Source organism: Apium graveolens, chromosome 4, assembly GCF_009905375.1.
Source record: "Apium graveolens cultivar Ventura chromosome 4, ASM990537v1, whole genome shotgun sequence".
NCBI classification, from domain to species: Eukaryota; Viridiplantae; Streptophyta; class Magnoliopsida; order Apiales; family Apiaceae; genus Apium; species Apium graveolens.
The window spans coordinates 208,985,972-209,058,060 of NC_133650.1; the positions used below are offsets into that span (position 1 = coordinate 208,985,972).

General features: G+C 36.8%; 1 non-coding gene across 1 annotated transcript; it reads right to left on the bottom strand.

Moving 5' to 3' along the window:
* Positions 1–15,313: 15,313 nt before the first annotated feature.
* On the bottom strand, positions 15,314–15,420 carry LOC141722245 (small nucleolar RNA R71). Its single transcript, XR_012575266.1, has one exon. It is a non-coding gene; the product is annotated as a small nucleolar RNA R71 (small nucleolar RNA).
* Positions 15,421–72,089: the final 56,669 nt, after the last annotated feature.

The window sequence follows — 72,089 nt, forward strand, 5'->3', positions numbered from 1 at the left end:
TCAGCTAAAAGGGCCTCATCATGCTCTCTCTCGTACGCCTCTACAGCCTCAGGGTCTAACACATCGGGTACCTATAAGTCATTTAACACACGCATTACTATCCTTGGATACTTAAATCACCCCTAAGGCGTCAGTGCTACCCTCGTAGCCCGACTATGAACTCTATGTGAGTTCCAGTTCATTGATTCAGTTGATTCACCTAACATTTCTGAGACTTATAACCTAGGGCTCTGATACCATTTCTATAACACCCCCAAATTCAAGGTCGGGAATTCGGGTTGTTACGATCACTTAATATTGTCTAATAAATAATTAATCCTCTTTTCACATCATTACTCGACCTTTTAACCAAACTCACACACACAGGTTATATGCTAAGAAACATTACTAAATTAACGTTAAAGTATTTAAGTTATTACAGACCAAAGGAAATTATCTCGAAAGAGTGAACACCAAGAACAGCTCTACATGAGACTGACTCGGGTCACAAATAGTCTTGGTTCAAGTACTCAAAAGGAAATAATCTCTATTCGTCTACTTGAGGTGGCTGGCGGACGAACAGTCTATGGTACTCACATGCGTCCCCTACCCGCTTACGGGCAGTCGTACTGGTTCGGGCCATGCTGGTAATCTGTTGTGATATGATATTTATAAAAGCAAGAGTGAGCATTCATGCTCAGCAAGATATAGATCTTCATTATTTAAATATGATCATTTAGGGAAAAACAACCATTAAGCATTGTATATCCAAGGTTTCTAAAAGTTTATATGCTTGCCAATTTTATGAAAAACTCAACTTTAAATGTATCAGTTAAATCAGTTTATACTCGTACTCATTTCCTCTCAAAATCTCAATATGATGCTTGAACCAAGATTCTCGAATGGATGTGATATATATTCATCAACAACCTTATTTAAAACTCACCCTTATCGGCCTTCTGCTGTAGGTTTCACAACAATTTATCCAAAGTGGAGGAAAGGGACTATACTGGAATAAACCACGTACAGGTGATCAGCCGAATACGAAATTTTCTCTACTAGTAGAAGGAATACAAACCTAGCCACCTTTGGGCTTATCAAGACATTACACGATGGTTGCCCATTTCCGTGCAAGTCCGAAAGTCAATGGTCACAGAGACCATATAACTGTATATTGCGCCACTCCGCGCTTGGTCACTACCCGATACCTCTCCGTGCCGGGTAGGCCACATTCCAGTCCCAAAACAATTATATCATTTACATAAAATCCTTTATCGACGGAATAGATCATTCTTAGTTGACCTTTAAATAAGATATTTTATTCATCGCTTTTAATCCAATTGATCCTTGGGAGTTATCAGAGTTTTGAGTTTAAAATCATTTTCAAACCCTTATTTGTAGTAGAGTTTTACATATATTGTTCACTTGTTTTTCATTGAGCGAGGAAGCAAATCCCTTATGCTTCTAGACTAAGTTCCCTAAGGTTTTGATAAGTTTCAGATGATTGATCTCTTCCGAGAATTTTGAATAATTTAGAAAGTATCCTTCGGAACTATGTCTATTTTTAAATGATTTTTAGAAGTACGGAATATTAAATATTTACGGTCTCATAATAGTTTTGAGAAGGGTTCGATGAATTGATAAAACCTTAAGTACAAAATGTTTCTCAATAAGGTTCAATGAATTGATAAAAATCTTGATTAAATACTTAAGACAGGATTTGACATCTTATAATTACCCTTCGAATGGTTACATACGTTTTAGATGGAGTGAATGGATTTAAAAACTTTTCAATATCTCTTTGAGTATTTTCCGGATATTTTAGTAACTCTTTAGGTATTACTTATAAATAAATAATCAAGTAGGATATCCCTTGAGTGAATATTCGATTATCTCTTTTAGTTATAAATCAAATCTCAATCGTTCGCTTAATATGTATGCTACGCGAAAGTACTTTGTTTATTGAAATCGAAATCTTCCACGTCCGGCTCGTTCTGGGATTAAATCGATTTAAAAATATCTCCAACTCCCACTATCTTGTATTATATTAAAATTACGTTTCAATTTTTTCATACTCGTATAAAACGAAGTTTATTTTCGTAAACAATCGCATAATTGGAATGTATTGATATCACAGACAAGCATATATTTTTCAAACTGTAAATCATGGAATCAATATCACAACAGTATATATAGCATGGATAATTTGTGTTAGGGTTTCGTAAACTTGCCTTGAGTGCTAGGAGTGGTATGGTCTCGGGGCTTTTGTTGGCGATCTAAAATCAATAACCAACGATCTTAGTTAGTACGTGATTATCGATTCACTTCACTAAAACATTTTTATAAAATCGAAAAATTAATATTTTATTAAAATTCTTTTTGGAAAGTCTTCCTTGCTGCATTATTTAATTATCATGATTTTTCCAAGATTCTGAAATTAATTTTAGCCTTTCAAAATCATCATGTAAGTAGCCTATGTGCAGTTGGCTTTTCGTATGAACGCTCTACACTAAAACGGTCATAACTTCTAAACCGTAAATCCCCTCGCGACGTTCTACACATGTACAGAAACTAAAAATCAGGATCTAACCAGTCATGGCCAGTGACTCACAAATTTCAAATATTTACATGGCCGAATACACTGCAGAAGGCAGACCAAGTGCAATAGGCTCCACATTCCATTTCTATTACTTGTTCTTGACACAATCACCACTTATGACCAACACAACACTTCTTACTTCTCAAGATCCACCCACTTACACCTTATATACTTTATCTAGCATCACATACAAGCATCACAACTCAAAAACTCAAGTACTTAGCAAGAATATGAGCAAAACAACCTTACACATACACAAACTCTTGGATCTTGACACTATATCATAAATAACTCTTAAACCCACCCTTAAAACTTTAAAGAGTTGGAAGTTATACCTTTTTGAGAACTAGGAGGGTTAGTACTAAGATAATTAGGGCTTGGTGTGCTTGAAAAACACTTAGAAAGGCTAGATCCTTAAGAAATAAAATCAAGAAACCAAGTTAGTCAAAACAGTCCATAAAGTTCTTGAACTTCAAGAATTTGTTTCTCACAAACCATTAAGAATTTGGCCATGAAATCATAGAAATGACTTTACTAGGATGTAAGGAAGCTTTGGGAATTTTTATAGAATTTTTAATAGAGGGAATGATGGAGAAGTTAAGTGAAGAAGAGGACTCTTCCTCTTTTCTGCATGAAGCAGCCGAGAGTAATGAGAGAGATGGGGGGGTTTGGCTTGATTTTTTTTGTTGAAGTGGTGGAGTGTATAAGATGATTTTAATGGGGTGTTTATATGGGCATAATAATCAGCAAAATAATGGCTTGGTTGAAAATTTAGATGAGTAGAAATGGGGAGGTATGGCCTTGTACCTTCTTGTCTCCCAATTACTATTCACTAACTATTCACTTACTATTCCACTAACTATTCTAGTTAGCTTCTAATTCCCTAGTTACATCTCCTAACTAATAGTTAGCTTGGTTTTTCATGGCCAACTTGCATGGAATTAATTTCTCATTCGATTATTTATCGTACACGTGATTGTTATTCCATTCCGATAGTTTAATCGTATAACATTTCATTTCGTAGTGAATTGTTTTTATTGCTTATAATCCTTTAACCAATTCTATTCCTTTCTATTGATCATAGAAAATCCTTGATATAATATTTATTTCACGTAGTATTTCCGATTCTACGTCATTCCTTATGGATACAAAAATACGTAGTAAAATCGTGAATCTTCGAATTCCGACGGCTTTTACATTCACTTATTTTCCTCGATAAACAAGAATATGATCTTGGATTTCCAAAATTCCACTATTCATATTTGTGATGAACTCCATACGTACTACATAATTAGTTCCAGTTACTATTCACTAAAGTTTTAAAATATTACAAAAATCAGGATTCTTATAGAGACTCTCTTGAAAATGCAAGAAAAGCTTAATCTCTCAGAATCTGATGAACTGGAATTCCACAGACAGCTTCAAAATCAGATTGAAGAAAACAACAGAAAGCTTGGAAAGAGATCCAGACCTTCAAGGAACTAGATAAATCTGCTCAGGCTAGAGGAGCATCTTGAAAATGACTGTGAGCAAAACTTCGTACATTTTGTTAATTGAAGCACTTTTCAGTATTATCTACTTTCTTTTAAAGTTGTATTTTTAGGGTGTTTTGTTATCATCAAGTATCTCTTAATTTATGGCTACAATTCCAGTAGACATAAATTGGGGGAGATTGTTGTGTATATGTTGTGTACTTGATGATTTCATGAACAAAATACCTTGGTAGATTTTACTTAGTGAATTTGTAGCACTCGACGGATAAGGATTATAGTCCCGACGGATGACTCAATATACTCCCGACGGATGATGATTTCTTATCCATCGAGTGAGTAGCTTATGTAACAATAAGTTTATAGCACGTTTCCGCATACACATTATTTAGAATCTGTAGTAGTATTTAAGTCATGTTGACTTTAACTATATATGCAGAATAGGTTGATTAATTATACATAGGTGATGTCTTGTAATTCTGCATAAATGATATGAAGTCAAGTGCCTGATTGCTACCCGAAGGATAAACAACAATGAATTCGACCGATGATCAACAACCTGACAGATGATCATTAACTCGACGGATGATCATTAACTCGACAAATGATCATGAACCCGACAGATAAAGAATTCAAATATCTGTTGACAGTGACAACACAGTCACATGCGTCGAGTGTATGAAAATGGAATGTGGTAGCCTATTAAACTGGGTTTTCGAGAACAAAGAAGCATTGCCATTTCCATGCTATTATGAAGATATTCAAAGATGATGGAATAGAGTAATGAAGTAGCATTGTATTAGACTTGATAGTTTTTGTTTTATTATCTTGTCTTATTGCTTTGTAATCTTAATGATATATAAACCAAGAAGCAGCAAATAGATTAGTAACTAAGGAACTAAGCAACCAAGAGAGAAAAATTTGTAAGCTGCATTCTTAGCATTTCTCTCATTCTTAGTCGTTATCATTTTGTAAGCAGCTGTGAGCTTTTTGCATACAGATTTCTCTCGATATATATTATATATCTCTGGTGGAATCATTCAAATCCACCAGAAAGTTTTTAAAGACTCTTGTTTTTAATTACTTGTGTTTTGATTCATTTCAAGTAACTATTCTGCATTCTGTTAATCAATTCACACTTATATGAGTTAGAACATTTTTATTCAAGAAAAAGTTTCAAGAATTCCATTCAACCCCCCTTTTGTAATTCTTGTTACATTGTTAAGGGACTAACAATGCTTATCCAAAAGATTTGCCAAGCTCAAATTCAAGAAGAATTTTAGAGCAGCTAAGCCAAACAGAAACATGGCTGATAAGTCAAAATTCAAGTGTTTCAAATGTGGCTGGGCAGGTCATTTTGCTAGTGAATGTTGAAAGTCAGATTCCAGCAAAAAGAAGTTTGAGCCTGTTGATTATAAACACAAATACTTTGAGTTGCTCAAATTAAAGGAAAGGGCTTTCATCACACAGGATAATGACTGGGTTGTAGATGGATTGGATGAAGATAAAGAAACAAGCTATGTCAATCTAGCCCTAATGGCCAAATCTGATGAAACAGAAACAAGTTCTTCAAGTAATCAGGTAATCACTACTAATGTAGCATATTTTTCTAAAGATGAGTGTAATGATGCAATAAATGACATGTCCATAGAATTATATCACCTGCGTGTTACACTTAAGTCCCTCACTAAGGAAAATGCTAAAATTAAAGAAAACAATTTATTTTTAAGTGAGAGGAATAATGTGTTAGAGTCTTAGTTCATTGAATTTGAAAAATTGAGAATTGAATGTAAGATTGCTAAGGATGAGTTAACTGAGTCCTTGAAAAAAGAAGAGATTTTAAAGAAGTAGCTTGAACGAGAACAGGAAGTGATGAAGGCATGGAAATCATCTAGAGATGTTCACGCTCAAATCACTAAAGTTCATGGTATTGAGTCATTTTGTAATGCAGCCTGGAAGAAGAGTAAAGAGAAGCTTGAGTCCAATTTGGTTGAAGGATTGTTTACAGAGGTGGACTCGACGGATGATGAAAATCATCTGTCGGATAATCAAAAGGATTATCCGTCGAGTGACAAGGAGCCACATCCGTCGACTGTGAGTAAACCAGTTAGCAAAGCTAAGCTAGCCAAGTTGAATGAGAAATATGGATCAGTTTCTAAGAACTTTATTCCAGGAGAATCAAGTCAAGCTAGAAAAGAAAAGAAAGTAAATGTTGGTCATCTGTATATCAAGCAATTGAATGAAAGATTAGAAAAGATTCAGGTTAAAACAGAAACTAAAAAGAAGAACAATAGAAAGGGGAAATTAGGAATTAACAAACATAACAACTACACACCTGATAAATATGCACCAAGAAAAATCTATGTTAAATATGGTAGTATTAATCATTTGTCTGTTAATTGCAAGCTTGCCATGCCTACTCCCATGTCTGCATCCTCTTCTATTCCCAACATTACTGCCATGCCTACCATGCCTATGAATGCTATGTCTACTCAGAATATGAATGCACAATTTGCTAATATGCCATTTGCCCCTAATCCTTATTATGCTGCATTTAGTATGCCTCAAATGCCATTTAGCATGCCTTAATGGAATAACATGTTTGCAAATAGCATGCATTTACTGTTAATCAAAATGTGCATGATAATTCTGTTTTAATGAGTTTTAAAGGTCCAACTCAAATGACTAAGGATGAATTAGAAATTCCCAAGTCAAATGAGATCAAACATAAGAAACCAAAGAAGAAAGCTAACAAGGCAGGACCCAAGGAAACTTGGGTACCAAAATCAACTTGATTTGATTTTGATGTGTGTAGGGAAACAGAAAGAATCTTTGGTATCTGGATAGTGGTTGCTCAAGGCCCATGACTGGAGATTCTACCCTGCTCACTGAGTTCAAGGAAAGAGCTGGCCCAAGTATTACTTTTGGAGATGACAACAAAGGTTATACTATGGGATATGGCTTGATCTCAAAAGATATTGTCATATCATTGAAGAAGTTGCCCTAGTGGATGGTCTCAAGCATAATTTGTTGAGTATCACCAGCTTTATAATAAGGGCAACTCAGTTACTTTCAATTCAGAAGCCTGTGTTGTGACAAACAAAAGGATCAACAAAGTGGTTCTCACTGGAGTAAGAAAAGGAAATGTGTACTTAGCTGATTTCAACTCATCAAATGCAGAATCAGTAATTTGTATTCTCGGCAAAGCAAGTCAAGATGAAAGTTGGCTATGACATAAGAAATTGTCCCATCTAAACTTCAAGACCATGAATGAACTTGTCAAGAAAGAATTGGTTAGAGATATTCCTCAAGTGGATTTACTAAGGATGGATTGTGTGATGCCTGCCAGAAAGAAAAGCAGATCAAAGCCTCATTCAGAAAGAAGCTTGATTCAACAATTAAAGAACCTTTGCAATTGTTGCACATGGATTTGTTTGGACTAGCCAATGTGTTGTCTCTCTCAAGAAAATGATTTTTCCTACTAATTGTGGATGATTTCTCAAAGTTCTCTTGGACATATTTTCTAAAGTCCAAAAATGAAGCTAGTGAAATCATCATCAATCACATAAGGCAAGTCAACAATCATCCTGACTTTAAGGTAAGAAGAATTGTTAGTCCCTAACAATGCAACAAGAATTACAGAAGGGGGGTTGAATGGAATTCTTGAAACTTTTTTCACAAAGATATAAAATGTTTTATCTTAATAATATATAACTGTGTGAATTGATTTGCAAACTACGGAATAATATCTTGGAATGAATCAAGACACAAGTAATTAAGAACACAAGTCTTTAAAAACTTTCTGGTGGATTTGAATGTATCCACCAGAGATATATATTATATCAAGATAACTCTGTGTTGCAATTAGCTCACAGCTGCTTACAAATTTGAACAACTAAGTTTATAGAGAAATGCTAAGAATACAGCTTATAGATGTTTCTCTGAGAATAATAATCTTGCTCATTTGCTTATTGTTCTATTTTCTACTTCTTGGTTTACATAACACCAAGATTACAAAGTAATAAGACAAGATAATAAAACAAAAACTATCAAGTCTAATACTGTGTTACTTCATTACTCTATTCCAGCATCTTTGAATATATTCATAATAGCATGGAAATGGCAATGCTTCTTTGTTCTCTAAAACCCAGTTGAATAGGCTTCCACATTCTATTTGCATACACCCGACGCATGTGACTGTGTTGTCACTGTCAACAGATGTTTGAATTCTTTATCCGTCGGGTTCATGATCGTCCGCCGAGTTGCCTTGTTGATCATTCATCGAGTGGCATTGTTGTTTATCCGTCGGGTAGCTATCTGGCACTTGACTTCATTTCATTTATGCAGAATTACAAGACATCATCTATGTACAATTAATCAACCTATTATGCATATCTAGTTAAAGTCAACATGACTTGAGTACTACTACAGAATCTAAAAAATATGTATGCAGAAATGTGCTACAGACTTATTGTTACACAAGCTACTCACTCGATGGATAATAAATCATCATCTGTCGGGACTATATTGAGTCATCCGTCGGGACTATAATCCTTATTCGTCGAGTGCTACATTTTTCACTAAGTAAAATCTACCAAGATGTTTTGTTAATGAAATCATCAAGTTCACAGCATATCCACAACAATCTCCCCCAATTTATGTCTACTGGAATTGTAGCCATAAATTAAGAGAAACTTGATGATAACAAAACACCCTAAAAAATACAACTTTGAAAGTAAATAGATAAAACTGTAAAGTGCTTCAATTAACAAAATGTACAAAGATTTTCTCACAGTCATTTTAAAGGTGCTCCTCTAGCCTGAGCAAATTAATCTATTTCCTTGAAGATCTGGATCTCTTTCCAAGCTTTCTATTGTTTTCTTCTATCTGATTTTGGAACTGTCTGTGAAATTCCAGTTCATCAGATTCTGAGGGATTTAGCTTTTCTTACATTTTCAAGAGAGTCTGATTGCTAGAGATGCTCAATTGGTCTTCTAATCTGAAAAATCTTCTCACTTCTTTGTCATCCATGAACTCCATCAGCCAATAGGGCCTTAGATGCACTCTTCTCCCTATGTAAGGAATGATTAGAGTCTTTGGGAGTGCATCTTTAGCTCTAACACTCCTTAGTTCTTCAATCTTCTTCAGAACTAATCTTCTTACAGTAACATTGAACCCAAAGTTCTTCTTGAAAGATGAATAAACCTTAATCAGTACACCTTGGCTTTCTTGAAGGATCCTGTGAAGTGGCCATTGAATCTCCTTTCCTCCCTTGTACTTGAACACTAACCTTTCAGGTAGGTTTCTGTATGCATCAATTCCTCTCACTTCATCTAGTTCATCTAAATAGAGATTTAGATCAGAGAATTCCTTGATGTCACACAAGTACATGTAATCTCCCTTGTTGACTTTGGATTGTGCTTTAGTTAGAGATTTGGATTTGAGAGGTGACAACTTCACTTTCTTGACTGCTCTTGACTTTGTTCTTTTTGGCTTGCTAAGGACTGGCAAATTGAAGTCAGGAATTGGTAGACTCTCCCAGTCTATTGGTTCATCCTTAGGCACAATAGGTTCACCATGAATGTTCCTGTAAGGATCCACCACTTTAATGTCTTCAAATACCACAGAGGGTTTTGATGCTTGAGTTGTAGTTGGAGTGGATTCCTTGGAAAACTGATCCTCCAATTCCTTATCAACAAAGTCCAATTTCCTTTTGGTTCTTTTGGCCAATTCCTTGTATCTTTTAGGTATCTTCTGTTGTGGTTCAACTTGCTTCTTTGGATCTTGAGATTTAGTGATTTCAGATGGCTGAGCAGGAATTTGTTGTTTTAGTTTCACAGCTTGTAGCCTGGCCAAGATAACAGCTTGCTCTTTCTTTTATTTAGCCTTTTTAGCATCTAGAGCAGCTTGCTTCTTTTCTTGCTTCAATCTTGCCTTTTCTTCTCTCTTTGCTTGAGCAAATTGAGGATGTCCAGCCACCACACAAATTTCTTTCTCATTCCTGAAAACTTTAGCAATTCTCCTTTTTAAGGCTGAATTAGCTGGATCCTTGTAGAAGGCAATTGACCTTGACAACAGTTTCTTCTCATCAGGCTTAGGTGTCTCATACACTGTATCTAAAGGGTTCTTTAATGACTATTTTGGATATTTCACCCTTGGATTCAGAATTATTTCAGCCTTTGGAGATTTGATGCAGGATGGTTGTCCCCTTTCCAGATAGTTCATGCTCATTTCATTCACAGATATTTCCCTGACTTGAGAGTGATGAATGGCTGAATTTTCTGGCTTCTTTACTAGCCCAAACTTCTTTTGAATGTCCTCATCAATTTTCTCCCAGTTGATTGGACTCAACTATTTCTTTTTAGCTGCTCTTATATTGGCTGCTGCTTCATTTATCAGATCAATGCTGTCTGTTGGTGAAAGCAATTATAGGCACAATTACTTTACTGATTTGAAAGTTAAGTTTTTTCTCCCCCTCACTTGGTCCTTTCTCCCCATTTTTGTTATCATCAAGTTGAGTAGAGGAGGAGGTTTGTGCAGCCACCAGTTTCTGAAGCAAGTCTGTCTGTTGAGCTTGATGCAGATGAATTGCTGTAAGAGATGCTTCCATAGCTGTCATCCTGGTATCCAAGGCATCTATCTTTGTGGCAAGATCAGAATTTTTCCTAAGCTGTCTCTTAATATCAAGTATTATGGCTTCTGGAAGCTTAGAGTCCATTTTGTCAGAAATAGCCTTCTTCATCTCATCAATATCTCCTTTGATGGTGTTAACATCTCTAGCATATTGGAAGCCTTGAATTTGTTATAGTTGCAGAGAAGCAAGATGGGCTTGAAGGAGCTTCTTGGTGTTGGCATTTGTGGTGGTTTGAAGAGCAGAATTTGTCTAATTTATGAGTTAAATCAGGGTTGTCTTGAAGTAGTGTTCATCATAATGCTTTGAAAATGCCCATGATGGCATGCCTGATCTTGAGCTAGAACCTACTTCTCCCCCTATGTCCAATGGCTCTTCTTCACTATCTCCACCTTCATCTCCAAAGAAATCTTATGAACCACCAGTCTCATAATCAACATCACCAGCTGTAGAGGGCAAAGCTGTGATGGCATCCTTAGCATTGACTGTGTGGTGTGCACCAAGTTGAGCATCCTTTCTACATTGTCATTGCCCTGTTCAGCTAGAAGTTGATAAGCTGGAACAGGGTGAGTAAATGTCTCAGCATCAAGGAAGGTGGAATCTATAACAACTTGAGCTTGCTGAGATAGTCCCTCCCTATCTGCATCCTGGACATCCATTAACTCACTTGCAATGACATCCATCCTTATAGCTCCTGTACCTGCATTTCTCTCATGTGCTCTCTTTTGTTGCATCAAGGTCTCACCTTGGCTCCCCACCCTCATACCCTCACCTTCACCATCTAAGGTGGGACTCCTCTCACTCTCTTTTTCCAATCCTGAAGAACTGGATTGCCTATTTTCACTCTTTTCCTCCCCTTTTTCCTGGGAGCAACCAAGACTCTCACTCATAACACTCTCTTCCCTCAATCCTAAGAGTGACTGTACTACCACTAAGTCTTCTGCACTTGAGATAATTGATGAATTTTTAAGTTGTGCAGAGACACTTGAAGGATAAGGGATATCCGTCGGGTTAGCAGTTTAACTATCTGACGGATAACTGCTGTTAAGCTTATCCGTCGGGATACAATTACTACTCGACGGATGAGCAATTTCCATCGAGAGAGTAAAATTAGTGAACTTGGAATTGAAACTATTGTGAACTCTGTGCAGATTGATGAGATTTTGGGCACAGATGTTTCAACAGTACCTGAAAGAATTGGCAGGTGAGCCAACAAATCATCTAAAAGATGATGCTCACTTGCATTAGATTTTGGCTTCCCCAACAGAGTTAAAGAAGGGGAATCAGGAATTGATGTGTTGATCATATCCACATCTAGAGAGTTTATAGGAGAATTTGGTGTGTGAGGTGCTTCTATAACTAAAGATTTTGGCTCTGACTCCACGTTTATTGGATCCACATCAAACTGAATTTGAGAAGGTGCAGTGACTGTGTCTTTAGCACCAGTTTGCACAGTGTGTGAACCCTGTGCATCCCCAAAGGTTTTTTATTTCTTCTTTCTGGCATAAGTTTGGGGTGAGCTAGTGTCCCTTACCCTTTTGGCCTGTGCTCTTGGCTGAGAGCTTTGTTCAATAGCCACATCCTTTTGGGAGGATGCAGCTAGAAATGAGCTTTTATCCCTTTTAAGCACTGCAGTTTGTTGGGAAACTGCAGTGTGGCTAGGCTGGGAAACACTCACCTCTCCAACCTTATCCTTAGGGTTTCTTTTATGTTCACCCTGTCCCTCACCTACCTTACCCACCTTCACACTCCCCTCTTTGGGTTTGGTGGATTTTACAACTGGCATCTTTTGAGAGATACCAGAGGGGGCTTTCTTTGATTTGGATTTTGAAATTTTTGATGGTTTAGTAGCTTGGGTAGGCAATTGTTGAGTCATTGACACAGTTTCCATAGCTACACTAGAATTCAAAGAAATATATGAGGTTGGAAGAGTGGGGACAGATGAACTTACCTCACTTACCTGAGGTGCTTCCATTACAGGGAAATAGAAGAGTGGCACCTCCTTATGATGGTTTATCCTGTTTAAATCTGCATTAATTCTTCTCTCTTGAACCCAACAATCTTATTTGTTGTTTGGGTTCTCAAGCACAATTTCCTCAGAGAGGTGGTTAGCTAGCATCATGAAAAATCTAGCAAAGTAAACATTTTTACCCCTCTTCTTTAACTCCCCTAATTTGAACCCCAACTCAAACAAAACAAGATCACTAAAATTAAAGAACTTATCTGTAAATAGCATGTAAAGCATGTTAAGCATAGAAATATTGACAGAATCAAAATTACTGATTTTACCAGAAAAGACCTTGGTAACTACATCACACATGAAACTCCATTTTTTCCTAAGACCCAACCTCCTAATATCACTTAACTTAGAAGTAGAGATTGCATAGTTCATGGAATTAAGCATATTAACAATATCAGTATCTGTGTGTGGTTAGGTCACAATATTATCAAGAATTTTGAAACATGCTTTAATAACATCATTATTTATACGGAATTCCTTACCTTTAATAGTGAGTGTGATGGTCTTATCAGTAGAGTTGTATGTGATAAGTGGCATTTTATACCACTTAAAACATCTTATAATGGCTTAAATTGATGCCTTGAATTTAAGTATTTTGTGTATTTGATGCGTTTTTATAGTGTTTGTGCATTTCAGGGTATTAATTAAATTTCGGGAGAGATTTCATCAGTAATAAGCCTTGGCATGTGTTTAGCATTGTAAGTGGGAAGATAGGAGCAGATTGCAGCGAAGAAACGGGAGAAAAACAGTGCAGATTCCAGAAGGGGTCTGAGCGCCCGCTCAGGAATGCTGAGCGGCCGCTCAGGGACGGGAAATCAGAATTAATATTTTAGACTCCTGGGTATGTTTAACTTCCAACTTCTGAGTTAGATGGGTATTATGGGACTCCTATATAAGTAGATTTCAGAGACGTTTCACAAAGGTTGGATCGTAGTATTAATCGAAGAGAGAGGAGATAAGGAAGAAGACCGTTTTAGCACACCGCAACGAAGAGGAAGCATATTTTCTTGTGATTCTTTATTTCGTTGTAACGTTGGATGCTAGTTTTCTTTATTTTGAACCTATTTACTCTTGTGACGTACTCTGGTTTAATATAAGTAGTTTTAGTTATTATTCTTGTGTGTTATTATCATGTTTTCATATGAACCCATGATGACGATGAGTGCTATCACGGGCTAATCGTGATCATGGGGTCGTAATGGATTTACTATGGAATTCTTTAGTTAGTTGTTTAATACCTTAGTGTGTGATGATTGTATGATATATAGTATTGGTTAGGCTTAGTCGTCTTATGTGCGTCGCGAACATATAAGATAGGGTGTTAATCTCTTTTGAAGCGACGGTGGATCTTGAGATTTAGAACTTGCCATGCTAGCATAGGTTCATGTACGAGTATGCATGATTAGTGGATAACTGTAACCATTTTATTCGCCTTGTGTAATCAAAAGGAATAACTTGTGCTTAAATCGTTATGTTGTCAATTTCTGTTGACATATAGGGACTCAACATAATTGATGCCTATTCAACTTCTATCTTAATTGTGGATGCTTGGTGGAATGGTATTAGTACAATGAAAGTTGGCTTTTATCAGTTTCGTGTTATTCGATTAATATCATTACTGTTGCATGCTAAGGGTAATAACAATGACTATTGAAGGAAGTAGTAATGAAGTTATGATCTCATGAGTGTTTTAATATTGTTAATTCAAGTGTTAATTAAGTGCTTAATTCTCGTAGTTAATTGTAGTTAATAATTAGTTAATCAAATCTAAGTGTTATAGTTTTAACATTGAGAAGTAATGATACATTGGTGAGTGAGTGTAATTGAACATAATTAGTCTGAGTCTCTATGGGAACGAACTAGAAAGTATTCTATATTACTTGCGAACGCATATACTTGCGTGTGTTATTAGCGTGTGTTTTCGCCCTAACAAGTTTTTGGCTCCGCTGCTGGGGACTCGACGTTATTGTTTAGTTTATGTACTTACCATCATTGGTCATTAGGACTCCGTGATTAAGACGTGTTACTTGTTGTTTCTGGTTGTGTTTCAGGTACTTTAGCGAGCGTTTATGCAAACACGTTCTCGTAATCGCAGGAGGACTTTAGACACGGCTGAGGAGACAGACGAAGTTCTTGATATTCCAGAGAAGATAGATTTTGAAGATTCGGATTCAGGAAGTGAGCATAAAGAGCCAGTAATCATGGGTGATCGTATTGTTCCGGCAGATCCAGCTCTTATGGACTTTTCTCGGCCCAAAATTGATGACATTCAGTCTACCATTCTTCATCCGGCTATTCAGGCTAACACCTTTGAAATCAAGTCGGGCACTATTCAGATGGTGCAAAATTCTGTTTCTTTTAGAGGTGCTGCGACTGAAGACCCCAACATGCACATAAGGAATTTTGTCGAGATCTGCAGTACTTTCAAATATAATGATGTGACTGATGAGGCTATCAAGCTGAGGCTTTTCCCATTCTCACTGAGGGATAAAGCTAAGGACTGGTTACATTCTGAACCAGCTGGGTCTATCACTACTTGGCAAGATCTTGCGCAAAAGTTTCTAGTGAAGTTTTATCCAATGGCGAAGACTGCTGCTATGAGGAGTGCTCTTACTCAGTTTGCGCAGCAACCTACAGAATCTATGTGCGAAGCTTGGGAGTGCTACAAGGAGATGTTGAGAAAGTGTCCACATCATGGAATGCATGATTGGATGGTGATCACTGGTTTCTATAATGGTTTGGGTGCCCAATCTCGGCCCATGCTCGATGCAGCAGCTGGAGGCGCCTTATGGGCCTAAAGCTATACTGAGGCTTATAATCTTATTGAGACTATGGCTGCAAATGAGCATTAAAACCCAACTCAAAGGATGATGCCTGGGAAGGTAGCAGGTATTTTGGAAGTTGATGTAGTTATAGCTATTGTAGCGCAGCTCCAAGCGCTGTCTATGAAGGTCGATTCTCTAGCCACCTATGGAGTCAATCAGATAGCTATGGTCTGTGAGCTTTGTGCAGGTTCTCATGCTATGGATCAGTGTTCTCTTTTTAACGAATCTGTTCAGTATGTGAACAATTATCAGCGACCGCAGCAGCCTGTGCCAGCTACTTATCATCATAATAACATAAATCATCCAAATTTCAGCTGGAGTAATAATCAGAATGTTATTCAGCAACCATATCAGCAAGGCGTAAGTAAACAGTTCAATCCACCTAGATTCCAGCAACCACAGCAGTATGCTCAAAGGCAATCATATCCTCAACAAGGAGGTGCAGCTCCACCCTCTAGTGCTGATTTTGAGGAACTTAAGCTGTTGTACAAAAGTCAGGCGGTCTCTATCAAGACCTTGGAAAATCAGATCGGTCAAATAGGCAATGCAGTGCTCAATCGTCAACCTGGCACACTTCACAGTGATACTGAAGTGCCAGGTAGGAAGGAAGCTAAAGAGCAAGTCAAGGCTATTACCTTACGGTCTGGAAAAGTTGCTGATGCTGAAAAAGCAAAAGTAGGAGAGGCTGAATTTGGTGATGAAGAAGCTAAGCAAAAGGAGAAAGCGGCGGAACCAAGGAAGACTACTATTGAACACACTCTGCCTGAGGGAAATACAGGGGAGAAACAGCTCTATCCTCCACCACATTTCCCTAAGATATTGCAATAACAAAAGCTGGATAAGCAGTTTGGTAAGTTTCTGGAGGTGTTCAAGAAACTTCACATCAACATACCTTTCGCTGAGGCTCTGGAGCAAATGCCTAGTTATGCGAAGTTTACGAAGAGTATTCTTTCAAGGAAGGTGAAACTGGATGATCTTTAGACCGTTGCTTTAACGGAAGAATGTAGTGTTGTGCTGCAACAAAAGTTACCTACAAAGCTTAAAGATCCAGGTAGCTTCACCATTCCTTGTACCATTGGCAAGTTGTCTTTTGACAAGTGCCTTTGTGATTTTGGAGCAAGCATCAATCTGATGTCGTTGTCTATCTTTAAAAAGTTGAATTTGCCTGATCCAAAGCCCACCTACATGTCTCTATAATTGGCTGATCATTCTATTATATACCCATGAGGCATAGTGGAGGATGTGCTAGTAAGGGTGGATAAGCTCTTCTTTCCTGCAGACTTTATTATTCTGGATTTCGAGGAGGATAAGAAGATCCCCATAATCTTGGGGAGACCCTTCTTGGCTACAGGCCGTACCTTGATAGATGTACAGAAAGGTGAACTTACTATGAGGACACTTGAGGAAACACCTACCTTGGAGCTTAAACCATTGCCTGAACACTTGAGGTATGCTTTTTTAGGTGATGCATCTACTTTACCTGTCATTATTGCATCTGACCTTTCAGGTAGTGAGGAGGATAAGCTCTTAAGGATCTTGAGAGAATTCAAAGCGGCTATCGGATGGACTATAGCAGACATCAAAGGGATCAGCCCTTCATACTGTATGCATAAGATTCTGCTAGAGGAGGGTAGTAAGCCGACTGTTGAGCAATAGCACAGACTTAATCCTATCATAAAAGAAGTGGTGAAGAAAGAAATTCTGAAGTGGCTGGATGCAGGAATCATTTATCCTATTTCTGATAGTTCTTGGGTGAGCCATGTGCAATGTGTACCTAAGAAAGGAGGTATTACTGTGATAGAAAATGAGAAGAACGAGCTCATCCCCACTTGAACAATCACAGGATGAAGGGTATGCATGGACTACAGAAAGTTGAATAAGGCCACGAGGAAGGATCACTTCCCTCTTCCGTTTATTGATCAGATGCTTGACAAGTTGGCCGATCACGAGTATTATTGTATTCTGGATGGTTATTCGGGGTATAATCAGATATATATTGCACCAGAGGATCAAGAAAAGACTACCTTCACTTGTCCATTTGGCACGTTTGCTTTTCGCAGAGTTTCGTTTGGCTTATGTGGCGCACCGACCACTTTTCAGAAATGTATGATGGCTATATTCTCTGATATGATTGGAAATAATGTCGAAGTGTTCATGGACGACTTCTCAGTCTTTGGACATTCGTATGATGAATGTTTGAATAATCTTCGTGCAGTACTCAAAAGGTGTGTGGAAACTAATTTGGTGCTCAACTGGGAAAAATGTCACTTATGGTGCGTGAAGAAATTATTCTTGGGCATAAGGTCTCTAGCAAGGGTCTTGAGGTGGACAAAGCCAAGGTGGGAGTCATTGAAAATCTTCCACCAACTATTTCTGTGAAGGGAATCCGTAGTTTTCTTGGTCATGCGGGTTTTTATCGGCGTTTCATCAAAGACTTTTCAAAAATATCTAAGCCGTTGTGCAATTTGCTCGAGAAGGATGTGCCTTTCAAATTTGATGATGAATGCTTGATGGCATTCAAGACTCTCAAGAGGAGTTTGATAACTGCACCAGTTATTACAACACCTGATTGGACAGAGCCTTTTGAAATGATGTGTGATGCGAATGATTATGCTGTGGGAGCAGTTCTTGGGCAGCGCAAGAATAATCTCTTTCATGTGGTCTACTATGCTAGCAAGACCTTAAATGGAGCTCAAATGAACTACACCACTACTGAGAAGGAGCTCTTGGCTATAGTCTTTGGTTTCGAAAAATTTCGATCTTATTTGCTTGGGACAAAGGTGACAGTGTTCACTGATCACGCGACCATTCGCTATTTGGTTTCCAAGTAGGATTCAAAGCCCAGACTCATTCGTTGGGTGCTCTTTCTACAGGAATTTAAATTAGAGATCAAGGATCGAAAAGGTACTGAGAATCAAGTAGCTAACCATCTCTCTATATTGGAGAATCCTGAGTCTACTTCACATGATAAGACATTGATCAATGAATCTTTTCTGGATGAGCAGTTGTTCGCAGTTCAGGAGGAAGAACCATGGTTCGCAGATATTGTGAATTATCTTGTCAGCAATATAATGCCTCCTAATTTGACCACAGCTCAAAAGAGGAAGTTTCTGCATGAGGTGAAGTGGTATATGTGGGATGAACCGTATTTATTTAGACAGGGAGCTGACCAGATCATCAGGAGATGTATCCCATTCTGTGAGATGGAGGGGATATTACGAGACTGCCACTCTACAGTTTATGGTGGACATTATGGTGGTGAGAAGATAACAGCTCGTATTCTGCAAGCAGGTTTTTTCTGGCCTACATTGTTTATGGATGCTCATCAGTTTGTTTTAAGGTGTGATCGTTGCCAAAGAGTCGGGAATCTTACGAGAAAGGATGAGATGCCATTAAATGTGATGCTTGAAGTCGAGGTCTTTGATGTTTGGGGAATCAATTTCATAGGGCCTTTTGTCTCATCCTGCAATAATCAGTACATCTTGCGGGCAGTCGATTATGTCTCAAAATGGGTAGAAGTCAAAGCTCTACTGACGAATGATGCAAAGGTAGTGTTGAATTTTCTTCACAAGCAGATTTTCACAAGGTTTGAAACGCCACGAGTAATCACAAGTGATGAAGGGTCGCATTTCTGCAACCGTAAGTTCACTTCTAAGATGCAGCGCTACAATGTGAATCATCGTGTTGCTACTGCGTATCATCTGCAAACGAATGGTCAAGCGAAAGTGTCTAACAGAGAGATCAAGCGCATTTTAGAAAAGGTTGTTTATCCGTCAAGGAAGGATTGGTCTTTAAAGCATGATGAAGCTGTTTGGGCTTACAGAACAGCATATAAGACTCCACTTGGCATGTCCCGGTTCCAACTTGTGTATGGTAAGGGATGTCATGTACCTACGGAGCTTGAGCATAAGGCCTATTGGGCATTGAAGAAGTTGAACCTGGATCTAGATGTAGCTGGAAAGAAGCGAATGCTTTAGCTAAATGAACTTGATAAATTTCGCCTCCAAGCGTACGAGAACAACAAAATGTACAAGGAAAAAGTGAAAAGGTGGCACGACAGGAAGTTACATCCTAAGTTATTTGTGCCGGGACAGCAAGTTCTTTTATTCAACTCTCGTCTCCGACTTTTTCCTGGGAAGTTGAAATCAAGGTGGTCTCGACATTTTATTGTCAAAACTGCGTTTCCACATGGAGCGGTGGAGATTTTTGAGAATGATCCGGACCAAGCATTCAAGGTTAATGGTCAGCGTTTGAAGCATTACTATGGGGACACGGCAAATCGGGAAGTAGTTAGTGTCGTTTTATTGTCAACTTGATTAAGGTACACTACGTCAAGCTAATGACGAAAAAGAAGCGCTTTTTGAGAGGCAACCCATGATTTGTTGTTACAGAAACCCTTAGAAGTTAGTAACCTATCCAAAACCACAAAAAAATCAGAAAAACAGGGAAAGGAAAAAAATTTCCAGAAGACCCCTGAGCGCCCGCTCAGCTCTGCTGAGCGCCAGCTTAGCTTTGCTGATCGACCGCTCAGGGCCCGACTGGAAGAAATTTTTTTTAAGTCCTATAAAAATCCAAAAAAAATCTGAAAAATAAAAAAACAAAACACAGTCCCATTACCCACGACCTATTTCCCCATTATCCCATATTTTTAACCCTCAAACCCACTCCTAATCAAATTTTACCTTAATCTATACCCTATATATACATACACCTATTCCATATACTCCCCATTCACTTGCAAACCTTTAACTCTCTCCTATATTCAAAAACACCAATCTTAAACACTTTTTCTCAGTTTCGATGGCACCCAAGAGATCCAGGACTATTGATAGCAGCAGTACTGTCCCTACTGCTGATTCTTCGAGGGGTACTGATGCGAGGTCTCGGTTGTTTGATAGGGCTGCTGAGGAGGAGTATACTAGGCTTCTGGGTAAGCCGATTTTGAAGGAGAGGGGGTTCTTACCATCGGGGATGGATGGTGAGTTGTTGCATATGATTGCTGAGAAGGGTTGGATTGCTTTCTGTGAGTCTCCTGAAGCAGTTCCGATGAGCGTTGTTTGCGAGTTCTATGCGAACGCGAAGGCTGAAAAGAATGGGTATTCTGTTGTTCGGGGGATGACGGTGGATTATCACCCTGCGGCGATTCGCTGTGTGATTGGGCAGCAACAGAGGAAGCCCACGGAGGAGAACTGGAACGAGAAGACTGCTGAGGATTTTGACTTGGACTTGACTTGTGCTACTCTCTGTAGGCCGGGCACAGTTTGGACTTTCAAGACTGGGACTAATGAGTATCGCCATTTTCCGGCGATCGCGATGAATAGGTATGCCCGTGCATGGAATGCTTTTATTTGCACTAATATTCTGCCTACTTCACATGCACATGAGGTCACAGTAGAGAGAGCACAGTTGTTCTGGGGAATTTTGAATGAGGAGTACTATGTAGACCTTGGTGAGTTCATCTACCAAGGAATTCTGAAGTTTTTGAGGGGAGCTGAGCACATGAACATCCCTTATGCATCCGCGGTTACAAAGCTTTACCGAGCAGTGGGAGTTCAGTGGCCGTCTCACGAGCAGTTGCAGTTGCTGGCCGCTCCTATTGACTCCGGGACTCTGCATGGGATGCAGGAATGGACTGGTGGGGAGCCCGAGGAGCATGGGCTGGGTTATCATCTTCCAGGAGGGCGTCTAGCACATGGTGCTACCATGGCGAGGCCAAGGCGAGATGAGGCTGGTTCTTCTAGAGCTCAGGAGGGTGCTGGGATGGCTGATGCCCAGTATAGGAGGCTGTCGAGGAGGATGGATGCTATGTACGAGACGCAGAGCAGGTTTGCTCAGGAGCTCACCCTTACGCTTGAGACTGCTTTTAGAGGCCTTGGAGCTGACATTCAGTGGCCAGTTTTTGGTGAGGACTCTGCATATCTGCCTCCTGATACACCACCCTCTGAGGGTGAGGATGATGATAATTATCACTCCAAGTAGGTATACCTTGTGTTCCTTTCTACTACCTTCACTGGGGATAGTGAAGATTTTAAGTTTGGGGGTGGTAGTTAAGGAATATTTTGTATGTGTGTCATATAGTTGCATATTCATGATAGTTTAGTTCATATAGTTGCATATTTTTTTCCATAAGTTTTTTTTATTTTATTTATTTATTTATAGCTTTATTTATTATGTCATGTAGCTCAGGCATATACCATGATCCCTTTTGCGCTGATTTACCGATTAATTTATGATGTTGATGCGAGTGTAGTGATAGCGTTAAAGTGATGTTGAGTCATGTAGGTTGATATGCATGCTAGAAACACTTGTAATTTCACTAAGTCTTAGAGAATGCTTAAGGACTAGATTGTTGTTATGGTTCGATGGTTTTCGAGGTTAATCTATTAATTATGCTTAGAATTTTATAATAGGTTCTTAGTGATAAAAGGCATGAAAAGAAAAAAATGGAGTGAAAAAAATGGAATTCATTGCTAATTGTGGCTAGGCGTCAAATGGCTAGTAGCCGGCTCGTATTTTTATGCGAGTAGTCTAGGGTTGAGCAAGATGGAGCGAAACTCACTTGCTCAGAAATTTTGAAAAAAATAAAAAGAAAAGAAAAAAATAGAAAAGAGAAAAAAAAAAGTTTATGAACAATTGATCACGAGTGGGCTCTTTGGTATTCGAGTTATTAAGTTCTTAGGGGACTTTGTTCCTAGTGACCTAAGGCTTCTATAGTCTGGGATCCGCTAACCTAATGCTCGCTACATGGATGCCATTGTATAAGTCTTTTGTGGACCTCACTCGTTGCACGGTCAAATAAGCATTTGTTTGTTGTGTTAAATAAAAGCTTGATTCCGTAATAAGCTCCAGTGATCTTGAAGTGTTATAAGTCATTTTGTGCCTAGAATTTTTATTCTTCGTATAATCATGTGATTGCCTTGAGGATAGTCGAGTTATGATAATTGATCTAGTTTCAAAACATATCTGTTAAGCATCTTCACACACCATATTTCCGGCTGTATGTTAGTTTGCATGGTTTGATTGATCTTTATTCGCCTAATTGCATTTGTTGAGATGTCGTAAGTTGGTTGGTTTGGTCGTAGTAAGGGGGATCGCTGCATTTCATATAGATTGCATTCATGCATGTTTTTGTTTTATTTTTGAGTCTGTGACGCTTGAGGACAAGCATCGATTTAAGTTTGGGGGTGTGCTAAGTGGCATTTTATACCACTTAAAATGTCTTATAATGGCTTGAATTGATGTCTTGAATTCAAGTACTTTGTGTATTTGATGCGTTTTCTAGTATTTGTGCATTTCAGGGTATTAATTACATTTCGGGAGAGATTTCATCAATAATAAGCCTTGGCATGTGTTTAGCATTGTAAGTGGGAAGATAGGAGCAGATTGCAGCGAAGAAACGGGAGAAAAACAGTGCAGATTCCAGAAGGGGTCTGAGCGCCCGCTCAGCTCTGCTGAGCGACCGCTCAGGAAGCTGAGCGCCCGCTCAGGAATGCTGAGCGGCCGCTCAAGGACGGGAAATCAGAATTAATATTTTAGACTCCTGGGTATGTTTAACTTCCAACTTCTGAGTTAGATGGGTATTATGGGACTCCTATATAACTAGATTTCAGAGACGTTTCACAAAGGTTGGATCGTAGTATTAATCGAAGAGCGAGGAGATAAGGAAGAAGACCGTTTTAGCACACCGCAACGAAGAGGAAGCATATTTTCTTGTGATTCTTTATTTCGTTGTAACGTTGGATGCTAGTTTTCTTTACTTTGAACCTATTTACTCTTGTGACGTACTCTGGTTTAATATAAGTAGTTTTAGTTATTATTCTTGTGTGTTATTATCATGTTTTCATATGAACCCATGATGACGATGAGTGCTATCATAGGCTAATCGTGATCATGGGGTCGTAATGGATTTACTATGGAATTCTTTAGTTAGTTGTTTAATACCTTAGTGTGTGATGATTGTATGATATCTAGTATTGGTTGGGCTTAGTCGTCTTATGTAACACCCCCAAATCCGGGGTCGGGGATCTGGGTTGTCACGAGTTCCATTTCCCTTAATAACACCCAATCTTAATAATTAATCGACTACTCTGTACTGTGACCCCATAATAAACACACACACCACACGTTATAGTCTCAGAGATGAACATTAAAAAAAAATTAATCACAATTCATTTTATTCCACAATTATCTGCCAATGCACCTTAAACAGGTTTCTGAATAAATTTACATTTCTTTGCCATTATTACAATTCATAATATACATAAGTCTGGTACATTATTAGTTGAAAACTTAGCCTATTGGTAATTTCTACCTCAGCTACAGCGTCCTCAACGCTTCCAGAAAGCTGCGGAACGTTTCCTAATCGCTTGCGAATCGGGAGCTTGGTCTTGTTCATCTTTTCTATCTGTTGTTGTGTGATGAAAGAAGAAAGCAAGGGTGAGCAGCAAGCCCACCAAAATAATATGTATAATGATTAACAATATCTGAGCCTTCTCATAGTACTCATGAAAGTCTTAGTCAAAAGAAATGAACCAAGTTGATATCTTAATGCGATGAAGTCGCAAAATATTCAGTATATATATATATACATATATACTTTTCAAAATATTCGAAGTCCTCTTCCATACATAATATACACAGAGTTCCAGTTTATAACTGTGTAAAAATATCGTTGCAAGGTGATCACATATATCTACGCTTGTCTCAACATTTTTCTGAAAATCTTTGATATGCATAAGATAATCATTTACTAGATATAAGTTTAAAAGATGAAGTTACAAGATACTCCAATATACTTATATCTTTTCCGAATACTACTTGAACTACCACCGTTCAAGTTATAATTAGTTTTAAAAGTTCATCACATAGATGAGAGTACAAGACAAGATTTGAATAGATTCAATCTTTGAAATATTTTGAAGGAAATGAAGTTATGATATACTTCAATAAGTCCCGATATATATATACACCTATATATATACATACGTTTCCTGAAAACCTCTGTCATGTAAAGTATGAACAGAATTGCAATATCCAATAAATTTGGAAAGGAAAGAATTTTGGCATAAACCTGATATCTTGCTGATCAGGCAAAGATACCAATAAGTAACCTTTTCTACTAGTAGATGGACGAATTCCCCACTGGTCATCACCCTGGTCGCAATAGGACCTTATGCTGGACTGCCACTCGGCCACTTATGCATTTGATGGACTCCCACTGAGCCACTTACACTATCATGGACGCCCACTGAGCCCATGTTGCTTATGCCGACTCAATAGATGGACTTACTTCCCGAACGTTGGGTAAGTAATCAATTCATTTACCAAAACTGCAACCTTGTTATGAATATAAAATATACCATAGAGCTGGATCCCTCAGGTTTTGAGCGAGTATTTAAATCCCCTTAAAAAGGAAGATCTTAAATATAAAAATGAGTTTTGGGATCCGCTCTAACTTTTAAAAATCATTTTGAAGACTCGAAAATACTTTAAAGAGTGTTTGGAGTAATGCTGATTTGATGAAGTAAATCAGTCCCAATATTTTTAGAAAATGTCTGAATATTATTATTTAAATAATATTCCCATAAAGAATAATCTTTATACAAATAATTGAAGTAGAAGTTGTAAGACTTATACTTAAAATGAGTATTAATTAACCAAAGATATACTTATACGAAAGTACTATCTTTATTTGAATAATCGAAAATAAGTTTGATTATCGAAACATTATTCTTTAATAAAATAAAGAATATTATTAAATAATAAGGAGAGTCATAATACCTCGAATGAATATTATAAATAATATTGATTAAATACAATAAAAGAGTCAATACATCCTCAAATGACTATCCAATTAATAATCATTAAATAATATAAACTGAGTCATAAGCCCTGGAATGAATATTCGAAATAATATTCATTAATAAAATAAAGGAGTCATAAGTCCTGGGATGAATATTCGAAATAATATTCAATAATAAAATAAAGGAGTCATAAGTCCTCGGATGAATATTCGAAATAATATTCAATAATAAAATAAAGTTATCGAATAAACCTTATTCGATTAATAGTTTTGAAAACTATAACCATATATATATATATATATATATATATATATATAAATCTACTCGGGATCCTCGACTCCCGATTGTAGAAAATGTTTTCACCTTTGGGTCCCTATACTAAGGGTATATGCAAATTACGGCTATTCTCTAGCATAGGTATTATCAACTGAACCAACAGATATATTTGGCAAAAATACGAAACAGGCATGCATATATATATACCGTATCAGCATGCTTCAATATATCGCAACATTTGCTAATTAACCAACATGCATCTATCGCAAGATAATGCATATACATATATACATCACAACAACAGTATAACGGGTAGAAAACTTGCCTGAGCGACTGGGGGTTACGAATGGCTCGGGACGAGTCTGGTAACCTATAAACAACAAGTAAGTTGGAATTAAACCAAAGTCACTTGTAAATCTATACTCTAACCAACTCAGACTCTAACGATCGTTTTGCGCTTACTGATTCTCTTAAGTCACTCGAGTACCCTCGGCTCCACCATTTTTAATAAATTAACCATTACGAGTTTTAAAGCGATTCCTTCGCGAGTGTCTTACCAACTGCCTAACACTCTTACCATAATTGTTTCATACATTAATTATTTCAAAGTAAGGCGAGGGGAAATGTTTCGTTCACGAAACGCCGTTACTTGAAACGGTCGTTTCTCCTAAACCGTACATCGGAATCGAACGAACTACATATCAAAACGAAGCTCGTAACACGAGCTATCTAGACATGGCAATGGTCATAATCTAGCAGGGTGTTCTCGGGTCCTAATGTTATGCACAAAAACAGTCTAAAGAAAACCGGACGTTACGACGGCTATGTTTACGTGATTTCCCAAATTTAAACCATTCAAAACCAACCACAATTCAACCTCAAATCAATCATACAACCAACATCCATCCAAACCACATCATAACAGCCCCAACAAATCCACATTAACAATTTATACTTATTCCCCACATGAACTAAAAGCTTTACTTAGGTTCTTTAACTAATTAACAAGATTTACAACTCCAAAAACACCACAAAACCAACTAATCTCTACAAACTCAACCAAACTTCAAACAATCAAGCATCATGCTTCACATATACTATATCAATCATATTCATTCCTAATTACTCAAAACTAAAGCTAGGGTTTGTAGTTTATACCTTCCTTGGAGAGTGGAGAATCAAGAGAATGGCTTGGAATCACCCTTAAAGTCCTTATCCAAGCTTAATCTAAACAAAACTTCAAGAACACAAACTTTAGTTCTTGAAAAACACTATTCACCATCTTCTTCCATGATTTATAGAAAAATATTGGCTTGGAATTAGAAGCTTAAACTTATAGGAAGTATGTAACTATCCATGGGGAAGCTTAGATAATTACCTTGCTAAATAGTAAGTGGTGGAGCTTGGATCTTCATTTTTTAAGAAAGAAGCCGAGAGCATGATGTAGAAGAAAGAGAGATTTTTGTGTTTTGCTTTGTTTTGCTTTTGGTTGGTTGTAGTTTTGTTTTGATTTTGGTTAATTACTTTATTAACCTTGCAAATTGTGTGGTTAATAGCCAACCACACCTCCTTCCCTCCTATGTCATGCTTATGTCATCATGTGGTGTCATCCTTCCCTCTTTGTCCTCTTCCCATTGGTTGGATGACATCATCCCCTCTAATCTCTTTGATTAACTTCCTAATTATTTGTCTAATGACCGCTGATCTGTTATACGGTTCCCTTAACTTTCGTTTTCGTTTATCGTTTGAGGGATCATACCCGGGATCTTATTACTTAGGTTCCCTTAACCTTTCTCAATACATTATATTCCTTTTTATGATCCTCTATTATAATCCTTTAATTTAAATCCTTTTATCCTGTTACCTTATACTCAATTCTTTCCGTATCTATTGGATTTTCGGGAAAAATCAAAGTGTTCGGAATTGGATTCTGATGATCTTTGCATACACTTATATACCATATAGAGTACTAATAAAATCTCAGAATATCCATAAAAGAACCCCTACCTAGTGTGGCATGAAAAGTTTTCTCATTCAGCAAAAACACTCTTCATAAGGGTTTCAAAAATTTTCCAAAAATTGGGGTTATTACAGTCTCCCCTCCTTAAAAGGATTCCGTCCCGGAATCAGATAGAAAATGAATAGGGATACTTTTTTAACATTGCACTTTCTAACTCTCGAGTAAATTTTCCCACATTGTGGTCCTACCACCAAACTCTGCCTAGTTTGATAACCCTTCTCCTAAGCACTTGTTCCTTTTCACTCTATAACCCTTCCTGGTTGCTCCATATAGGTTACATCGGGTTGCATGTCTATGCGCTCATATGCCCCTATTTATCTGGCACCCGAATTACACTTTCTTAACATTGATACGTGGAACACGTTATGAACTTGTTGCAGGTTCGGGGGTAAGGCTAGCTCGTAAGCCAACTTCCCAATCCGTCTTAGTATCTCAAAAGGTCCAATGTATCTTGGGCTTAGTTTTCCTTTCTTTCCAAATCTCATTAACCCCTTCCAAGGGAATACCTATAACAACACTAGGTCCCCTACTTCCTATTCCTTGTCCTTTCGTGTCAAATCAACATACTTCGTGTTCCCATCTTGGGCTACTACCAGCCGTCCTCTAATTAAAATCTATTATATCCTTGATCCTTTGGACTACTGCGGGTCCGAGCATCTTGCGCTCTACAACTTTATCCTAACATAAGGGAGATCGACATTGTCTTCCCTCAAGGATCTCATAAGGTGATACCTCAATACTGACATATGATCTATTGTCGTAAGAAAACTCAACCCGTGTTAAGTGATCATTCCAATTTCTTTCAAGTCTATTGCACAGTCTCTCATTATAGCTTTTAGCATTAGAGCTTTTGCTTCTCAATACCCATTCTTTTCCAGTTCGTAATCGCTATCACCTTCCGTTCCTAATATTATACTGGTTATACCTTTGGCTCGTTAGCGTTCTATAACATTTTAATACCCATGTCAACCTTAGTATCACGAATGTGTTTCCATTCTGAATACCACTGTAACTTTATTACTCCTTTTTCCAGCTGTTTCTATTTCCCAAAGTTTGATCAATCATATAAAAGTAAAGGAATTTGTTGAGAGATCACTATGATCATGAACACTTGTTCTATTGCATAGTTAGTACAGAAGGTGGCCAGCCTTTAGTACTTGACAAGCAATTAAATAACATGTGGTATCCTACTAGGCTTCTATCACAAAGATAGATAGTCATTCGACAATACCTCCCCTTCTGGAAGGGTTGTTCTTCTTAGTTTATATGAAATGAAAAGAAGAGAAAAGAACGAACTGAAGAGAATTGTATATATGAAAAAAAAAATACTGCCACAAAATATCTGGCTTGGAACCTACCTCTGAACTATAGAGGTTTGTCATAGGAGAACAAAACATATAAGTATTATAGCATCGTATTTCACATGCCTAAATATTTTCGCTATCCCGTCCATCATTCTATGGACCCATGCTCTTCCTCGAGCTTATACACAATTACCTTTGAAACTCCCTCGACATCGAAAATCGAATCTGGGATCTCATTCTATATATCACCGTTACTAGGATTCTATGCTCGCACCGCAACCTTCCTCATATAGTAATACGACTCTCTATTGATAAGAAGGAGTAAATATTCAATAGGTAGATACTCTACTTACTTAGTCTATCAATGATAACTTATACACTACCACGACCCGATTAGTGGTACTTAATCTCAACATCCATTCCAATACAACTCTCATGGTTGTAATCAGCTCATTACTCACAGAATCATTGCTGCCTTACTATGGTCCACCACTGACCTACTGTCATCATTCACTTTCCATGAAATCTTAATATCTAACCATACGGAGTCCATACATCTCGTATCTAATTCTCTTAAGGAGGTAACATGATCACCATTCATGATTCATGAAGAACACTCCTGAACTTGACGTACTTTCATGATATGAAGTAGATAAAATTGCAGAAGAGTTTCAATCAAAGCAACGATAGCAGGTTAATACCATTCTTAATCGTATGCCTTCAATTGAAGACTTAACTCAAAGGTTCGTTTAGTCCTTTTAGAAATATGGTCCTGGATTATTCTCAAGATAGGACCTTCTAAGATAGATAGCCCGTTCATGGCGATTACACGAATTAAACCTTTACCAACTACTATTACGGTTGGGTATTGCACAGTCATCAGAAGGAATGTCCATCTTCCAAACCATAATACAACCTTTACGGCTTCAACCATCATCACTGTATTCCTTTGGCACAAGCGCCTATAATTATCCTCTTACCTTTAAAGTGTCGGCCACCTCTTTGGCCTTTCCTGATAGTAAAATTTCCTTACAGTCAATGTCATTTTAACCACCTCCAAATAAATTTTCTACCTCATTTCAATCACAGCTTATGTGAAGATATTTTCCTTAAAATCTGATGAGTAAAAAAAAATCACCATTTTTCCATAAGTTATTGCCTCAGTCTTTAGAGGTTAATCACTGTCACGACTGACTCTCAATTATACTTAGAACATCTTTTATCTTAAGTCCTAATTGCCTGGAACAATTTCGACCTTTACTGGTTCGATCCATACTTTCTCGTGGTTCAACACGTGCCCCACTTGGCATCATTATAATCACGTCATATTCCTTTTATCAACATTTTTATTCTTGAGAATTTTGAATATTACCTTTGTCCATGCAAAACCTCTAAGGTTATCTTTCAATACTTCCTCCTGTATTCCCTAGATACAGGGCATATTGAAATACCATTTACTATTACTAGAACCATTGTCTATATACTTCTGAAAAATTTCTCCACTGATTCTTAAAGGTTGTTGTTACCTTAACCCCTTTCCAAATCATACTGTCAAAACTCATACTGTCCCTATTAAGGGTGAAATGCCAACCTTTATGCATTCCCCTAGGATTCATTTTAAGTTACCGATGTTCTATCCTTAATTCCATCTTTAAAAGCTACCTGCATCCTTCCACGGATAAATCAAGTCATATATCCCTGATAAGGGTGTCTTATTCAATCATTCCCACCTCGATAGTACATGTCTAATTTCACAATAACATCTGTATTCAAAATGGGGTCAATCAATATGGCCTCCAAAAGATAACAACGGTTATCCGCTTGTCTTGCCTAATTTGGTAACGATAACAAGGATGTTCTGGAAGATATTGGTCGTGTTCAACATGAACTTCTTCTTAATAATTCCTTATTTACTTTTGTTGTTTATCTCAACAGTCACCTCAATGTTGGGATATCTTTCATATCTGGCGTATCCCTTTCTGGGTATCATGCCACCGGTCTTATACTTCACCTTCTTGAAGGTCACTTCCTTCATCCAATTTTCTTAATTTCTTACTTTCTTGTCTCCTCAGTCTATCCGCGTCTCATTATTTATCCTTCGAATTATCTCAAGGTTTCCTCGAATCTTCCCAACTTACAGGGGATAAAATATATGTATCTCTTATGCCCTCAACCATCAATTTTAACTCATGGTGAATCACCCTCATCCTGACGATTACATACTCTTCTATTTCTATTTCTACGAGTCTTTAGGGTTTCCTCACCCAACTCCCTTATCATTCCTCAAACTCTATTGCCGTTATATTCCTTTCCACTTCAATTTCTTTTTATTTTCCTTTCTCTTATCATTATTTCATGAACCAACACAACATAAGCATTGATTTCAAACATCCCGTCATTCTGGATTCGTGTCCTCAGAACGAATCTTGACAACTTTTACATCTTAGATTCATAATTCATCATACTCGTCTGCCTTTATTCTGGCTCTAAAGCTTTTACACTATCTCCTTATCTTTGGGAATTACTTTCCCGAAAACAATTGACTGAACTTAAATCAGTTTATTCTAACCTCTGGCTCCGTGCCTTTCTTGGTCTTTCACCAGCGGGTGGCCTATCTCTTAGGAGGGTAAGTGACAAAAACAGTCTTTTGTGATTCGTCAATCATTTAGAATCTCAAATAATTCCTATATTTCCTTTAGCCAGGCTCTTGCCTCGACTGGGTCAACCTGTTCCTTGGAACTCTGAGAGCTTAGCGACTTAAAGGTCCTGAAAGAATTTCTCACCGCATTGTTTCCTCAGGGTGGTGGTTGGGAATAATAGTCTAAGTTCTGTCTAGAAAGGTCCATAAATTATCATATAGGAGTACCGTCTCGGGTCTCCTTTCCTTACTCGACTTCTGTTTCTTAAGTCTGAACATTCCCTCCTCCTGCCCATAATCGGGGCCATCCTTCATATTTTAAATCCTCATTTTCCACTTCATTATGTTATGGGTTCCTTCTATCTTGATGGCGACCTCCCTGACTATCAGGTTCAGGGTTTGCTCTAAATCTTATTCCTCAAACTAGCTTTCATCTAAGATCTCATCTTTAAGCTCTTGAACATTTGGAACCCAAATTCTGTAGGAATACCTCATTATTCCCTTCTCATCTTTCTTGGTATTAACCTCTTATCTATTTGTTGGCTCTCTGCCTTCATTCATCACTCTTTCTGGCACAATATGTTCTTTTTCGATAATTCGGACTGTATTGCAATCTCAAACAGCTTTTCGGTGCCAGCTCCGGTTACCTTCACTTCTATTTCCAAAATCTCTTATAAACTCTCCCAAAGACCTTATCATCTTGAGCCTCTCATTTTTACTAAGGGCATCAGCCACCACATTGGCTTTCCCCGAATGATAAAGAATCTCCCAATCATAATTCTTGATTAGCTCTAACCGCCTCCTCTGGCGTATGTTGAGCTCTTTCTACGTAAAAATGTACTAGAGCTCCTATGGTTTGTGTAAATCTCGCACTTCTATTCATACCAGTAGTGCCTCCAATATTTAGGGCAAAACTATTACCACGAGCCCAAGCTCATGGGTGGGGATATCGAATTTCATATTACCTCGATTGTCTTGACGTGTACGCGAGTACCTTGTTGTGTTGTATAAAAGCACCCTAATTCCTTGTACGAAGCGTCAATACAAATCACAAAATCTTCTTTTCCATCCGACGATGCCATCATAGGGGCCGTCACCAATCTTTGCTTCAGTTCTTGAAAGCTGTTCTTGCATTTCTCTGTCCATTCGAACTTCTCAGTCTTACGAGTAAGCCGCGTTAAAGGGGGCTACTATCTTTACAAACTTGAACGAACCTCTGGTAGTGACCGGCCAATCCTACCTCTGGTAGTTGCCCTAACCATGGTCATCAATTCCTCCGTGGTCCTTTATTCATTCTTGTCAGGATCCTCCATGGGATCCTCCTCAGCAACTATCCCTTCTGGGACAACATCCTCAACCGCTATATCCTCAATATGAACATCATCTGATCCCGCGTTAGGACGCTCTATCGGATCCATAATCTGATCTCTAATAAGTAATAAACATCATCGCATTGTTGCTCCTCAACCTCAGGGTTCGGAATCCCGCTACCATATACGATAACGAACTACGCTACTATCACGATATTTATAGGGGTTCCCATAAGGGTTTTAACTGTCAGTACTACGTTAGGTAGTCCGACTATGAACTTGGCAAGAGTTCTTATTATCTTAGTGAACTTATTATCTTAACGTCACATCATCTCTGAGGTTTATAACGCTTAGCTCTGATACCACTTCTGTAACACCCCCAAATCCGGGGTCGGGGATCCGGGTTATCACGAGTTCCATTTCCCTTAATAACACCCAATCTTAATAATTAATTGACTACTCTGTACTGTGACCCCATAATAAACACACACACCACACGTTATAGTCTCAGAGATGAACATTCAAAAAAAATTAATCATAATTCATTTTATTCCACAATTATCTGCCAATGCACCTTAAACAGGTTTCTTTGCCATTATTACAATTCATAATATACATAAGTCTGGTACATTATTAGTTGAAAACTTAGCCTATTGGTAATTTCTACCTCAGCTACAGCGTCCTCAACGCTTCCAGAAAGTTGCGGAACATTTCCTAATCGCTTGTGAATCGGGAGCTTGGTCCTGTTCATCTTTTCTATCGGTTGTTGTGTGATGAAAGAAGAAAGCAAGGGTGAGCAGTAAGCCCACCAAAATAATATGTATAATGATTAACAATATATGAGCCTTCTCATAGTACTCATGAAAGTCTTGGTCAAAAGAAATGAACCAAGTTGATATCTTAATGCGATGAAGTCGCAAAATATTCAGTATATATATATATACATATATACTTTTCAAAATATTCGAAGTCCTCTTCCATGCATAATATACATAGAGTTCCAGTTAATAACTGTGTAAAAATATCGTTGCAAGGTGATCACATATATCTACCCTTGTCTCAACATTTTTCTGAAAATCTTTGATATGCATAAGATAATCATTTACTAGATATAAGTTTAAAAGATGAAGTTACAAGATACTCCAATATACTTATATCTTTTCTGAATACTACTTGAACTACCACCGTTCAAGTTATAATTAGTTTCAAAAGTTCATCACATAGATGAGACTACAAGACAAGATTTGAATAGATTCAATCTTTGAAATATTTTGAAGGAAATGAAGTTATGATATACTTCAATAAGTCCCGATATATATATACACCTATATATATACATACGTTTCCTGAAAACCTCTGTCATGTAAAGTATGAACAAAATTGTAATATCCAATAAATTTGGAAAGGAAAGAATTTTGGCATAAACCTGATATCTTGCTGATCAGGCAAAGATACCAATAAGTAACCTTTTCTACTAGTAGATGGACGAATTCCCCACTGGTCATCACCCTGGTCGCAATAGGACCTTATGCTGGACTGCCACTCAGCCACTTATGCATTTGATGGACTCCCACTGAGACACTTACACTATCATGGACGCCCACTGAGCCCATGTTGCTTATGCCGACTCAATAGATGGACTTACTTCCCGAACGTTGGGTAAGTAATCAATTCATTTACCAAAACTGCAACCTTGTTGCGAATATAAAATACACCATAGAGCCGGATCCCTTAGGTTTTGAGCGAGTATTTAAATCCCCTTAAAAAGGAAGATCTTAAATATAAAAATGAGTTTTGGGATCCGATCTAACTTTTAAAAATCATTTTGAAGACTCGAAAACACTTTAAAGAGTGTTTGGAGTAATGCTGATTTGATGAAGTAAATCAGTCCCAATATTTTTAGAAAATGTCTGAATATTATTATTTAAATAATATTCCCATAAAGAATAATCTTTATATAAATAATTGAAGTAGAAGTTGTAAGACTTATACTTGAAATGAGTATTAATTAACCAAAGATATACTTATACGAAAGTACTATCTTTATTTGAATAATCGAAAATAAGTTTGATTATCGAAATATTATTCTTTAATAAAATAAAGAATATTATTAAATAATAAGCGGAGTCATAATACCTCGAATGAATATTATAAATAATATTCATTAAATTCAATAAAAGAGTCAATACATCCTCAAATGACTATCCAATTAATAATCATTAAATAATATAAACTGAGTCATAAGCCCTCGAATGAATATTCGAAATAATATTCAATAATAAAATAAAGGAGTCATAAGTCCTCGGATGAATATTCGAAATAATATTCAATAATAAAATAAAGGAGTCATAAGTCCTCGGATGAATATTCGAAATAATATTCAATAATAAAATAAAGTTATCGAATAAACCTTATTCGATTAATAGTTTTGAAAACTATAACCATATATATATATATATATATATATATAAATCTACTCGGGATCCTCGACTCCCGGTTTTAGACCTTTGGGTCCCTATACTAAGGGTATATGCAAATTACTGCTATTCTCTAGCATAGGTATTATCAACTGAACCAACAGATATATTTGGCAAGAATACAAAACAGGCATGCATATATATATACCGTATCAGCATGCTTCAATATATCGCAACATTTGCTAATTAACCAACATGCATCTATCGCAAGATAATGCATATACATATATACATCACAACAACAGTATAACGGGTAGAAAACTTGCCTGAGCGACTGGGGGTTACGAATGGCTCGGGACGACTCTGGTAACCTATAAACAACAAGTAAGCTGGAATTAAACCAAAGTCACTTGTAAATCTATACTCTAACCAACTCAGACTCTAACGATCGTTTTGCGCTTACTGATTCTCTTAAGTCACTCGAGTACCCTCGGCTCCACCATTTTTAATAAATTAACCATTACGAGTTTTAAAGTGATTCCTTCGCGAGTGTCTTACCAACTTCCTAACACTCTTACCATAATTGTTTCATACATTAATTAACCTTTTTTAGTCTTTAACCTATGTTTCAAAGTAAGGCGAGGGGAAATGTTTCGTTCGCGAAACGCCGTTACTTGAAATGGTCGTTTCTCCTAAACCGTGCATCGGAATCGAACGAACTATATATCAAAACGAAGCTCGTAACACGAGCTATCTAGACATGGAAATGGTCATAATCTAGCAGGGGGTTCTCGGGTCCTAATGTTATGCACAAAAACAGTCTAAAGAAAATCGGACGTTACGGCGGCTATGTTTACGTGATTTCCCAAATTTAAACCATTCAAAACCAACCATAATTCAACCTCAAATCAATCATACAACCAACATCCATCCAAACCACATCATAACAGCCCCAACAAATCCACATTAACAATTTATACTTATTCCCCACATGAACTAAAAGCTTTACTTAGGTTCTTTAACTAATTAACAAGATTTACAACTCCAAAAACACCACAAAACCAACTAATCTCTACAAACTCAACCAAACTTCAAACAATCAAGCATCATGCTTCACATATACTATATCAATCATATTCATTCCTAATTACTCAAAACTAAAGCTAGGGTTTGTAGTTTATACCTTCCTTGGAGAGTGGAGAATCAAGAGAATGGCTTGGAATCACCCTTAAAGTCCTTATCCAAGCTTAATCTAAACAAAACTTCAAGAACACAAACTTTAGTTCTTGAAAAATACTATTCACCATCTTCTTCCATGATTTATAGAAAAATATTGGCTTGGAATTAGAAGCTTAAACTTATAGGAAGTATGTAACTATTCATGGGGAAGCTTAGATAATTACCTTGCTAAATAGTAAGTGGTGGAGCTTGGATCTTCATTTTTTAAGAAAGAAGCCGAGAGCATGATGTAGAAGAAAGAGAGATTTTTGTGTTTTGCTTTGTTTTGCTTTTGGTTGGTTGTAGTTTTGTTTTGATTTTGGTTAATTACTTTATTAACCTTGCAAATTGTGTGGTTAATAGCCAACCACACCTCCTTCCCTCCTATGTCATGCTTATGTCATCATGTGGTGTCATCCTTCCCTCTTTCTCCTCTTCCCATTGGTTGGATGACATCATCCCCTCTAATCTCTTTGATTAACTTCCTAATTGTTTGCCTAATGACCGCTGATCTGTTATACGGTTCGCTTAACTTTCGTTTTCGTTTATCGTTTGAGGGATCATACCCGGGATCTTATTACTTAGGTTCCCTTAACCTTTCTCAATACATTATATTCCTTTTTATGATCCTCTATTATAATCCTTTAATTTAAATCCTTTTATCCAGTTACCTTATACTCAATTCTTTCCGTATCTATTGGATTTCCGGGAAAAATCAAAGTGTTCGGAATTGGATTCTGACGATCTTTGCATACACTTATATACCATATAGAGTACTAATAAAATCTCAGAATATCCATAAAAGAACCCCTACCTAGTGTGGCATGAAAAGTTTTCTCATTCAGCAAAAACACTATTCATAAGGGTTTCAAAAATTTTCCAAAAATTGGGGTTATTACATCTTATGTGCGTCGCGAACATATAAGATAGGGTGTTAATCTCTTGTGAAGCGACGGTGGATCTTGAAATTTAGAACTTGCCATGCTAGCATAGGTTCATGTACGAGTATGCATGATTAGTGGATAACTCTAACCGTATTATTCGCCCTGTGTAATCAAAAGGAATAACTTGTGCTTAAATCGTTATGTTGTCAATTTCTGTTGACATATAGGAACTCAACATAATTGATTCCTATTCAACTTCTATCTTAATTGTGGATGCTTGGTGGAATGGTATTAGTACAATGAAAGTTGGCTTTTTTCAGTTTCGTGTTATTCGATTAATATCATTACTGTTGCATGCTAAGGGTAATAACAATGACTATTGAAGGAAGTAGAAATGAAGTTGTGATCTCATGAGTGTTTTAATATTGTTAATTCAAGTGTTAATTAAGTGCTTAATTCTCGTAGTTAATTGTAGTTAATAATTAGTTAATCAAATCTAAGTGTTATAGTTTTAACATTGAGAAGTAATAATACATTGGTGAGTGAGTGTAATTGAACATAATTAGTCTGAGTCTTTATGGGAATGAACTAGAAAGTATTCTATATTACTTGCGAACGCGTATACTTGCGTGTGTTATTAGCGTGTGTTTTCGCCCTAGCAAGTATGTAGCAGTCATCCACATCTCTTCAACAACCTCACAGAAGATGGTGGGTGATTCTAGCATTGCATAGCTGAGTTTGCAGTTCTTCACAAAATCCATCATTTTGTGGTAGTCACTTGAATGTTGAATCCCCTTGTTTACTAGAGTCGTGAAGTTGTTTTTCTCATAGATGTATCCAGTTTGTGACATGATCTTGACTACTGGTGCCATTGTTAGAGAGTGGAAATTGCAGAGATAGAGATGGTAGTTGCTTTAGAGAAAGAGAGAATTTAGAGCAGATGATTTGAGAATGATAAATGAAAAGCAATGAAAATGAATTATGCTTTTATACTGTCTCAAAAATAACTGTTAAAAATAATAAAGTAAAATAAAGTAACCAATAAGAATTGCCCAAAATAACCGTTTAAAAAAGAAACTGTAAAAATTCCACCAATTATCCGTCGTGTTATGCTTACAAACTGTAAGTATACTCGATGGATAATGTTCAGGAAATTAACGGCTATGATTCAGACAATTTAACGGATGAGGATAAACTGTTATCCGTCGATTCATAAAATATTCCAGAAGAATAATTATTTTTTATTAACAAATAGTATTCCGATGGATGATCAAACTCGTTGGATAACGATCAGTCGTCAAGATGTAAATTTTGACTTAGCCAAAATTCCATCTGAGACTGAAAAAATCAATTAAATTTCTGGCTGCAATTCAAATTGCAAATTATCTCATAAAGATTCAAGAGTAATTTAGCATACCTAACTCACTTACTAACCTTGAAAAGGTGGATTCATCCAGTGGCTTGGTAAATATATCTGCAAGCTGCTTTTCACTTGGAATAAAATATATTTCCACAGTACCATTCATCACATGTTCCTTTATGAAGTGGTACTTGATGTCTATGTGCTTTGTTCTTGAATATTGCACTGGATTTTCAGTGATAGCAATTGCACTTGTGTTATCACAGAAAATGGGAATTCTTTCCACTTGCAGACCATAGTCTAGCAATTGGTTTTTTATCCATAAAATATGTGCACAGCAACTACCAGCAACAATATATTCAGCTTCAGCTGTAAAGGTAGAAACTGAATTTTTGTTTTTATTTAACCAGGACACAAGCTTGTTTCCTAGATATTGACAGGTTACTGTTGTACTTTTTCTATCAATTCTACAACCTGCATAATCTGCATCTGAATAACCAGTTAGATCAAAACCAGAATCTCTGGGGTACCAAATGCCAAGTTTTGGTGTTCCCTTGAGATATCTGAAAATTCTCTTAATAGCTACTAAGTGAGATTCTCTAGTATCAGCCTGAAATCTAGCACACAAACATGTAGCAAACATTATATCTGGCCTACTAGCTGTTAAGTACAGAAGTGAGCCAACCATCCCCCTATAACTTGAAATATCCACAGACTTTTCAGTAGTATTTAATTCAAGCTTAGTTGGAGTGGCCATGGGAGTTTTTGCAAATGTGCAATCCATTAGATCAAACTTCTTTAAAAGATCATAAATATATTTAGCTTGACTAATAAATATTCCATCACTAACTTGCTTAACTTACAAACCAAGAAAGTAAGTTATACTCATTTCATACTTACTTTGCATCAATTTGGCAAACTTTTTGCTAAGTTTTTCATCTGTAGAGCCAAAAATAATGTCATCTACATAAATTTGAACAAGTATACTAGAGCCATTAACATTTCTAAAGAAAAGAGTTTTGTCTACAGTACCTCTAGTGAAGTGATTCTCTAAAAGAAACATTGACAAAGCATCATACTAGGCTCTAGGTGCTTGCTTCAGTTCATAAAGTGCTTTCAAAAGATAGTAAACATATTCTGGAAAATTTGGATCTTCAAATCCAGGAGGCTGACTGACATAGACTTCCTCCTCCAAATCTCCATTCAGAAAGGCACTTTTGACATCCATTTGATTGACTTTGAAATTGGCATGGGCTGTATAGTCTAAGAAGATTCTGATAGCCTCAAGTCTTGCAACAGGAGCAAATGTTTCATCAAAATCTATTCCTTCTTGTTGACAATTGCCCTTAGCAACCAATCTAGCTTTGTTCCTGACTACTATGCCATTTTCATCCATCTTGTTTCTGAATACCCATTTGGTGTCTATTGGATTCTTTCCTTTAGGCTTGGGCACCGGCTTCCATACCTTATTCCTCTCAAATTGGTTTAGCTCCTCCTGCATAGCTAAAATCTAATCAGGATCCAACAAAGCTTCTTCTACCTTCTTTGGTTCTTCCTTGGAAAGAAAGCTGCTGTATAGACATTCTTCTTGAGTTTCTCTCCTTGTTTGAACTCTAAAAGAAACATCACCAATGATGAGCTCAAAGGGGTGATCCTTTATCCATTTCCTTTGTTGAGGTAGATTAGCTCTAGATGAAGAGGCCTCATTGTTGTCTTGATGTGTGATTGAGTTTTGATTATTAGAAACTCCCCCTGAGTTAATGAATCTTTGATTTGAGAAAGGGGAGCTTTTTGTGAGTGATCTATTCTGACTCCCAGCTTCTTTTGAAGTCCCGACGGATGGTGAATTTTGTGTACCGACGGATGAGGCTGGTTGACTCCCGACAGATAAGGCAGATTGTCTCCCGACGGATGAAGCATTTTACAACTCGACAGATGTTGAATTTTGTGCTTCATTGGTAGTGGATTTTTCTGCATTATCCTTTGATACTGTTTCTTGATCACTTTCATCATCACTGTCATCACTAACCATCTCCACATTGTCAAATTTGAGGCTCTCATGGTAATCTCCATCTTGCAGTCCTTCAATCTTTTTATCATCAAACACAACATGTATTGATTCCACAACAATGTTGGTTCTTAGATTGTAGACTCTGTATGCTTTACCAACAACATATCCAACAAAAATTCCTTCATCTGCTTTAGCATCAAACTTCCTATTCTGATCAGTTTGATTTCTCAAGATGTAGCATTTGCAACCAAAGACATGAAGAAAATTTAGAGTTGGCTTCTTGTTCTTGAACAATTGATAGGGAGTCATGCATTTTGCTTGATTAACCAGAGAAATATTCTGAGTGTAGCATGCAGTATTTACAGCTTCCGCCCAGAAATATGTTGGTAACTTAGACTCTTCAAGCATTGTCCTTGCAGCTTCAATAAGTGATATGTTCTTCCTTTCTACTACTCCATTTTGTTGTGGAGTTCTTGCTGCTGAGAACTCATGCAAAATCCCATTTTCTTCACAAAATGCTCTCATGACAGAATTCTTGAACTCAGTTCCATTGTCATTCCTGATTCTTCTAACTTTGAAATCAGGATGATTATTGACTTGCCTTATGTGATTGATGATGATTTCACTAGCCTCATCTTTAGACTTTAGGAAATATGTCCAAGAGAACTTTGAGAAATCATCTACAATTACTAGGCAAAATCTTTTTCTTGAGATGGACAACACATTGACTGGTCCAAACAAATCCATGTGTAGCAGTTGCAAAGGTTCTTCAATTGTTGAATTAAGTTTCTTCCTGAATGATGCTTTGATCTGCTTTCCTTTTTGGCAGGCATCACACAATCCATCCTTAAAAAACTCCACTTGAGGAATGCCTCTTACCAGTTCTTTCTTTACAAGTTCTTTCATGGTCTTGAAGTTTAAATGGGATAGCTTCTTGTGCCATAGCCAACTTTCATCTTGACTTGCTTTACTAAGAAGACAAGTAACAGATTATGCATTTAATGAGTTGAAGTCAGCTAGGTACACATTTCCTTTTCTCACACCAGTGAGAACCACTTTGTTGCTCCTCTTCTTAGTCACAACACAGGCTTCTGAGTTGAAGGTTACTGAATTGCCTTTATCACAAAGCTGGCTGATACTCAGTAAATTGTGCTTGAGACCATCCACTAAGGCAGCCTCTTCAATGATGACATTGTCTTTTGAAATTAAGCCATATCCCACAGTATAACCCTTGTTGTCATCTCCAAAAGTAATACTTGGGCCAGCTCTCTCCTTGAACTCTGTGAGCAGGGTAGAATCACCAATCATGTGTCTTGAACAACCACTATCCAAGTACCATAGATTCTTTCTGTTTCCCTGCACACATCAAAATCAAATCAAGTTGATTTTGGTACCCAAGTTTCCTTGGGTCCTGCCTTTTTAGCTTTCTTTTTCTGTTTCTTAGGTTTGATCTCATTTGACTTAGGGATATCAGATTCATCCTTAGTCATTTGAGTTGGACCTTTGAAACCATTCATTACAGCAGAATTATCATGCATATTTTGATTAACAGGGAATGGCATGCTATTAGTAAACATGTTATTCCAGTAAGGCATGCTAAATGGCATTTGTGGCATACTAAATGCAGCATAATAAGGATTAGGTGCAAATGGCATATTAGCAAACTATGCATTCATATTCTGTGTAGACGTAGCATTCATAGGCATAGAAAGCATGGCATTCATATTGGGAAAATGAGGTGGCACATATATGGAAGTAGGCATGGCAGTTTTGTAATTAACAGGCAAATGATTTACACTACCAAACTTAACACATATTTTTCTTGGGGCATATTTATCAGGTGTGTAGTTGTTATGCTTTTTAATTCCTACTTTTCCATTTCTATTATTTTTCCTTTTAGCCTCTGTTTTAACCTCAATCTTTTCCAGTCTGTCACTCAATTGCTTAACAGTCATATGACCAATATTAGCCTTTTTCTCCTTCTTCACTTGACTGGATTCTCCTAGAACAAAGTTCTTGGAAACTGATCCATATTTCTCATTTAACTTGACAAGTTTGGCTTTACTCATAGGCTTGCTCACAGTCGACGGTTGAGGATTTATATCACTCGACGGATAACCCTTTTTGTTATCCGACGGATGACCCTCATCATCCGTCGAGTCTACATCTGTTAGTAATCCTTCCACCAAATTGGATTCCAGCTTCTCCTTATTCTTCTTCCAGGCTGCATCACAAAAGAACTCAATACCTTGAACTCTGGTGATTTTAGCATGAACATCTCTACCAGCCCCTTGCCCTTGTTTTCACAGACCTTTGAAGTTGACTCAACAGCTTCCATCTTCATCTCCTTCTCTTTCTCTAATTCAGCAACTAGTGCAATGGATCCTCCTTTCTTCTTTCCTCTCTCCATCCTCTCACTTTGCTCTATTTCAAGCTCATAAGTTTTCAGGATGCCATACAGTCTCCCCAAAGTAAACTCCTTGTAATCTTGAAAGTTTTCAATGAGACTATCATAGGTTTCCATTCCTTTGGAAGAGATCTAAGGAACTTAAGATTGGAGTCTTTTGTCTGATAGACCCTTCGATGCAACTTCAGAGCATTTAGTAGTTTTTGAAACCTACTAAAGATGTCAGTGAGAGACTCACTTTCTTTACAATGAAAATGCTCATATTGCTGAATATGTAGTTGCATCTTATTTTCCCTTACTTGCTCAGTGCCATCACAGATAATCTGTATAGTATCCCAAACTTCCTTGGCAGTTTTGCAATTGATGATGTTGTCAAACATGTCACCATCAACTCCATTGAACATGATATTCATGGCCTTCTTATCTTTCCTGACTTGTTCAATATCAGGATCAGACCATTCATGCCTTGGCTTGGGGACTGATGGCTCATTTCCAGTTGCACCTCTCATTGGTACACGAGGGCCTCTTTCTATGCAATCCATATAGGCCTCATCTTGATAAAGTAAATGAAGATGCATCTTTACCTTCCAGTGATGGTAATTGTCTTTGTCCAGAAAAGGAATCTTGACTCCAACTTCTTTCTTGTTCATCTTGTTGTTTTGTTGTGATATTTAAACTCTTTGTTTATCAAGAGCTTGCTCTGTTACCAATTGTTAGTCCCTAACAATGCAACAAGAATTACAGAAGGGGGGTTGAATCGAATTCTTGAAACTTTTTCACAAAGATATAAAATGTTCTATCTTAATAATATATAACCGTGTGAATTGATTTGCAAACTGCGGAATAATATCTTGGAATGAATCAAGACACAAGTAATTAAGAACACAAGTATTTAAAAACTTTCTGGTGGATTTGAATGTATCCACCAGAGATATATATTATATCAAGAGAACTCTGTGTAGCAATTAGCTCACAGCTGCTTACAAATTTGAACAACTAAGTTTACAGAGAAATGCTAAGAATACAGCTTACAGATGTTTCTCTGAGAATAATAATCTTGCTCAGTTGCTTGTTGTTCTATTTGCTACTTCTTGGTTTATATAACACCAAGATTACAAAGTAATAAGATAAGATAATAAAACAAAAACTATCAAGTCTAATACTGTGCTACTTCATTACTCTATTCTACCATCTTTTAATATCTTCATAATAGCATGGAAATGGCAATGCTTCTTTGTTCTCTAAAACCCAGTTCAATAGGCTTCCACATTCCATTTGCATACACCCGACGCATGTGACTGTGTTGTCACTGTCAACAGATGTTTGAATTCTTTATCCGTCAGGTTCATGATCATCCGTCGGGTTGCCTTGTTGATCATTCATCGAGTGGCATTGTTGTTTATCCGTCAGGTAGCTATCTGGCACTTGACTTCATTTCATTTATAAAGAATTACAAGACATCATCTATGTACAATTAATCAACCTATTCTGCATATCTAGTTAAAGTCAAAATGACTTTAGTACTACTATAGAATCTAAACAATGTGTATGCAGAAATGTGCTACAGACTTATTGTTACACAACTACTCACTCGATGGATAATTAATCATCATCCGTCGGGACTACATTGAGTCATCCGTCGGGACTATATTTCTTATATATCGAGTGCTACATTTTTCACTAAGTAAAATCTACCAAGGTGTTTTGTTAATGAAATCATCAAGTTCACAGCATATCCACAACAAGAATCAGCAGTGACAATGGAATTGAGTTCAAGAATTCTGTGATGAGATCATTTTGTGAAGAGAATGGGATTATGCATGATTTTTCTACAACTAGAACTCCTCAACAAAATGGAATAGTGGAAAGGAAGAACAGATCTCTTATTGAAGCTGCAAGGACAATGCTTGTAGAATCAAAGTTACCAACATATTTTTGGGCTGAAGCTGTGAATACTGCCTGCTACACTCAGAATATCTCTTTGGTTAATCAAGCAAAGTGCATGACACCCTACCAATTGTTCAAGAATAGGAAGCCAACTATAAATTTTCTTCATGTCCTTGGCTGTAAATGTTATATCTTAAGGAATCAAACTGATCATCATGGAAAGTTTGATGCTAAAGCAGATTAAGGAATTTTTGTTGGATATGCTGTAGAAAAAGCATATAGAGTCTACAATCTAAGAACCAACATTGTTATGGAATCAGTACATGTTGTGTTTGATGATAAAAAGATTGAAGGGCTGCAAGATGGAGATTTCCATGAAAGCCTCAAGTTTGATAATGTGGAGATGGTTAGTGATGATAGTGATGATGAAAGTGATCAAGAAACAGTGACTAAGGATAATGTTGAATAATCTACAACTAATGAAGCACATAATTCAACATCTGTCGAGTTACAAAATGCTTCATCCATCGGGACACAATCTTCCTTATCCGTCGGGAGACAATCAGCTTCATCCGTCGAGATATAAATTGCATCATCCGTCGGAACAATGAGAGAAGTTGAGAGTCAGAATAGTTCACTCATAGAAAGTACCCCTTTCTCAAATCATAGATTCACAAACTCAGGGGGAGTTTCTCATAATCAAAACTCAGTCACACATCAAGACAACAATAAGGCCTCTTCATCTAGAGCTAATCTACCTCAACAAAGAAAATGGACTAAAGATCACCCTTTTGAGCTCATCATTGTTGATGCATCTTCTAGAGTTCAAACAAGAAAAGTAACTCAAGAATAATATCTATATAGCAGCTTCTTTTCTAAGGAAGAACCAAAGAAGGTAGAAGAAACTTTATTGGATCCTGATTGGATTTTAGCTATGTAGGAGGAGCTAAACAATTTGAAAGGAACAAGTTATGGAAGCTAGTACCCAAACCTAAAAGAAAGAATCCAACTGACACCAAGTGGGTATTCGGAAACAAGATGGATGAAAATTGCATAGTGGTCAGGAATAAAGCTAGATTGGTTGCTAGGGCTACTGTTATCAAGAAGGAATAGATTTTGATGAAACTTTTGCTCCTGTTGCAAGACTTGAAGCCATCAAAATTTCCTTAGCCTATGCAGCCCATGCCAATTTCAAGGTCTATCAAATGGATGTCGAAAGTGCCTTTCTGAATGGAGATTTGGAGGAGGAAGTCTATGTCACTCAGCCTTCTGGTTTTAAAGATCCAAATTTTCCAGAATATGTCTACTATCTTTTGAAAGCACTTTATGGATTGAAGCAAGCACCTAGAGCCTGGTATGACACTTTATCAAAGTTTCTTTTGGAAAATCACTTCACAAGAGGTACTATTGATAAAACTTTATTCTTCAGAAGTATTAATGGCTCTAGTATACTTGTTCAAATTAATGTAGATGATATTATATTTGGCTCTACAGATGAAAAACTTTGCAAAACGTTTTCCAAATTGATGCAAAGTAAGTATAAAATGAGCATGATGGGAGAACTAACTTACTTTCTTGGTTTACAAGTTAAGCAAGTTAGTGATGGAATATTCATTAGTCAAAATAAATATATTTATGATCTTTTAAAGAAGTTTGATCTAATGGATTGTACATCTACAAAAACTCCCATGGCCACTGCAACTAAACTTGAATTAAATACTACTGAAAAGTCTGTGGATATTTCAAGCTATAGGGGCATGGTTGGCTCACTTCTGTACTTAACATCTAGTAGGCCAGATATAATGTTTGCTACTTGTCTTTCTGCTAGATTTCAGGCTGATCCTGGAGAATCTCACTTAGTAGCTATAAAGAATTTTCAGATATCTCAAGGGAACACCAAAACTTGGCATTTGGTACCCTAGAGATTCTGGTTTTGATCTAACTGGTTATATAGATACAGATTATGCAGGTTGTAAAATAGACTGAAAAAGTACAACAGGAACATGACAATTTCTAGGGAACAAGATTGTGTCCTGGTTCAGTAAAAAGCAAAATTCAGTTTCTACTTCTACAACTGAAGCTGAATATATTGCTACTGGTAGTTACTGTGCACAAATTTTGTTGATGAAAAACCAATTATTGGACTATGGTCTACAAGTGGATAGAATACCCATTTTCTGTGATAACACAAGTGCAATTTCCATCACTGAAAATCCAGTACAGCATTCAAGAACAAAGCACATAGACATCAAGTACCACTTCATTTGGGAACATGTGATGAATGGTACTACTGAACTTTATTTTGTTCCAAGTGAAAAGCAGCTTGCATATATCTTTACCAAGCCACTTGATGAATCCACCTTTTCAAGGTTGATAAGTGAGTTAGGTATGCTTAATTATTCTTGAATCATTTCAGATATTTTTGCAAGTTATTATGCAGCTAGAAACCTAATTGATTTTTCTGTTTTGGATGAAATTTTGGCTAAGTCAAAATTTACATCCCGACGGACGCTCATTATCCATCGACTTTGATCATCCGTAGGAATAATATTTGTTAATCAAAATCAATTACTTTTATAGGATTATTTTATAACCCGACGTATAATTGTGTTATTCTCATCCGTCAAATTGTCTCAATCTTAGCCGTTAAAACTCTGACCATTATCCATCGGGTATACTTACAGTTTGTAAGTATAACACGACGGATAATTGACAGAATATTGGCAGTTTATTTATTTTAAACGGCTATTTTGGGCTATTTTGATTGGTTACTTTATTTCAGTTTATTATTTTTGACAGTTTATTTATGAGATAGTATGAAAGCATAATTCTTTTTTATTCTATTCTTTTAGCATTCTCAAATCAATTGCTCCAACTCCTTTCTTTTTCAAAGCAAATACTCTCTCTGCAAATTTTCATACTGTAACAATGGCACCAAAAGTCAAAATCGTGTCCCATCCTGGATTCATCTATGAAAAGAACAACTTCGTAGCTCTTGTGAACAAGGAGATTCCATAATCTGGAGATTTTCATAAAATGATGGACTTTGTGAAGGGTTGTAAACTCAGTTATGCTATGCTGGAATCACCCATAATCAACTGTGAGGTTGTGGAGGAGATATGGACAACTGTTGTGTACCAATCTTCTGACAAGACCATAACTTTCACTCTTAAAGGTAAGCAGTTCTGCATTAATAGCGACATTATCAAAGCATGCTTTAAAATTCCAGATAACACAACTACTGTTCCACACACAGATACTGATTTAGTTAACATGCTTAATTCTTTTGGCTATGCTCTCCCTACCTCTAAATTAAGTGAGATTAGGAGACTAGGTCTTAGAAAGAGTGGAGTTATGTGTGTGATGTAGTTACCAAAGTATTTTCTGGTAAAGTGAGTAATTTTGATTCTGTTAACATTGTTATTATTAACATGCTTTATATGCTAGTTACTGATAAGTACTTTAACTTCAGTGACATGATTATGTTTGAGTTAGGTTATAAGTTAGGGGAACTTAATAAGAGAGGTAAAAGTGTCTATTATGCTAGATTCTTTATGATGTTTGCTAACCATCTTATTGAGAATATTATTGTCGAGAACCCAACTAACAAACTGAATTGTTGGGTTCAAGAAAGGAGAATCATTGCAGATCTCAACAGAGCAAGTCACCACAAAGAGGTGTGTTAGGTCACACACACTGTAGAAGGGGGTTGAATACAGTATTTAGGACAATCAAATCGAATTCAAAGAACACAAGTAACAGAAAACAAACTTTATGAGACTCTGTTATAATGTAGAACTGTCCTCTCTCAGTGATGAACAAATATCACGAGAGCTGCTAGGGTTACAATAAATAATATTCTCGATAATGATAATATTTATAGTGTAAACCCTATGTATGTGTTTATATACTACACAGTTACAAGATAATCGCTAATTGATATGGAATATAATTCTGCTTTCTAAAATATATCAATTAGTTATCTTTTCTTCCAAGTATTTCATTCTTCATAGAATTCCTTCTTCATGCATATCTCTTCTTGCGTTTGTCTTCATCATCTTTCCTTTCAATCAGCCGCCTTCCTTATCTAAAAGTTTCCTTTAAGTCTTGATATTATCTTCTGATAAATATCTCCTAAATCTTAAGTACTGATAACTTAAGTTCTGACTTCAGTATAAGTACTGATTTCAGTTAAGTACTGATTTGTCCTATTTCAAGTAAGATCTGAAAACTAAACATAAATCATATTAGACATGACATTATCAAATATATCTAACAATCTCCCCAAACTTGTAAATTAGCATAATATACAAGTTTAACAGATATTTGATGATGTCAAAAACATTAAGTACAAATGCATGAAAATTTGACTAGATAACTACAACTTACAGTCCTTAAAGCGTTACCAACTTTAACTTCTGATAACAACTTCAGTCTGTATACATATAAGAATTTGAGCAGTTGTAGATCTTGACTTGGCTTCACTTTCTGATCTCTTCAATATCAGGAGTAGTTCTGAGATAGTTCTTTAATAAAGATCTCTCAGCATATCTAAGTTCATCAATCATCCTCCTTTTAGCATCTTTGAGTTCTGCAGTATCTTCACCAGTTTGGAAGATAGCATATCTGAGATCATTAATTTTTGCTTTTCTCAACTCCTGATCTAGTCTTATGACATAGGCTTTGTCAGACTCTAGATTGAATTCAAGTCCCTTAATACCAAGATATGTTCTGATCTTTGCAGTATTAGGCTTCATATCAACAATATCACCCTTGTGATCTTTGTACTTGGGACAGTATGTGCTGTCAGACTTTATAGAATAGAGCTTCTTCTATATCTGAATTTGAGTCTTCAAATAATTTGCAACACTTTCTGTTATTCTGTCATTCACTTGAAGTAAGAATAAAACATGTTCTAATTCCTCAAAATACTTCAGTGGTATAGCATTTTCCCTTATATGGTAAACCCTTCCATCTGTCATGAAATATAACAAGATGTGTTCTTTCAAGAAGGTATGGTAGACCATTTGTACAGATTCTAGTTGATTCAATCTTTCAGAAGTTGCTCCAATACCTGGTTCACTTAAGGAAGTTGGATCATTGGTTGTGTTTTGCACTCTTCTTTCATCAGCACTACCCAATCCAGATTTATCTCTTGCTTCCTTTCCAGTAACCACTCTTGCTTGAAAACCACTTGCTGCAGTCTTCAAAGGTTGATTATGTTTGGCTTTAGTGAATCCTGGTAGGAGTAACTTTGAGGATTTAATATGAGCAATGTCAGAGGTTTCCTTTGACTTATCTTCTGATATCAAGCCAACTTGAGCTATGTCAGAGGTTGCTTGCTTTATTGTTATATCAGAACTAACTATATCTTGACTCTGAACAACTTGAGCCATGTCAGAGGTTGTCTTAGAAATCTTCCTTGAAGTGAGAGTAAGATTAGAATTTTCATCAGAAATTTCTTCATTTATAGAAGGCACATAAACCTTTACAGGTTCACCAACTTTTTCTTTGCCCTTGGACCTTGGATCTATCTGCAATTGTGATTTGGACTTGATTGCCATAGGATTTGTCTTTTCTTTTATCATAATGCCTTTAGCCGTAGGAAGTTTCTTTTTAACAACAGAAGCTTCAAATTTGGAGTTGACCTTTTCTAACTTAAGTCTAGCTTCTTCTTCCATTAGACTCTCAAAGTCCATTCCTGGATTTTCCTTCAGAAATAACTGTCTTGAAATCTCTTCATCAAGTTCTAAAAAATCATCAGAACTTATCCTTTTACCAGTATCAGAAGTTATTTTTCTCCCAGTATCAGAAGTTATTCTTCTCCCATTATCAGAACTTGTTCTATGACTTATAGTTCCAGCTCTACTTGATGAGAGACCTCCACCTTGACCACGACCTCCACCCATTCCAGAGTTTCCCGGGTCATTACCATCATCCTTTTTCTTCAGTGTCTTATTAGGTTTGCATTTGGACTTAATTATTTTCTCCCCCTTTTTGGCATCAGCAGGTAAAAGAAGAGAGAGAAGCAATTCCACTGAGGATTGGATCTCATTGAGTTGAGATTGCTAAGAAGCTTGATTTTTCAAAATTTCATCAATCTGAGACTGTTGCTTCTCTTGGGTTTTCTCAATGTTGGTAATTTTGTCAAAGGAAGGTTTGAAAAACCTTTTCTTGTCCAGCTTGACAACTGTATCTTGTTGATTTAAGGTTTCTTGAATCTTTTCCACCTTGGCCTGAGTTACAGAGTGTTGACCCTGAAGGTGCCTTGTACTGAGTGTAGTAACTCTGAGCTGAGTTTTGAAATCATCATTAACTAGCATCTCATCAGCTTTTGCCAAGTGATCAGCAAGAATCTTTTCAGTAGGAACAAAGGTAACTGTGTTCCACTCCTTAGTCCACTCCTGTCCTCTAGGAGTTTCACGCCAAGGCACTGGTGCTTCCTCTGTAACAAACTTTTTACTATCTCAGCTTTTTAAGAAGCATGTAGAGGTGCATGTCCAGAAGGACCAGCTGCATCAGCATCTAATTTTGTAGCAGCAGTACCAGTAGCATCAACATTTGCAGCATCAGAACTTACAGAGTCAACAGCTTAAGTATCTTCTGATAAAAGAACAGTATGAGAAGCTATAGAGGCTTCAACATCATCCTCTAAGGGCTGATCTCCAACTAAGTTCTGATCAACATCCATATTCTGATGCTCACCTAAAATCTGATCTTCAGTATTTAGATGCAGAGAAGGTGTTGTAGGCAATTCTGGATTAAAATCAGCATCAGGAATTGGTGTTGTTGGTGGAGTGACTTGAGTTGGTGGAGCTTCTAGATACAAAACCTGAGGCACTTCCAAGTTATGAATGTCAATTTCATCACTTGGCCCCTGGGTATCAGCATTTACTGGAGATACTGGAGGTGTAGGAATGTGAGTAGATTATGGCTCATGTAGTGGAGAGTGACGAGTTGCATGAGGGTCTGGATCAGCACTAGGAGAATTGTGAGCTTCAACAGAGTCTTGTGAGATCAGAGATTCATGATCCCCTTCCTTAGCTACTGCTTCCATTCCTTTACCAGAATCTTCAGGCCTTTTTGCCAATGTTTTGAATCTTTTAGCTTTTAATGAGACTTTAGGAGCTATATCATCAGAATTACGCTTTCTAAACCTTTTTAGGGGCCTAGAACTCCCAATATCAACATCCTTCTGAGAAGAAACCTTCTCAGCTTCATGAACAACAGGTTCTGATACAGGAACCTGTTCCTCAACATCTGAGTCTTCTCACAGAATGAATCTCCTTCTCTTCTGTTGTGTCTGAGGTACTTTCTTAGTCCTCTTAAGTTTGGAAGATGAAGGTTGCACTGTAGGTTCTGAAGTTTGAGGTGGAGAAGTTTGAGGTGGTTGAGTAGAAAATGAGAGATATGTTGGCTGGAATGAGGTGTTGGTTTATATAGCCAATAGAATGCCAAGAGACACTAGGAAAATTGAATGGTTATAGGTGGTAATAATTCTACCTCGTCTCCCTAGACTGATGAGAATAATAACAGCCATTGGAAGTGTAAAATAGGATTTAACGCACACACGAAACAAGTAAAAATTATTGTGCGTAGATGTGTACCACTAACCCAAATTATGTTGACTGTTAATATATCACCCAAACATTTGCTGATTTTAAATAAGACTGTTTCCGATGTTAACCACAAATAAGTCAAGTAAAGAATCAGAATTTAATATCAGAACTTAGACTTATATCAGAACTTAACAGTCATCTGAACATGATTTCTTGACTCGAAAAGTGAATGCCTAGTTCTGTAATTCTTCACACAAATACTGATTTCATTTCTTCAGAGCTTAATCATCAGAACTTCCATCAGAACTTGTCCTCAGAATTTATGCAACTGACACTTAAACTGTTCATCTAAAAGAACATTTATCACCACAATAATTTTCATCATTTATATGGAGTATAAGTGTGTGCAGTAAGCTAAATATCAGATAAAGATTAAAGTCTGATTCACTTCAGTACATCTTAGAAATAAGGCATAACTAAGAACTCTGCTCAAAATATGTCATGATTCTGAAGTCTACTTTAGAATGAGTTCATTCATAAGTCCACCTCAACTGTTTTATGCTCATTTTATGCATCTTTTGAAATTCCATTTTACAGTGGCTTCTCAGTGTAAGTGAGTCACGACTGCGTATCAGAATTTATGCTATTATTAGAGTATTTCTCCAGTAATCATAGAGTGTGAAAAGTCAACAAGAAAAATATTTATTTTGCTTTACTGATGCATATTACTTAATACCAGCAATGCACTTGGGTCTTCCCTTCCACAGTATTTACTCTAGATCTCAAAGGAGTACCTGATTTTAATTTCTTTTTCTATTGATTAGTGAGGTTTATCCGCACTTAGTACATCCATCAGATTTACTAACATCAAAACTTAACAGATAAGAAGCTCTATTCCAGTTTGTGACTTAGTAATGAGATACACAAAGTAAACTTCAACTAAGCTCAGTATCAGAATTTGCTTGTGTTGAGAGATTTCCACATAAACAATTACTTCAAACATGGGATCTTTAGTATATTAAAGACTACTAGATCAGCATCTAACATAGTTATCCTCTTTGGATTGAATAATCATAGAAACATTCATATCACTATCAGAGTTTAGAAATTCACATCAGAAAACAATCAATACTTAAGCAATTTTCAATTAAGCACAGAATACACAAGGATAGTAATATCTGTATATACTGATCATAAAATCTGATACATCAGAACAAAAACTAAGTAGATTTAGAGAAAGAACCTGAAACCATGCCAAGTTCATTTACCAATCTTGTAAAAGTAGCTTCACACAGTGGTTTTGTGAAGATATCTGCTAGTTGTTGATCTGTGGGAACAAAGTGCAATTCCACTGTACCTTCATCCATATGTTCCCTTATGAAGTGGTACCTAATGCTGATGTGCTTTGTCATTGAGTGTTGAACTGGATTACCTGTCATATCAATAGCACTTTGATTCTCATAGTAAATAGGGATTTTAAAATATGTTAACCCATAATCCAGTAACTGATTCTTCATCCAAAGAATATGTGCACAACAGCTTCCTGCAGCAATGTACTCTGCTTCTGCAGTTGATATGAAAATTGACTTTTGTTTCTTGCTAAACCAAGAAACCAATCTGCCTCCAAGAAATTGGCAGCTTCCACTTGTGCTTTTCCTGTCAATTTTGTAACCTGCAAAATCTGCATCTGAGTAACCTATTAGTTTAAAGTCTGATTCTCTAGGATACCACAATCCCAGATCAGCTGTTCCCTTAAGATACTTGAAAATTCTTTTCACAGCTGTTAAGTGAGGTTCTCTTGGATCTGCTTGAAATCTTGCACAAAGACAGGTAGCATACATGATGTCAGATCTACTAGCAGTTAGATAGAGTAGAGAGCCAATCATACCTCTGTAATCAGTAATATCTACTGATTTATCAGTATCCTTATCCAATTTTGTTGCAGTGGCCATAGGAGTGGATGCACTTGAACAATCTTGCATTCCAAATTTCTGATGTACTTGGTTTGACAAATAAAAGTGCCTTCTTCATTCTGCTTGACTTGAAGGCCCAGAAAATAGCTAAGTTCCCCCATCATACTCATTTGATATCTTGACTGCATCAGTTTGGCAAACTTTTTGCAAAGTCTGTCATTTGTAGAACCAAAAATAATATCATCAATATATATCTGCACCAAAAGTAAGTCATTTCCATGGTTGAGGTAGAACAGTATTTTATCAATAGTTCCTATGTTAAATCCACTTTCCAAACGAAACTGAGCTAAAGTCTCATACCATGCTCTTGGAGCTTGCTTAAGGCCATAAAGTGCTTTATCAAGCATGTAGACATGATTTGGAAATTTGGAATCTACAAAGCCTAGAGGTTGTTCAACATACACTTCCTCTTCTAATTCTCAATTGAGAAAAGCACTTCTCACATCCATTTGAAAGATAGTAAACTTTTTGTGAACAGCATAAGCCAAAAATATCATTATGGCTTCCAATCTAGCAACTGGTGCAAATGTTTCATCATAATCAATTCCCTCTTGTTAAGAATATCCTTTTGCAACCAGCCTTGCTTTATTCTTTGTAATTATGCCATCACTATCAGTTTTGTTTCTGAACACCCACTTTGTACCAACAATAGATCTGTTCTTTGGTCTTGGCACTAAGGTTCGGACTTTGTTTCTTTCAAATTCATTTAACTCTTCCTGTATTGCTTGCACCAAATCAGCATCTTAAGAGCTTCTTCCACTTTCTTTGGTTCAGTCTGAGAAAGAAAAGAATTATAGAGACATTCACTTGAAGTAGCTGTTCTAGTTCTGACACCTGCATCAGGATTTCCAATAATTAAGTCAGGTGTATGTGATTTAGTCCACTTTCTTGCAGATGGAAGGTTTTCTCTAGAACTGGATGCTCCCCCATGATCCATGCTATCTTCATCAATATTTTCTGATGCTCCCCCTGAAACTATGCTCTCTGAGTTGGATCCTTCATAATTGAGTTTTCAGAATTATCAGAACTTGGCTTATCAGAACTTGATGAATCAGAACTTTAAGAGCTAGTTGTACGTTCTGATGCTTCTAGAGATGTGGTTGTATATTCAGTATGTTCCCCCTGCACAGGTGCATCTTCTTTTGACGTAGTCACCATAGTTTGAATAACATTAGAGTTTAATCTAACAGAGTTTGCAGTATCAGGATTTAGACTGTCAGGATTTTTAGTATCAGAATTTAAGTCTTCATTTTTAAATCTCAGCTGATCATGATCATTGAAATCTTCAAGTCCAGTAATCTTCTTATCATCAAAGGGGACATTGATAGATTCCATGACAACCCTTGTTCTTAAATTGTAGACTCTGAAGGCATTTGTGGAAAGTGGATATCCAACAAAAATTCATTCATCAGCTTTTTAATCAAATTTGGATAGCTGTTCAGGGTGAGTCTTAAGAACAAAACACTTGCATCCAAATACATGCAAATATTTCAGATTTGGCTTCTTTTTCTTCACCATCTCATATGGTGTCTTTCCATGCTTGTTAATGAGTGTTGCATTCTGAGTAAAACAAGCAGTCTGCACAGCTTCAACCCAAAAATAGGTTGGTAGCTTTGCTTCATCAAGCATAGTTCGTGCAGTTTCAATAAGAGTTCTATTCTTTTTTTCAACAACTCCATTTTGCTGTGGAGTTCCAGGAGCAGAAAATTCCTGCTTGATTCCATGGTCTTTGCAGAACTCTTCCATGATCAAATTCTTGAACTCAGTGCCATTATCACTTCTTATTATCTTCACAGAATCTTTGACCAATTTATCTAGTTGCTTGACATGATCAATCAAGATAGATGCAGTTTCACTTTTTGTGTGCAAGAAATACACCCATGTGTATCTGGTGAACTCATCCACTATGACCATAGCATATTTCTTCTTTGCAATAGATATGACATTCACTGGACCAAATAGATCTACATGTAGTAGGTGATAAGGCTCAAGAATTGACGATTCAATCTTGCTCTTGAATGAAGATTTTCTTTGTTTTGCCTTCTGACATGAATCACAAAGGCCATCAGGAGCAAACACTGATTTTGGCAGTCCTCTCACAAGATCTTTCTTGACTAATTCATTTATATTGTTGAAGTTTAAATGAGAGAGTTTCTTGTGCCAATTCCAGCTTTCTTCAATTGATGCTCTACTTAACAGACAGATTGCAGAACCATCAGTACTTGTTGAAAGATTTACTTCATAAATGTTACCATGCATGTATCTTTTCAGAACAACTTTGCCTGTAGATTTGCTTACAACTTCACAATGTTCTTCAAAGAAATCCATATGATAACCTCTGTCACAAATTTGACTAACACTCAGCAGATTGTGTTTAAGTCCTGAGACCAGAGCTACATCTTTAATGATGACATTCCCAAGATTGATATTGCCATATCCCAGTGTTTTTCCAATGTTGCCATCTCCATAAGAAACACTTGGGCCAGCTTTCTCCATAAAGTCTGATAGCAGGGCTTTATTTCCAGTCATATGTCCTGAACATCCACTGTCCAGAACTAGGATGTTTTTCCTGTTGTCCTGCAATCACAAAGACCATTAATGATTAGTTTTAAGGACCCAGATTTGCTTGGATCCTTTGGCCTTATTAAGTTTGTTAACATTTGCAGCGGATTTATTATCAGAGTTTATGTTAACATTTTTCTTATCAGCATTTACACTATCAGACTTTGTATCAGAACTTACACTAGAAGGAACAATGCTAACTTTCTTTAAAGAAGGTTTTATTTGATAATAATCATAGTACAAACTATGATATTACTTACAAGTATAAATGGAATGCCATAAACTACCACAATGAAAACAAGGATTTTGTGGCCTATATCTAACAGACTGACTCTTAACTCCTGACTTTGAAGGTAAGGAGTTTATGTTTTATTCTTCCTGCAAAAAGAAGCCAGATGGTTAAAACTTCCACAGTTATGACATGTTTTTCTAGGAGCATTAGGACCAGGATTATAATCATTGCTTTTATTCACACCTTCCTTTCCATTCCTATTTTTCCTAGGTGACTTTACCTTGTTTATATTTTTAACATCTTTCAGCTTATGCTTAAGCTGCTTCTTTGTCATTAAGCCTACGTTAACTTCAGTTGTCTTTTCCTGTTTTAGTTTGTCAGAAGTTAATTCCTTTTTAACTTCTAATTTCTCAGTATCAGACTTTACAGCTACAAACTTAACAGGTTTTAACTTTGGCTTTTCTTTAACAACTATAGGCTTAATTTCTACAGTTCCATTATCATTCTTATCATCTCCATAACCTAAGCCCTCTTTCCAGTTTCCACTACTTAACAAATTCTGAGTTGTTCTGCCAGAGTTAGTCCAAGTCCTGATAATCTCTCTTTCCTTTTCTAACTCAGTTTTTAGAGATTTATTCATTTTAAGCACTTCATCCCTAACATAGAAAGCATCATCTCTATCTTTCTGAGTTTGATGGAACATGACTAACTCTTTTTCTAAAAGAGTCTCCCATCCTAGATTCATCTATGAAAAGAACAACTTCGTAGCTCTTGTGAACAAGGAGATTCCATAATCTGGAGATTTCCACAAAATGATGGACTTTGTGAAGGGTTGTAAACTCAGTTATGCTATGCTGGAATCACTCATAATCTACTGTGAGGTTGTGAAGGAGATATGGACAACTGTTGTGTACCAATCTTCTGACAAGACCATAACTTTCACTCTTAAAGGTAAGCGTTTCTACATTAATAGCGACATTATCAAAGCATGCTTTAAAATTCCAGATAACACTACTATTGTTCCACACACAGATACTGATTTAGTTAACATGCTTAATTCTTTTGGCTATGCTCTCCCTACCTCTAAATTAAGTGAGATTAGGAGACTAGGTCTTAGAAAGAGTGGAGTTATGTGTGTGATGTAGTTACCAAAGTATTTTCTGGTAAAGTGAGTAATTTTGATTTTGTTAACATTGTTATGCTTAACATGCTTTATATGCTAGTTACTGATAAGTACTTTAACTTCAGTGACATGATTATGTTTGAGTTAGGTTATAAGTTAGGGGAACTTAATAAGAGAGGTAAAAGTGTCTATTATGCTAGATTCTTTATGATGCTTGCTAACCATCTTATTGAGAATATTATTGTCGAGAACCCAACCAACAAACTGAATTGTTGGGTTCAAGAAAGGAGAATCATTGCAGATCTCAACAGAGCAAGTCACCACAAAGAGGTGTGTTAGGTCACACACACTGTAGAAGGGGGTTGAATACAGTGTTTAGCACAATTAAATTGAATTTAAAGAACATAAGTAACAGAAAATAAACTTTATTAAACTCTGTTAAAATATAGAACTGTCCTCTCTCGGTGATGAACAAATATCACGAGAGCTGCTAGGGTTACAATAAATAATATTCTCGATAATGATAACACTTATAGTGTAAACCCTATGTCTGTGTTTATATACTACACAGTTACAAGATAATCGCTAATTGATATGGAATATAATTCTGCTTCCTAAAATATATCAATCAGTTATCTTTTCTTCTAAGTATTCCATTCTTCATAGAATTCCTTCTTCATGCATATCTCTTCTTGTGTTTGTCTTGATCTTCTTTCCTTTCAATCAGCCGCCTTCCTTATCTAAAAGTTTCCTTTAAGTCCTCATTTTATTTTCTGATAAATACCTCCTGAACCTTAAGTACCGATAACTTAAGTTCTGACTTCAGTATAAGTGCTGATTTCAGTTAAGTACTGATTTATCCTATTTGAAGTAAGATCTGAAAACTAAACATAAATCATATTAGACATGACATTATCAAATATATCTAACAAGGTGCCCCTCTTCTACTTTCCAATCATGGAGGGCCCTTAGGTAAGTGAGGTAAGCACCACTGTCTCTACTCTTTCAACCTCACAAATTTCTTTGTCTGCAAGTGTAGCTATGGCATCTATGTTAATGACCCAACAGATGCCTACCCAAGCTACCAAAATAACAATTTCAAAATCCAAAGCTAAGAAAGCCCCATCTGGTTTCTCTCAAAAGAAAAAATTGCAAAAACTACCAAACACAAAGAGGGGAGCATGAAGGAGAGTGAGTTAGGTAAGGGACAGGGTGAAAATCAAAGAAACCCTAGGAATAAGGCTGGTGAGATTAGTGTAGCCAGGCCTAGCCACACCATAGTTTCCCAAAAAACTGTGGTTGTTAATAAGGAAATCAGCTCAATTCTAGTTTCATCCTTCCAAAAGGATGTTACTATTGAAACAAGCTCCCAACCAGGAGCACAGGCCAAGAGGGTTAGGGACACAAGTTTACCACAGACTTGTGCCAGAAAGAAAATATCTAAAACCCTTGGGGATGCACAAGGAACACACACAATGCAAACTGGAGCTAAAGACTCAGTCACTGCACCATCTCAAAGTCAGCTTGATGTGGCTCCAATAAATGTAGAGTCACAGCCAAAATCATTTATAATTGAAGCACCTGATATACCAAATTCACCCACACACTCACTGGATGTAGACATGATTCATACATCACTTCCAAATTCTCCATCTTTAACTCTATTGGAGAAGCCAAAAATCCAAGCTAGATTTCTGCTCTCACGAACTTAAAGATTCTATTAAGTGAGCATCATCTTTTAGATGATTTGTTGTCTCACTTGCCAATTCTTTATGAGTATATTGAGACATATATGCCCAAATTTTCATCAATCTGCACAGAGTCTACAATAGTCTCCACTCCAAACTCATTCATTTCTTCTATCCCGGTGGATATTTTTCATCCGTCGAGTAGTGATTGTATCCCGATGGATGTGCCTAACAGCAATCATCCGTCGGCTAGCCAAACTACTATTCCAATGGATGTTCCTCATCCGTCGGTACTCTCTGCATAACTTCAAATCCCAACAATTATCACAAGTGCAGATGACCTAGTAGTAGTACAATCACTCTTAGGACTAAGGGCAGGGAGTGAATTGAGTGAGAGGCTGGGTTGCTCCCAGGAAAAAGGAGAGGAAAGGAGTGAACCAATGTAGACCATTTCTTCAGGTATGGCAAAAGTGAGTAAGGGGAGTCCCACCTTAGATGGTAAAGGTGAGGGTGTGAGGGTGGGAAGCCAAGGGGAGCCCTTGATGCAAAAACAGAGAGAAATTGAGAGAAAAGCAGGTACATCTGAATGGGAAGAGCCAATTGTAAGTGAGTTAATGGATGTCAATGAGGCTGACAAGAAACAGCTAATTCAGCAAGAATATCAAGTTGTTTTAGACTCTGTTTCTTTTGAAGCTAAGCCATTTACTCACCCTGTGTCAGCATATCAAGTTCTAGCAGAACAGGGCAATGTGGCTGCAGAAAAGATGCTCAACTTGGTCCATACAACTGAATCCATGCAGAGAGCCAATGATGCTATCACCTCCATGCCTTCTACAGCTGGTGATGACATTGACTATAAAGCTGGTGGGTCTGAAGAGTTCTTTGGAGATGAAGATGATGATGAAGGAGAATCAATGAACATAGGGGGAGAAGAAGGCCCCAGCTCCATATCTGAACTACCTTCCTGGGCATTTTCCAAGGACTGTGATGTTCAACACTTCAAGACCACTCTCATCCATCAAATTCAAGAGACACATAATGCTCTTCAATCCACTAAAAATGCTAGCAACAGGAAGCTCTTACAGGCACATCTCAACTCTCTATAATTACATCATATCCGATCTCTTCAACACAATCAGGATGTCACTTCAATCAAAACTGAGATTGACCAAGTAAAGAAGGATGTCTTTGAAAGATTGGATGCTAAACTTCCAAATGCAACAATGTTTTACATTAAAAGACAGCTAAGGAAGAATTATGATCTAACAACTAAAGTGGATTCCCTGGATGCAAGGCTAACTGTAATAGAAGCATCTCTCACAGGTATCCAGTTATATCAAGCTCAACAAACTCAGTTGCTGCAAAAGTTGGTGGCTGCACAAACTTCTACCTCCACTCTACTTGATGATAATAAAAAGGGGGAGAAAGATTCAACAATCCAAGTCAATCAAGCAGAGCCAACCAGTGAGGGGGAGCATGTGGTAAATGTTCAAATCAGTCAAGTAATTATTCCAGAAATTACTCTACCAAAGCCACCAGTATTGGACAGCATTGATTTGATCCAAATAGCAGCTGCTAAACTTGAGTCAAAGACAAATCCCAAGATGCTTAGTGTTTCAGCTGTTGAGAAGGAACTAGATGAGAAATGGAAAAAGATTGATGCAGCCATTCAGGAAAAATTTGGTCAGCTATAGAAGCCAGACAAGACCCTTCATCACCATTCTCAAGTCAAACAAATCTCAGTGCATGAAATGATTCTGGGCAACTTGGAGAAAGCCAAACCTCATGCATCAAATCTCCAAAAGCAAATCTAATCTTGAAGCCTAAAAGAAACTACTCAAAGTTCTCAGACAAAAATCCTGTGGATATTGTGTTAGAGACACCTAGGCCAGATAAGAAGAAGTTGTTGGCTAGGTCAATTGCATTTTTCAAAGATCGAACTGATTCAGCACTTAAAAGAAGGATTGCCAAAATCTACAAAAATGGTAAGGAAATCTGTGTGGTGGCTGGAAACCCTCAGTTTGTAGAAGCTAAGAAGGAAGAGAAGGAAAGAATTAGGAAAGAAAAGAAGCAGGCTGCCTTAGATGCTAAGAAGCTCAAACAAAAGAAGGAGTAAGCTGCTATCTTAGCCAAACTTTAAGCTGTGAAGACTATAACTGAGATTTTTGCACAACCATCTGTGATTACTCAACCTCAAGATCAGAAAATGCATCAGAAACCATAACAGAAAAGAAGATTTAGATACAAGCTTCATTCCAAAAGTAAATTGGACTTTAGTGATGAGGAAATGGAAGACTACATTCCCAAAAAGTCTACAACTTCAACTCAGACATCCAAGCCCTCCGTGGTACATGAAGAATTCAAGGTGGATCCAACTAAGAATTTTCATGGTGAGCCTATAATTCCAAAGGATGAGCCAATGGAGTGGGATAGTTTGCCAATTCCTGAACTAAATTTACCTATCTTCAACAAGCCAAAGAAAATAAAGATAAGAGCAATCAAGAAAAGCAAGCCTGTAACTCTCAGATTCAAGACCTTAACCAAATCTAAATCTACAGTCAACAAGGAAGATCTTTTTTATATCTGTGATATCAAGGAGTTTTCAGATTTAAACCTCTACTTGGATGAACTGGAAGAAGTAAGAGGAATTGATGGTCACATACATCTTCCTGAAAGATTCGTGTTTAAGTACAAGGCAGGAAAAGAAATCACATGGCCTCTTTACATAATTCTAGAAGAAAGCTGTTATGTACTAATAAAGATCTACTCATCTTTCAAAAAGAACTTTGGATTTAATGTGACTGCAAGGAGATTGGTTCTAAAGAAGATTGAAGAGCTAAGGAGTAATAAAGCCAAAGATGCACTTCCAAAAACTCTATCAATTCCCTTCACAGGAAAGAGAGTGCATTTGAGGCCTTATTGGCTGATGGAATTCATGGATGATAAGGGATTTAGAAGATTCTTCAGACAGGATGACTAATTGAGTATCTCTAGCAATGAGACTCTGTTGGAAATACAAGAAATGCTGGATCTATCTGAAGCTGATGAACTTGAATTCCACAAATAACTCCAGAATCAAATAGAGGAAAATAACAATAAGCTTGGGAAAAATCCAGACAATCAAGGAAATAGAATTATCTGCTCAGACTAGAGGAGCACCTTGATAATGATAGTGAGAACTCTTTGTACACTTTGTTTTGTTCAGTTTTCAATAAATATTGTTGCACTTATCAGTTATATCTACTACTTTTTAATCTGTATTTTTTAGGGTGTTTTGTTATCATCAAATTTCTCATAATTTATGGCTACAATTCCAGTAGACATAAATTGGGGGAGATTGTTAGAAATATGTTGTGAACTTGATGATAAGTTAAACAAAACACCTTAGTAGATTTAACTTAGTTAATTTTATAGCACTTGACAAATTATCTAATATAGTCCCGATGGATGAACTTTATAGTCCCGACGGATGACAAATTAACATCCATCGAGTGAGTAGCATATGTAACAAATAAGTAATGTAGCACATTTCTGCAAGCAATAATGTGTAGATTTTGTAGGAGTGTACAAGTCATGTTGACTACTAGTTGATATACAGAATAGGGTGACTAATTGTAAATATAAGATGTCTTGTAATTGTGTATAAATGAAATAGAGTCAAGTGACAGAAAAGGCTCCCGACGGATGGTTCACTAAGGCTCCCGACAGATGATCAACAAAGTTCCCGACGGATGACAAACATAGTCCCGACGGATGATCAAATTCAAATAGCTATTGACAGTGAAGACACAGTCACATGTGTTGGGCGTTTGCAAAAGGAATGTGGCATCCTGTTAGCAGGATTTTGAGAATAAAGAGGCATTAGCATTTCCATGCAATTGTGAAGATATTCAAAGATGCTGGAATAGAGTAATGAAGTAGCATGGAGTTAGACTAGATATGTTTTGTTTTATTATCTTATCTTATTGTCATGTAAACTTGGTGATATATAAACCAAGTGTAGCAAGTAGAACTTTTAACTAAGCAAATACATTCTTCCAGAGAAATATATTAAGCTGTATTCTGTAAGTATTTTTCTGAAGTTTAGTTGTTCAAACTTGTTAGCAGCTGTGAGCTATTCAAAGCTTCACAGAGTTCTCAATTTGATATATATATATATGGTGGATACTTTCAAATCCACCAGAAAGTTTTAAAAGCTTGTGTTTTTATAACTTAGTGTTTTAATTTCTATCACTCTTTTATTCCGCACCATTTCTAATCAAACACTGTTATATTTATCAAGTTAGAACATTCTTTAAATTTGAAAAAGTAGTCAGAATTACATTCAACCCCCCTTCTGTAATTCATGTTGTATTGTTAGGGAATAACAAATATTGTTATTCCTGAGTCTTATGTTAGGGGTAGATCAGTATTTTATAAACCATAAAATCCTTATTTTCATTGTGGTAGTAGCTGGAATTCAATTTACACTTGTATTTCTTATCATAAGTTGTATCACAACTATTATGAACCTTTGCCTAAATTCAATAAAGCTGCTTATGTGCTCAATTCTTCTAGTTCTACTATATCTACTTCTAATAAGACAAATCCTGACAAGGGAAAAAATGTCAGAAGTACTCCTGAATCACAGAGGCTTCAGTTATCTAAAAAGAGGGATCAACAAGTGTGGGTCCTTAAAAATCCTTCTAATTAATTACTCTTCTGACTGCAGGGTAACAAGCAAAATACTCTTATCTTGGAGAATGGATGTTCAGGATACATGACTGGAAATAAATCCATGCTGTCAGAATTTGAAAAGAAGGTTGGCCCAGATGTATCTTATGGAGATGGAAATATAGGACACAGTCTAGGATATGGCAACTTGATAATTGGAAAGGTATAAATAGAGAATGTAGCTCTGGTGGAAGGACTGAAGCATAATCTTCTAAGCATTAGTCAAATCACTAACAGAGGTTATCATGTGGTGTTCTATGACTCACTGTGAAGTTGTTCACAACAAGTCAAAGAAGATTGTCTTGATGGGATATAGACATGATAATATGTATGAAGCAAGACTGCATGAAAGTCTTGAGCAAGAAGCTACTTGCCTTATTTCAAAGGCATCAGTAGATGAGAGCTGGAATTGGCACAAAAAGCTCTCATATCTCAACTTCAAGTCAATCAATGAACTTCCAAAGAAGGAGCTAGTAAGAGGATTACCAAATATGCTATACTCATCTCATGGTCTTTGTGATACTTGTCAAAAGTCGAAGCAAAGAAGAGTATCTTTCAAAAGTAAAACAGAATTCTCTATCACTGAGCCATATCATATGTTACACTTGGATCTCTTTGGACCAGTAAACATAATGTTTATCAACAAGAAAAGGTACACACTTGTAATTGTTGATGATTTCACTAGATACACTTGCATTTATTTTCTACACAGGAAGGTTGAAACTCCAGAAATTCTTATGGATCATATAAGGAAAATTGAGAATGGATCCACTTTTAAAGTGAAAATACTGAGAAGTGATAATGGCACTGAGTTCAAGAACTCAAAAATGGAGGAAGTATGCAAGTACATAGGCATACAACAACAATTCTCATATCCTGGAACACCCCAATAAAATGTTGTTGTTGAGAGAAAGAACAAAACCCTGATTGAAGCTGGCAGGACTCTGCTGGAAGAAGCAAAACTACCCACTTACTTTTGGGCTGAAGCTGTAAACACAACCTGTTATACTCAGAATATCACACTGATAAATAGACATGGTATTACTCCTTATTAGATGCTGAAAGAAAAGAAGCCCAGTCTCAAACATCTTCATGTATTTGGATGTAAGTGCTTTGTTCTGAGAACTCATAATGATCAGCTAGGAAAATTTGAATCAAAAGCTGATGAAGGAATCTTTGTTGGTTACTCACCATCAAGAGCATACAGGGTTTTCGATTTTAGAACAAATACTGTAGTTATCTCTATAAATGTATCTTTTGATGATAAGAAGATTCCTGATTTTGAAGAAGACTGTCATGAAAGTCTAATCTTTGCAAATGAAAATGCACAGTTGGAATCTGCATCAAACTCTAATGAACTGTCAATTACTGATGATCCAAATCCTGATACTCCTTCAAATTCTGAAGATGATCATTGTACTAATGAACCTACACATGTTGAGGGGGAGCAACAGCAAGGTTCAACTGATAGTACTGACACTGAAGAATCAACTCAAGGTTCTTCTCATTCTGGTCATTCAAAATCCAATGCTGATTCAATATCAGATGGACATGAGTCGAGTCCCAAAACTTCATCAAGAGATAACAACACCGATTCAGGGGGAGCCTCAAATGTATTTGATGAGGCATACAATTCAGGGGGAGCATCTAGCTCCAGAAGGACATTTCCCAGTGCCAGAAAATGGACTAAAGATTAAACTCCTGATCTGATCATTGGAAATCATGACAGATAAGAGGTTCCAAATACTGATGACAAGTTAGCATGTTTTAATTTAGAATATTATTGAAAAATGATTTCTGAATTATTTAATGCTGAAAAGTAATTGCCTTCTTAATTATTGTTTAAAAGTGGATAAATTGTTGAACAAATTCACACAATAATTTATTGAAAGAGCTGTGCATCTTTCTGTGCTAATTCCGCACATTACTCCACTTTCCACTCCTATTCTTCAGTAATTACCCTCTATAAGAAGTCTAAATCACTAAGCTTCCTTCTCCGTGTGTGTTACATACAACTAAGCTTTGCAAACTTACAAGAACTTCTGTGACACTAATCATCATACACACAACCTCACTATTTACATCTAACGAATATTTTTCCTCAATGCCTACAAACATCATGTCATCTTCTGAGATTTTACCTTTCTTCAGCCAAACCACTATTATTTATGGCAACACTTTTGAAACCAATAACTACTTGGCTCCACTCTCACATCAGCAGTTTCCTCAATCTTTTCATGATATACAGGATTTCTTACTCCAATGTCCAATTGGGTACGTTCTCACAAATCCTACTAAGGTATCATACAGGGCTGTAATGCAGGTATGGAACACAGCTCTATTTAATGAAACAAATACTGGTTTCTCTATTGAATATAAAGGACGCAGGTATGAGGTTAATGCTGATATTGTGGTTCAAGCATTGAGATTGCCTGCTTGTGATGGTGATCCTGATAATTATGCAACTGAGCAGCTGTTTGATATGCTCAGAACTCTGAGCTATAAAGGTGACATCACAATAATTGGAAAATTGACGAGGACAAAATTAAAGAGATAATGGAATTTCTTCTTTGACTGCATCAGCATATGTTTCTTGAATAAGACAATAAATTTTGATGCTCTTCCATCTACTTCTCTGAAAATTGGGTACTCTCTTCTCTACTCTGGTAATTTTGACTATGGTAACACCATTCTTCAATTCATAATTGCTAGGAGAACAGATACATCAGGAGTAATAGGGTATACTAGATTTCTTCAACTGATTTTTAATTTTCTATGCCCTAATGCTGAATTTACTAATTGATGAATTGCTTCCTGTATTTCAAATTTCTGAGAAGGCTATCACTGATCATATTAAAAGAGATTAAAAGAATAAGTTTTCAGGACCTCCTTCCCTGCCTCAGGAGGTCAGGCAATTTCTGTTAAGAAATAGACCTACTCCTTCACAAGTGCCTACAAATCTTGATGCTGGCACCTCTGTAACATTTCCTGATGTTGTAGAACAAGACACTACCCATCTTGTTTCTAACCCAAGCATTTATTCTCCTAAACAGAAATCCAATCAAGCTCATAAATTAGCCTCCTATGATGTCTCCCAAAAGGCATCAGTTGTACTAAAGAAAAGGCTGGTTGAGAAATCTGTTCAATCTGAACAGAGAGCTCAACAGGCCTCACTGAGTGAGAGTGAGAAGAAAGAAGAATATTTTCCAGTCCGGAAAGGAAGGTTGATCATGCACGATGATTCTAACTCTGATGATTAGATGCCCATTGGGCCAAGGATGAAGATAAAAAAATCAACAGTTTTAATTCCTGATGACTCTGTTGACACAATGGAACCAAGGAGCCAACTACTGATGTTAGTGCTCTGATCAAACAGTTTCCAGTGATCAAAGAAACTGTTGTGCCCAAGACAGCTGACAAGAGCAAGTTGAAAAGAAAAGCTGAAGATGTGGTTAGGTACATCAGAAAGAAGAAAAAGACTCAGTCCTCTGCTATGGATGTCAGTCCACAAGAACCTAACTCTCAAAGGGATTTAGCAACTGAGACACATCCAGTCACACAAGAACTATCTTCTCAAAGAGAAGATGCAGATAAAGAGGCTACACAAATCATCATTGATTTTGCTCAAGGTGATCTTCTTGCTGATTCTAAACAACTGTTGCAAGAAAAGAAGTCTCATCGGGATGTATTGTCAAAGGTGGATGCAGTTATTAATGATCTTATATTTAAGAAGAGTACACAGGAACCTTCACCAATACTTGTTGAAGCAACTCATATTCCTCAGGCCCCACAAGAACCATCAGTTCAAAGTACTGATGCTGGCCTAGTTCATTCTCCTGAAAAATCAAATCCTGATACTACAACAAATCCTGATGTTGATCAACTTTCCATTCAAGCAGTTTCTACTGATGATTCCTTGCTGCTAACAAGCTTGTTAAATCATCCTAATGTCTTGTTTGTTCCTCCACTATCATCACTTCCACTTGAGGACTCACCTTCAGGTATTGCTTATTTTCCTCTAATGTTCTTAATGTTTATATGATTATAAATAGTCTCTTGGTTGAGGTTACCTCTATTTATATGACAAGCATACTACTCCTCTTAGCCATCTCTTATTTCTTTGCAAAATGTGTGATTGTGCTTTTTTGTGAGAATGTGTGAAAATACTATGTGAGAAAATTAAATTTTGAGTGGTAGTCTCCTGTACTGGCAAAAGGAGAGGTAGCATTGAGAAAAGAATTTTATAAGTGTTTCTTTACTTATAAACTTTCTTTTGTGAGAAAAATATTACTCTTAAAAGTAATATATTGTGTGAGAAGTGATGAGATCACTTGAAAAGAAAAGAGAGATTTAGGTGTTACCTTGTTTTATATTTCAGGATCTCATCAGGAACAGACACCTATTGCTAATGATCCTCATAAAGGCAAAGCAATTCTGCCTAGCTCTGCAAATTCTTCTGAGGGTCTGTCTAGCTCTGATTCCGATAAAGATAGTGATCATGATGATTCTGACACAGCTCAACTAGCAGTCTTAAGCGCTTAAGACTGCTATTGATGCATCTAAGAAGTCCAATATTGGTTCTTCTTCACATTTCAATGCAGATCCTTCTTATTACAATGCTGATGCTGAGCATTTTTGAAATACTGAATGGGATTTTGCATGGAGAGATGCACATACTTCTATCTCCTCAGCTGTTGGTATGCAACATGTTCACAGGGCCTATGATAAACTTCAAAATCCTGAACTTAAATTGCATCTTAAGGCCTCTACCATTTCTGTGAAAGGAATTCTCTCTGAACTTGCTGATATGAAGGTATCTCATACTAGTTTACAGAACAAAAATTAATGCATTTATGATTCATCCACTTACTTTAACTGAACTCATAAGTGTGAAAAAGGCTGTTAAAGCCGTGGTTCAATCTCAACAAAGCATGGATTCTCGATTTTCTTCCTTGGAAGATAAAGTGTCTTCAATAGCTGATACACTGGATGCTATATTTTCTCTTCTTTCAAATACTGATGCCAAAAAGGGGGAGAAGATAGCTGTCAAAAAATATACACCTGACTCTATTCAGTTTAAAGATAAAGATACTGATGGTGATGGTGATAAAAATCCGGTTGTAAATGTTCAAATTGCTCATATTGCTCAATAACCTCAACATTCTAAAAGATTTGGTTTTTCAGGACAAGGAAAGTCTACTGGTGCTCATGGAGTTAAGCACAAGACTAATGTTGATGCTCCTGAAACTGGTGATGTTACAATCTCTAACTTAGCAGATGCTAAAAGGTTATTCTTTCCTTACAGACACAAGGAAACAGGTGAAGAGATTGTTTTGTACTACAAAGATAAAATATTTGAGCAAAAGAATGCCATGAGTGCTCTTGGATTGATAACTGAAGAATTTCTTAATCTAACAACTGAAGAAGCAGTTATGCAACAGAAGGAGTTAATGGCTCAAACTGAAGCTGAAGAAAACACTTCTAAAGGAAGAGGAAAAAGAGGCGGAAGAACTACAAGAGCTAGAGGAAGAAGAGGGAGAGGAAGAATTTCTAAACCAAGTCAAGTGTCTGCAATTGATTCTGCATTTCTGAATGTCCTTTTCAGAGAAGGTTTTGATCCTGTACAAGGACATGATTTAGCAGAAGAAGCTGAGGAAACTGAAGAGATGATTGTCCAAAGGAAGAAGAAATCAACCGCTGACATTGCTCAAGTTGATATAACTAATGCAAATGTGTCTCTTAAAGCAGACTTAAATCTTGAGGAAAAAGCAGATCCTGATGCTGTGAACCTGATAGCTGATTTTGATACCGATGAAAAGATGATCAAAGTATTGGATGAATCAATTCTAACTACAGTAGTTGCTTCTCATAATTTAGAGGTTGATGAACAAAAAAGAATTGACAGAAGGAGAGCTGATCAAGCATGCAGTGACTATGTGCAAAGAATTCTAAATTCAAGGAGAGAACTGTGGCATAAAACAAAAGGAAATATTTATGATTTATCTACAGGCTATGCTCCTCTCAACAAGAAGGATAAAAGATGGAAAGATGTTTATTATTCAGTTATCCTAAAGGATTGAAGCATATTGAATATGTGTCAGCAGGACTAAGGGATCCTATTTGAAAACAGGAGAATATTGATAAGTCCATTAAGAAACCTTCTTGGGTGGAAACATAATGAAAATCTAAAGCTTATCAAAACTCGTACTAGAGGAGGTATTGGTCATTCTGGAATGGAAACTCTGAGGTCTGATTTACTGGACACAGATATTCTGACTGACAATCTTAGTGAAAGAGTTACTCCTTCACATCTTGAGAAGGCTGAAGCTGTAAAGATTATATATTGGAAGATAAATCTCGATGATGTCAGAGAGGAGATTATGTACTTCTTGAGAGATGGTAAAGTGAAAAGCTTTACATTGCAGCAACTCTTGATGAAGACTATGACAGAGTTGAAATATATTTACTATCTTCTTAGAGTTGAGAACAATGTCACTAGAAACTGGTCTTCTATGATGCTTGAGAGTATCAGAAGAAGAGTCATGAAAAAAGAAGAAAAATACAATGGTGATTATGTTCCTATGTACAAAAGTTATACTGGTCAAGATATGAAGATGGAAAAGGGAGCTGTAGTTCTAAAAGTTTTTCTCAACAATCCTCAGTTATCCTTCAGTCCTGATCATGAAGATGTTAGCTTAAGCTTTATGTTGATTGGTGATATTGAAATAACTAAAATTCGATTTCTAAACTAAGATCAGCCATTTATCAGCTTAGAGAAGATACTAAAGAGAAGAGAGAGTTGAAGAAAAAGCTTGTCAAAGTCCTTCAAGACAAGGAGGAAGAAAGGTTGAATAACTTTCTGGAAACAACTGTCAGTTATCTTAGGATACTGAAGTAAGCTTTATTCCTTGTATATTTTGTAATTGGTTTTGGCATCATTGAGAATGGAATTTATGCTTCATTACATTAAGCATAAATTAGGGGAGATTGTTACGTGCTGATTCTCAATGATCAGGAGGAGCTCAGGATCTGATTGTGTTTAGATGTCATCAGTATTTGATGTGTCATCAGGATTTGATGCATCATCAGTATCTGCAGAACATCAGCATCTGAAGGCAGTCTATTGTGAAGATTGATTATATTCCTTATTTTGAGGGATG